Source organism: Sminthopsis crassicaudata, chromosome 3, assembly GCF_048593235.1.
Source record: "Sminthopsis crassicaudata isolate SCR6 chromosome 3, ASM4859323v1, whole genome shotgun sequence".
Lineage (NCBI taxonomy): Eukaryota > Metazoa > Chordata > Mammalia > Dasyuromorphia > Dasyuridae > Sminthopsis > Sminthopsis crassicaudata.
Window position 1 is genome coordinate 592239904 of NC_133619.1, and position 72089 is coordinate 592311992.

The following is a 72089-nucleotide window of genomic DNA, read 5'->3' on the forward strand; positions in this document are numbered from 1 at the left end:
GCAGTAGTAGATTTAAAACTATATTACAAAGCTGCAGTTATCAAAATCATTTCATACTGGTTAGATATACACAGAACAATAATCAATGACTATAGTAATCTAGTATTTGATAACCCCCCCAAACTCCACTTAGCATAATAATAGGTGCTTAATAAATATTTACTTAAGTAATGAATTTTTTATAATAATAGCTTTTTATTTTTCAAAATACATATAAGTACATGCTGTCCCCTAGACAGCAAATAATCCAATATAGGTTAACCATGTGCAATTCTTCTAAATATATTTCCACATTTACCAATCTGCCCAAGAAAAATCAGATCAAAAGAGGGAAAAATGAGAAAGGAAAAACAAGCAAATAAAACAACAACCAATATCTTATGAGCCATCTGGAGAGCTCCCAGTATGGGAACTCCCTGCACCAGTGCATAACAGCAATATCTCTGAGGGGTGATCTGGGTGTCTGAGAGGCTAAAGAATGTGCCCATAACCATCCACTTAAAGATAATAGCATTTAATAGAGCTTTAAAGTTCATAAGATGCTTTTACAAATACTATTTCACTTTATCTTCATACACTACTTCCCAAATATCGTTCCATTTGATCTTCAGAACTTTTGAGAGTTAGGCATTATTATTATCCTTGTTGCACCGATAAGGAAATTGAGGCAGACAGAGGTTAAGTCATTAAGTCGCTTACCCAGGGCTGGCCAGCTAGTAAGTGTTTGAGGCCAGATTTGCATTCTGGATAATCTTAGGCTTGGAGTTGGGAAGACCTGTGTTCAAAGATGGCTTAACAGCTATGAGCACTAGTTCTGCAATGGACTATGTGTCTGCCATGTAAAAACCAGCTCAGCTAATTCAATGCAATTCAATTCCAGAAGCCTTTTTTTTTGTTTGTTTGTTTTTTGGGGTTTGTTTTTTTTTTTTAATTTTTATAATTATAACATTTTCTTTGACAGTACATATGCATAGGTAATTTTTTTTTTTTACAACATTATCCCTTGTACTCCCTTCTGTTCTGAGTTTTTCCCCTCCTTCCCTCCACCCCCTCCCCTAGATGGCAGGCATTCCCATACATATTAAATATCTTATAGTATATCCTAGATACAATATATATGTGCAGAACCGAATTTTGCTGCTGTTGTTGCAAAGGAAGAATTGTATTCACAAGGTAAAAATAATCTGGGAAGAGAAACGAAACAAAACAAAACAAAACAAAACAAAAAATGCTCACAGTTTACCTCATTTCCCAGTGTTTGTTCCTTCTCTGGGTGTAGCTGATTCTGTCATCATTGATCAATTGGAATTGGATTAGATCTTCTCTATGTTGAAGAAATCCACTTCCATCAGAATACATCCTCATACAGTATTGTTGTTGAAGTGTATAGTGATCTCCTGGTTCTGCTCGTTTCACTGAGCATCAGTTGATGTCTCTCCAAGCCTCTCTGTATTCCTTCTGCTGGTCACTTCTTACAGACAGAAGCCTTTATTTTTTGAGTGACTACTACATGCAAATCATTCTGCTAAATGCTGGGGTACAAAAACGAAGAAAAAAAGTCTCAGCCCTCCAGGAACCAACCTTCTACTGAAAAGATGTGTTTGGTGAAATAAATAAACAAATACAATATAATCTGTGCAGGGAGGGAAGGCCCGCAATGAAGGGAAATAGGAGAGGTTTTCCAAGGAGGTGGCGTGGGAGCTGAGCTGGGGGGAAAGTAGCATTTCTAAGAGGCAGAGATAAGAAGGGAATTAAGAAGAGGTTCATAAGAGGCACCAGGGGATGATTTTTTTTGAGGGGAGGAGTCCCTGAAATTCATGAACAATTATGCTTAAAAGTACAAAAGAGTTGCATTCTATGTGGATGGAAGAACCATCACCATCTGGAGCTTAGAGATGAGGTACCCTTATAGAGCTCGTTTTGTGCTATATGACACGTGCTCACTTATTGTCTCTGACCCCTGCTCTGCTTCCTTATGAGAGGTAACTTGGTACAGTAGATTTGGAGCTGGGAAAATCTACATTCAAATCCTCCTTCAGACACTACAAAATGGGTGATGCTGGGAAATCACTTAACCTCTGTAGAGGCTCCAGGTTCTCTATTTGTAAAATGTGAAGGGATCAGATTCAACACCTTCAAAGTCCCCTCTAGTACTTAAGTCTAGGATCCTCTGTCTTCATGTGCACGGGGGTAAGAAGTGGAATTAGAGAAGCATGGAATCTGTATTGTCTGTGGTGGTTCCTGACCTGAAAAAAAGCCCCCAGTGTCTACTGGCTGACTTGTGCCCATTTCCCAGAAACGCAAGACAAAGGCTTTACTGAAGCTCATTCAAGGGAAGTTAGAAGGTGGAGCTTGCCTCATATGACTGTTACAAAACGTGGCACAAGCCCACAGAACGCACTAATGCAGCCACAACTGCCTTAGAGTCTATTCTAGGCTTCAAATCAGCCATGTTCTTCCAGTTATGAAGGCCTTCTCCCTGAGCCAGACTATGTCCCTTTGCCCATGAGTGGTTTTCTTGCCTCTGCTTGAAGACCTATACCGATGGGGGCTCATGACCTTTCAAAACAGCGCGTTCCCCTCTGGGACACCTCCAGTTATTGTTTTTCCACGTCTCGTACCGAAATCTCTTTCTCTGAAATCTTTCCCACCGCCCCCTGGAGTCAAGTAAAACAAGGCTGATCTCTCTTCTACAAAACAGTCCATTGAAGGACAAAGATAAGGGTGATGACCCTCCCTCCCAAATCTTCTCCTCTCTAGGTTAAACAAATGCGGTTTCTACAACAAAATCTCACAGGGCACGGTCTCAGGCCCCCTGCCAACCTGGCCACTTTCTTCTGGACACAGCAGTTTGTCATCGTCCTTCTGAAAGCATGGCACCCCAACTAAATATCAGGCCCAGGACAGGCAATGCCATTTCTCTGTTTTTGGCCACCATGTGATGCTGCTGAAGTTGGTACTCTGACTAAGCTCATGGTCCACTAAGACCCAAAGGTCCTTTCACAAAAGTCACCATTCTAGCCCTGCCTTGCCGTCTGGTACTTGGGAAGTTGTTGAGTAACGCCTGGGAGATGGCCCAGAATAGTAGCAGGGTGCTGAACTTAAGTTACAGGACCCGAGTTTGCATCCTACCCTGCTGCTCGCTCCCCGCGGGAATGTAGACAAGTCATTTCTAAGAGAGTCGGACTAGATGCCCTGTGAGGGTCTGCCAAGTACTAACCCTGGAGCCCAACTTGGCGTTCCTCCTGATTAACTGCCTCATATTTGGCTCCACGGCTCCAGCCTCGCCTTCTTAATTCCTGACCATCAGTAAGTGAACTCCTAGACGGGTCACCTGTAAATGTGATGGATTTGCCAGCTCTGCCCGGTCCCAATCGCCGATTAAAAGGGGGAGTAGCACAGGCCCAGGACAGTTCCCCGAGGCGATCCAGAGAGCCAGCTCTCCAGGACTCCACCCTCGGTCTTCCCTCCTCTCTGGTTTCAGTGTGCCTCCCTCCCTCAGAGTGTGTGTGTGTGTGTGTGTGTGTGTGTGTGTGTGTGTGTGTCTCTTTCTCTCTCCCTGTGGCCCCCTCTCTCCCTGTTCCTCGGGATCCCCATGGCCCCGTCTCTGTCTCTTTTTATATCTCTCGCTCTGTCTCTTTTATCTCTCGCTGTCTCTGTCTCATGTCTTTTACTGTCTCTCTGTCTCTTTTTATGTCTCTCTCTTTTTATGTCTCTCGCTGTCTCTGTCTCATGTCTTTTACTGTCTCTCTGTCTCTTTTTATGTCTCTCTCTTTTTATATCTCTCACTGTCTCTGTCTCATGTCTTTTACTGTCTCTCTGTCTCTTTTTATGTCTCTCGCTGTCTCTGTCTCTTTTTATGTCTCTGTCTCTCTCTGTCTCTATCGGTCAGTCAGTCGCAGACATGGTTAAGCACGCATGTGAGCTATGCATCTATCTTCACACCAATCCCGAGGGGGGAGGGGGAAGCCAGCAAGGCACAGGTTTCACGCTTGGGGCCTCAGGGTGCTGGGAAGGAGGCTGATCCAGGGGCTGACAGGAGGGCCCAACAACAGAGAGCAGCTGACATCCCAAGCCCTGGAAGAGTCCTGGGGCTGGGCAGTGAGGGCAAGGGGAGGCTCCTCGGGGCAGATCTCAATCTGATACACAGCTGCCAAAAGCCCCTTCATAAACCAAAGACCTGACCTGTTACTCTCCTGCTCAAATGCCTTCAGGGGCTCCCTATCACTCCGCAACAAAACACACACCTTACTGTCATTCCAGGCTCCTCCCCATCTGGCTTCAGCCTCCTTCCCAGCCTTATTTCACAGACTCCCCAGTGCTCCCGCTCACCACACACTCCTCCTGATGGCAGAGCCCAGTGTGCCCTTTCCCACCTCTCTGCATCAACTCCCCCTTGTCCCAATGCACTCCCTCCTGAGGTCCACTAGTTGAATTCCTTCACTTCCTTCAGATGTTGCCTCCTCCCAGAAGTCCTCCCTGACCCCCGCTCCAGCAGCTGGAAGGATCAAAGATCTCGGGGGTCACCTCGGCCAAACGGCTCAGGCTACAGAGGAAGGCGGCCCACGGTTCCGTTATGGAGAGGCCGTCACTGTCAAAGGTAGAAGAAATAACACGCCAACCACCGAGTTTCCTGGTCGCACGGTCTCCCCGGAGTCCCTCGACTGTACAGTGGGGTCATGTTCGTGCCTCCTCCCAAGGCTGTCGTGAGGATCAATAAGGCGATATCTGTAAAACACTCCAACTATAATGCTAACGTCACTAGGTTATATTCTCCTTTACCCCCCAAAATCAGGTCCTGCCAAGAGGCTGTTTGGTAAAGTTTGCTGAATGAAAATTTGAAGAACACAAGAGGATAGTTCTCCAGATTGTTGGTAGTGAAAGGGACCCTTGGAGTTGTCGGGGCGGTTGAGCAAGTGGGACAAGAAAGGACGTTTGCCCTGTCCCCGCCCCTCCCCAAACCCCCATCTCCAGCCATTGCCTGAGTGTCCCTTGTTGTGTTTGAAAATGTAGAAAGTTACTTTCCCATTTCTGGAAAATGCTTTTCTCTTTTTACAACTTCAGGACGTGGCTGACTCTTACCCTGCGTTCTCCAGAGGAAGAAAAGGCCCCAGAGAGGGAGATGCCCTCTGCCAAGGCTGCTCAGTAAGCCAGTGGCAGAGGGTTTCTGCTTTCTGAGGGCCACCAGGATCCCCAGGAGATGGAGGCAGGGAAGGGGCTGATGGGAACCACAGCTTTGAAGAGTAGAGAGCCAGAGGCAGAAGGGACAAATGGGAAGAGAGGAACAAAAGAGAAATTGAATATGGGCAGAGCACTGGACCTGAATTAAAATCAGGCCTCAGACACTTACTAGTGGTGACACTGGGTAAGTCACTTGACCCCAATTGTTTCCAAAAAAAATAAAACTGAGAAAATGAATGATGGGAACATTACCAAGTCTTTTCAGTTCCCATCACATCACACTCATCCCTTCTTGAAGGGAATGGTCACATAGCCAGTGCCCTAGTGCGTGCTTTCATCGCCTTTTAATCAAGATCCTCACTGCACCTAACTTCCACTTGTCTAGTCTACTAGTCTGTCCTTCTAGCCCATCCTCCACACAGCTGGCAAACGGACATTCCTGAAATCTGGGCTCACTCCTCTCTCCCTCTCTGAAGAACAGCCTCAGACACAGTCCCACCTACATTTAAGAAATTTGACTCCCTGCAAGACACCTTTTTAAATTTAATCTTTTTTATCAACATTTTGCTACTTCTCAAATCTAGACAATAAACTAAACAATAAAGCAAGTTCTATTTGTAACTTTGCCACTTTCAGAGATACAAATGCTCGTACGGAAAATTTAACCATCAGCTCTCTGCACATCCCCGCCTGTAGAATACAATATAAGCTCCCCTGTCTGATACTTAAAATTGGCTTCAGTTTATCTGTCAAGACTAACCACACATTATTCCCCTTTCACCAACCCTACTCGTTCCAGTCAAACTGGTCTACTTGCTGCTCCCCAACATTCCAATCTCTTGCCCCTGGGCCTTTGGCCATCGCCATGCCTGGAATGCATATCCTCCTGGCCCTTGAAACCCCTACCTTCTTTCCTGATTCCCCTCAGTTGTGAGGGCTCTCCCTCTCCTCAGACAAGTTACTTTCTATAGGCTTTGTAAATATTTTGTATTTACTGCTCTATGCCTTTTCACCACAGAATACTAACTATATTTGAGTTCAGAGACTGGTCTTTTGGGGAGAGGGAGTTTTTTGTATTCCTGGTGCCTATACAATGTCTGGCTCCAAGTAGTAGGTGCCTAAAAAGTGCTTGTTGAATTTTATTGAATTGAGGAAAGAAAATGACTAAGAGGAAAAAAAGATCAGATGGCCTGGAATTAAAGGGCCAAATTCCATCAATGGCAGCATAAAGCTACACAGGCTCTACAGTTTCTAAGAAGTCTCACCACCATCCTCAAATATTACTGCTAGACATAGGGCCTGGAGTTAGAAAGGCCTGAGTTCAAATGTAGTCTCAGACACTCACTAGTTGTATGACCCCAGTAATCTCTGGTTCCCCTCAGTTTCCTCATCTGTAAAATGGGGCTAGCTAAAAGATAGCATAGATTATCTCCCGGGACTGTTATAAGGATCGGTAGAATAAACACAGTATTTATAAAACACAGTAAAAGATCTATAAAAGTGGTAGTGTAATTAATAAATGGTTGTGGGAGTTAGGTATCAAATTTTGAGTCTGAATCCTGCCTCAGACATTTATTAACTGTGGAATCCGGGCAACTCACTGAAATCCTCTCTGTACCTCAATTTCCCCATCTGTTAAGTGGATATAATAAAAACACCTTCTGCCCAGAGTTTCTGTGAGGATCAAATGAGTTATTACGTAAAATGATTTACAAATCGTAAAGTGATATATAAATGCCAGCCCTCATCAGTTCCAATTTGGATGTGAGAAGCAGAAGACCAAGGCAGTGGGTTCAGTCTAATTCTGCCATGGCTGAACAGTGTAACTTTGGGGCTCCCTTACCCTAGGCCTCAGAAGGACAAAGAACCAAGAAAACAATAAACAATAATGACTACGTAATGTAAATGGAAATAATGACCAAAAAAGAAACCACAATGTCCTTCCTCTAACAGTTGTGTCTTATTTGTGTGACCTTGGACAGTCAGCTTTGCCTCCCCGAGCCGCAGTTTCTCTAGGTATAAACTGAGGTTGGACTCAGTGGCTACTAAGACCCCTTTCCAGCTCTGAACCTATGATTCTGTGAACACCAGGTAGTTATAATCCTCAAATGTGACCCCCAAAAAGAAAAAATGCATCTCCTTCCTTCCTTTGTAGAAATGGAGGACCCTGGATGTGGAACACTGCATACTGTCAGACTTGATTGATGATACGTTGATTGGTTTTTCTGAATTGCTTTTTCATTCTTTTGTGGGGGGGATATATTTGGAAGTGAAGGTGATTTAAAAATAAAAGATTCCATTAAGATTTCTGAAAGAAAAATATCTCCCAGAAAGGGAAAATAGTAATTACCTACATTGAAAAACAAACAAACAGCAAGGTGGGGAGAGTATGAAAACTTGGCTATGAGATGGAGGAGGGCAGCACGAGGGGCTCTCTGTATCAGTATCCAAAGATTACAATAAGAGCAGCGCACATTTCTATAAGCATTGTGCTGAGAATTTTACAAACATTATCTCATTTGGTCCTCACAACAACCCATCCTGTAAGAGAGGCTATTCAGTCTATCGGCTCTCTGAAGGTTAAGGTTGTGTTCATACCAAACTAATTGTCTATTTCAAATACTCATTCACCTGTTGGCCCTTAACACAAGAGATGTTGAGGTTTTGTGTATAATATTTTCAGACTTAAGACTCTCAAAATGGTAGCTCTGGCACTTAGGAGATAGCACATTAGCACTACTGGGCACTTGGAGGAGTGAAAAAATTAAACTTGTTCTCCCTTCCATGAAATATTCAGTCATTTTCCATGCCATCTTCCACCGCTATTTTCTCAATTTTCTCTCAAGCATACTTGAAGATGAAGTGATGGACCTGTATCTTACAGAAGGCTCATTAGCATTCATGTTTGCACAAAAAAAAACCCAAGGTAGGGATTGTGGAGAACTCAAGGAGGCTGAGACAGATTAAAGAAAAACAAGATCATTGGGAAGGCAAATGGGTGTCATAGAATTATAGAACATGGTGTAATGGAAAGAAACACTGGACTTAGTTCTAGGCTTAAGCCAGCAATTTCTTGTTGGGTGACACTAGAAAAGTCACTCTATAAATCTGAGCCATAATTTCACACTATGGTGGGAAGGAAGGAAGGAAGGAAGGAAGGAAGGAAGGAAGGAAGGAAGGAAGGAAGGAAGGAAGGAAGAGAAGGAAGAGAAGGAAGGAAGGAAGGAAGGAAGGAAGGGAAGGAGAGAAGTAAGGGAGGGAGGGAGGAAGAGAAAGGAGGAGTGTTGTGTGACACTGGACAAGTCAGCTCTATATCTCTGAGTCATAATTTCACAATATAGTGAGAAAGGGGGGAAAGAAGGAAGGAAGGAAGGAAAGGAAGGAAGGAAGGAAGGAAGGAAGGAAGGAAGGAAGGAAGGAAGGAAGGAAGGAAGGAAGGAAGGAAGGAAGGAAGGAAGGAAGGAAGGAAGAGATGGAGGGGCTGTTTTGGGGCTATTTGTAAAGATCAAATGAAGTAAGACAAAGTTATTGTTATGCTTAAACATGGTCAAAATTGCAACAGGTTGATTAGAGACAAAAGTAAAAACATTTCCTACTATCATATCAGACAAATGGTCTTCCAAACTTTATTTGAAGATCTTCAGTGGTGGATAATTCCTTACTGGACTCTTCATGCTATGATCTTCCCCTTGAGCCTACACCAAGGTAAAGCAAGGACTGGTTGAAAGCTCAGCATATATATGTATGTATAGGTGTGTATCCTTCCTTCCCTTCTCCCTCTCTTCCTTTTCTCCCCTTCCCTCTTTCCTCCATTTCCCTCTCCACCTTTCTCTTCTTTTCCCTTTCCCCCTTCTCCCCTCTCCTCTCTTCCCTCCTTCCCTCTCTCCTTCTCTGGCCCCCTCCCTCTCTCTCTCTCTCTCAACTGAGGTCCAAAAAAAAAAAAAAAAAAAAAAAACAAAGCACTTGCTCAAGATCACACCGCCCAATGCTTCACACAGTGCCTGGCACAGAGCAGGTACTTAATAAATGCCCATTGGCAAGTTCAAGGCAAAAGACAAAATTCGGATCCTTTTCCTGTGATTGATCCTATCCTAGACCCAAAAGAGCATATGTTTAAAAAAAAATAAAAAAAAAAAAAAAAAGTGCCAGGTTGAAAGAAAAGATTTATGGTCTCAAACCCACGCTGCTCCCAAGACCACATTGCAGGGAAGTAAAAAGGTAAATAAAAGTCCTCCTCTGATGCTCCGAGTTAAAGGTGCCCATGGTTCAGCTGTTAACATTTAAGCAGGAATCCCGAGAGCGCTGGACACCAGGAAATGTTTTCATGTGACAATGCTGCCATCCAGTGACAGGCAACACTAAGGCAGCCAGACTTCCCACAGAACAGTCCCAGATGCACAGAACTACCAACAGTGGCCTGAGAGATGGCGCTGGAAAGGCCCTGGAAACTGAGGATGGGGAGAGACATCAGAATCCAGGATGCCGGAGCCAGGAGAAGTCCTTGAGAGTGGGCAGAGGCTTTGTTCGTGGTCTTTTATTCAAACAGTATTTGTTACAGCTCTGAAAGGCATATGAACGCTTTTCAGAACTCATGATGAACTATAGGGACATCTCCAGATAAAGAGCTGATGGACTCAGAGGAGGGAAAGGGGGAGAGAGAAGCAGGCAGACAGAGAGAACATGTGGGAATTTGTATTACTTGAATATACATATTTGTAAAGGGTTTTATGTTTTTCATGCCTTCTCAGAGTGGGATGGAGAGATGAGAGGGTGAGAATGCAAAATGAAAATAAATTTAAGTCCTTGAGGGCAAGAACTATATATTTGCTTATATTTGGAAGAGGTTTTTTTTTTTTTGTTTGTTTTCCTGAGGCAATTGAGGTTAAGTGACTTGCCCAGGGTCACACAGCTAGGAAGTGTTAAGTGTCTGAGACTAAATTTGAACTCAGGTCCTCCTGACTTCAAGGATGGTGCTCTAGCCATCTAGCTGCCCCTTTTTTGCTTAGATTTGTATATATGTGTATGTGTCTGTGCGCTTGGCACACAGTAAGTGCATAACAAATATTTTTGTAATTTTTAAAAAAAGAATTGCTTAAGCCCCATTGATTGATTAAGCACACATTGATTAATATGCCAGGCATTGTGCTAGGAGGTTCAAAATATAAAATAGCCAGTCCTCAAGCAGCTTATAGTCTATGGAACAGGGGGAAAAAAAGTATATAGAAAAATACGATAGTCAAATGCATTGCTTTATTTTGTTTGATTACATTTAATTGTTAATATGGAAATGTTTCTCCTGGAGAGGAACTGATGGGAAAGGTAGTAATGGGGGGGAAAGAGGAAAAGAAAGAATATCAACACTTTAAAACTTACACAAGAAGAAAAGAGTAAAGTTCATAAGGAGACATACAAACAAGGCACATTGCTACTGTTGTGGATAGTTTTAAAAACACTTTTAAAAAACAAACACAGGTTCAGCTTCTATATACATGATTTTTTTAGTGAATATTGAAAAGTTCATTTTTGCTGTTATTTGCTAAATTCATAAGAGAAAACTTGCTTAAAGTTAAGGCAAAGTAATTTCTGGGGAGAGGCTGCCAATAATTAGGAAGGTGAAGCTAACCTTCCTGGAGGACATTGCACTCTAGTTGAGCTCTGGAGGAAGCTAGGGATTGTAAGGCATGAAGACATAACATATAGCAGGCAGAAATTGTTGCAACATCACACACAAGAGATTGCAGCAAGTATTTCAATTTGGCTCAAATACAGAGCAAGTAAAAGGGAAGATCAGTCTGGATAGACAAGAGTGGAGCTAAACGGCAAAAAAGTTTTAAAAGCCAGTGGAATAGCTATCCTAGAAGCAAGAGTCAGTCATTGGACCTTCTTGAGCAAGGGGATAATATAATCAGTAGTGTGATTTTTGCTGTTTAGTCAAATTTTAGTCATTTATAACTCTAACTCCATTTGGGGTTTTCTTGGCAGAGACAGCGGAGTGATTTTCCATTTCCTTCTCCAGCTCAGTGGGGCAAACAGGGGGAAGTGACTTGCCCAAGGTCACATAGCTAGGAAGTGGCTGAGTCATATTTGAATTGAGGACAAGTCCAACATAATGCTCCAATCTGTATAGATTGGAAAATAAACTGGAAACAGACCAGTTAGGAGACTACTGAAATAGCTCCAGGCCAGAAGTGATGAGGACCTGAAATAGGGTGGTAGCTTTTTTTTTTTTATTGCAAAGGTAGAAACAAAACTTGATAACCAATTGTATGTCAATGATGAGAATCAAGAGTGGAGGGTGACTCCATAGTTGCAAATCTAAGGAATTAGAATAGGGATACTCTTCTGCAAAGTCCAGACTAGCTCCCTGAAGGGCTCAGAATCAGCCAGAGTCAGGATAAGCAAAAGTCCCTGCCCCACATTGGGCGCCAAAATGTGAAGTTCTGTTGTCTCTAAATTGTGATGGTTCTCTGGGAGCAGATCTCTTGAGGAGCTTCTGGGGAGGCAGCCTTAGTTTTAGTTTCGGTTGCAGGAATCCCCAAAATGCAGCCAGGAGTTAAAGTCCAGATCCTATATTGTGTCATTCTTCAAAGTTTTGAATCTTTTTCTGTTGGAATGTCTCTGGCCAGCTTCAGTCTCTAGCTCCCTCTGAATCCAGCCAGCACGAAAGTAGACGTGGGAATGAATCAGACTCTGCCTCCGAGAATGTGGGATTGTGGGTTCCCAGAATTCAATCCTAGATGTGAATCTTCCGGAAGTCCATGAGCAGGCTTTTCCTTTAGACTTGTGAATCTGCTGAACTTGTGAATCCACAGGAAGTCTTCTCTTTGACCCAATCCAGACTCCTTCCAGACTGACTCTCCCCACTGAGCCTTGGCTTCTTTTAGCCTCCCAGAGAATGGGCTTGTAGGAACTCCTTTAAAGCTCCTTTAAAGGTGTAAACTCCTTTCAGAAATTTAAAGGTATAAACTCCTTTTAAAGGTGTGAACTAAGCACATTACCTTGTCTCAAGTTCTGGCCCATATCTGAAAGAATCCCAACATTCTTCTTTTCCTAAAATAAGAAAATTAGAAAGAATTGGGGTGGGGGGAGAAATAGGGAATGTGTTATTTTGAACCCTGAGCTGGAGATGTCTATAGGATCTGTCAGTTAAAATGTTCAATAAGTGATTGATAATGTAGGCCTGGAGTTAAGGAAAGAGACTGGGCTTGGCTAGAGATCTGATCTTCCACTATAGTCTCTCTTAGATAGCTTTTCAGACTTTAATCTCTCTGAAAATGACTTCCAGATCTATAGTCTCAACCCAAGCCCCACCCCCGAGTTCTAGTCCCCATTCACCAGCTGCTAAATGAATATTTTCAAACTGAATAATATCCCATCAGTATTTCAGATTGAGCATGCCCATAACAGAACCCATTATATTTCTCCAAAATCAATCCCAATTGTGAACTTCCGTCAAAGGCAGGTTACCTCCATCCTTCCACCACCTCAGTAACATCTTCTATTCTTTCTCATGCTACATATTCAAGGAAATGCCATCTGACTAGAAATGACAGTTGAATCCTTGGGAAATGAAAAGATCAACCAGGAGAGTGGATAGCTAAGGACCAAGTTCTGGTGCCTATAAAATGCATCAAGGATGGGACAAGGATAATGATCCAGCTAAGGAGATTGAGGAATGATAGCTAATAAGAAAGCAGTCATGAACTTTAAAAAAAAAAAAAAAAAAGAGAGAGAGAAAGAGAGAAAATATCCAGGAGGAGGTGATCAACAGTGTCAAAGGCTATAGGTCAAGAGGATGACTTTTAAAAGGTAGTCGAACATGGCCATCATTTGATAACTTTGGAGTAAGCATTCTGTTTCAGATGAATGAGGAAATGAAATGCTAGGTTGCAAGGGGTGGAAAAGTATAACCTTCAAAAAAAGGAAACAGAATGTCAACTAGACTGAGTGTTTTCTAACAGGGAGGCCACAGTGTTGTTCCAAGGGGATCTGCAAATCCATATGCACACCAAATATTGTCATTTCAGTCTTTATTTAGCTCCAACAAAATATGCAGCATGATTCAATATAAGAAATAAACATACCTTCCTTAGAATTTCACACACATATATATCACTGTCTTTCAAATGTATATAAATGTTGTGATTAATTAAAAATACAAACTTAAAACTGTTTCAGAATTTGTTGTAGCTTTTTGTCATATTTTCTCAATCAACTCATTAACAAGATCATTTCTGTCACTTAAGGGGGCTGTGAAATTTTTTTATGTTAGGTATACCTGGTACTTAAAAAGAATTTTCTATAGTCTGGGTGCTATGTGCAAGGTAAAAATTAGCTTAGGAGTTCTGAGGAGGGTGAGGTCCCACTCAATTGGGGGAACATCAAAGGCGGCTTCGAGCAGTGTAGTAGGAGTTCTGACCTGGAAGCCACAGAATCCAAGAGAGGATCCCAGCAGCTATCTAGTCCTTAGACACAACCGAGCTTCCCATAACATGTATGCCAAGTGGCTGGGCAGACTCTACCTGGATTTCCAAGGAGTAAGCCTGTGCCTTCTGGGGTGCAGGGGGGCATCCCACTTTGAGATTGCTCTCATCATTGGGAAGGCTCTTCCAGACACCAAGCTTCAACATGCCTCTGCCATTTCCATGCATTGCTTTTGGTTCTGACCTTCAGTTCTGACAGTTAACTAGCCATATGTGTGCACAGAAGCATAGGATCTCAGCTGTAAGTTGATTTTTCTCCTTTTCACGACTACAAAGCTCCTCAAAAGAACTGTCTATTCTTGCAGCTTCTTTTTTCTTGCCACCCACTTCTTTCTCAAGCCGTTAGAATCAGGCTTCTGATCCTACCACTGGACAAAAACTGGACAAAAAAGATTGCCAACAATCCTTTAGTCATTAAATCCAATGGCCTTTTTTCTCAACACTAAATGTCCTTGATCTATCTAATATTTAACCCAGATGAGCACTTCTGCCCCCTTCCTAGATCTAATCTCTTCCTTCAGCTCTCCAATGCTGCTCTCCTGCTTCTCATCCATGAAGATGGGAGTTCCTTTTCAGGAAGTAAGATATATTTTCCAGAGGTAGGTTCATCATCCATCTCTCACTCCCTAAACATGAGTATCCCAAGGCTTTTTCCAGAAGAGTTAAGTACCTTCCTCTTATCACTCAGGGATCTCATCAGGTCCCATGAATTTAACTATCATCTCTATACAAGCCTCATTTATCTTCTGAGTTCGAATCACATTAGCTACCTGATGGCTCTGAATGAGGCTCCACTTGAATGTCCCATGGGCACCTCCACTTCAACATATTCAAAATGTTATCATCAGCCCAACTCTAAAATTTACTGTTTCTGTTGAGAGAACCATTACCCATTGCAATCATCAAGATTCAGAATCTCAGAATCTTAGATTCAGCCTCTCCCTCATCTCCTATTTACAACCAGTTGCTAAACTGTCAGTTCTGTCTCCACAATTCTTATATTCATTTCCTTCTTTCCACTCACATGAGTATCTTAGGTCAAGGCTCCATCACCTCTCACCTGTACTGTTAATAGTCTAACAGTCCATTCTCCATATCCAGTCCATTCTTCACAAAACTGTCAACATAATCTTAAAATCAAGATCTAGCTAGATGGCTACTTTCTCAGCTCAAAAGCCTTCAGTATCTCCCTGTTAATTAGAATGAACAAACCCTTCAATCTAATGTTCAAGGGTCTTCCACAATCTGCCTTTATCTACCTTTATCTCATGTTGCTCTTTCAATCCTTTTAAATTGGATTACTATATTACTACAGATGTTCCTCAATCTTAGCATTAGATTTCCCACCTCAGCATTTCCACAAGTCATTCCCCTATGACAAGAATGAACTGGCAAATATTTATTAAGCACTCTGCGCTGGGAACATAAATACAAGGAATAAAACAAATTTATTCACAAGGAATTTGCATTGAATAAATTCAACTCAATAAATATTAAGCACCTACTATGCACCAGGCACTGTGCTCAAGTTCCTGGAAGATGCTCTCCATCTTAGGTTCTCTGAATTTTTAACCTTTTTCTACAGAACATGATGGAGACAGCATCATCAATCTACACATCACTAAGGACCTGAATCAGATGCTCTGCGAGCAAGAGACAACGCCATGACCAACTCCATGAAGAATAAGACCAAGAAGGTGCCAGCTGCTCTGTGAATCCTTTCCTGACCCCCGCTGTGAATGGCACACATGTCATTTCCCTTCAAGGGATCTGAAGCTCCTTTAAGTATAAAAACTATATCCTTCAGTAGCTTTGGGGCAGCTAAGTGGCATGGTGGATACAGCTTATTACTTGGAGTTAGGAAGCCCTGAGTTTGATCCAACTTCAGACACTTACTAGTAGCGTGACTTTGTACAAGTCATAACCTCTGTTTGCCTCACTTGCTTCATTTGTGAAATGGGTATTAATAACAATATCTACCTCCCAGAGTTGTTGTGAGGATAACAAGACGTGTGTTTACAAACTTTAAAGCACCATATAAATGCTAGCTGTTGTTGCTCTACAAATGCTATTATTATTTTGTTTGGATTCTCAGCACCTAACAATGCCTTGCATATTGTGTTTAATAAATATCTACTGAATCGAACAGATCTTCAAGAAAACCTTACCCCATAACTGAGTATAAAAGAAAACCCAAGCCCTGAGAAACTTAGTGGACTCATCAGATCACAGAAGTCACAAAGCTGATCACTGAACACCCCAGGATTCAAAGCCTGGTTCCCTGAGTTCAGATCAGGTACTCTTTCCACCACACTGCTGTTTCTCCTCCAATGTATTACCTCTTCATCAGTATCCAGCAGAATACTCTAAACCTAGAAAATACTAATTACTTGATAAGTAGCAGAGTAAGAATCTCTTTGGATAAAAGATGGCTTTAAACTCCAGGAAGGAACAACAGGATGGGATCTGCCAAACCAAGAAGCAGTGGGAAGAAACTTCATCAGAACTTCCACATTCTCGGATGTCCATCAGTTGGGAAATGGCTGAACAAGCTGTGGTACATGAAGGTAATGGAATATTACTGTTCTATAAAAAATGGTGAACAATCTGATTATTGAAAGGCCTGGAAAGACTTACATGAACCGATGCTGAGCAAAACAAGCAGAACCAGGAATACATTGTACACAGTAACAGCAAGAATGTGGGATGATCAACTATAAAAGGCTTGATTCTTCTCAGCAGTTTCAGTGATCTAAAGCAATCCCAATAAACTTTGGACAGGAAATGCCATCTGCATCCAAAAAAAGAACTAAGGAGACTTAATATAAATTAACACATGCTATGCTCACTTCTTTTTTCTGTTGGTTTGGTTTTTTTTTAATATCTTCCATGGTTTTTCTCTTTTGCTCTGATTTTTCTCTCCCAACATGATTTATAAAGCAATGTGTATTAAAAATGAGTAAACTTACTATAAAAAAAAAAAGTGAAAATATTAAAAAAAAAAAAACTTTCACATCTCACAGAAGCCTTGAATCCTGGACAAGACGGCTTCACATGACAGAGCATTCTTATGAGTCATTCTCTCACAAGAGAAGTGAAACAGGCCTACTGATTACAGCTAACCTAAATTTGGTAAAGGCACAACTTCTAGGCTTTAGTTTCCTCAATTTTAGAATACAGGAGTGGAACTCATTGATCTTCAGGATCTCAGCTAGCTCCAAATCCTGGTGTATTCATGAGTACAAGGCATCCTACTGTAGGATCACAATAATAGTAGTAACAAGTGGAAAGACTCTGAGGCTAAAGCCAGATCCAAGAGGATCAATCCAGTATGTCACTGCAACTTCAGCCTGTGCTGCCTTTTTGCTATCCAAGAAGCAGAGCAAGAGGAGGTCATGGTGTCTTAAAGCCAGGGGAGAGTGGAGTCAGAGAACTGAGTTTAAAACCTAACTGCCCCTTTATGACCATGGACACGTCACCTATAACATAGTGATAGTTTGCCAGGATCAAACAAGATAATATATGTAAAACACTTTGTGAATATTGGAAAACCAAGTAAAGAGCAATCATTAACACTTGAAACACAATACAAAGCCCCTAAAATTACTGAAAATTACTAAGCTTTAAAAATTAAAGAATTTGCTTAGGATCAAAACAGCAGCTTATTGTGTCTGAGGTGCGATTTGAAACCCAATACCTTAGTTCATTGCTGATATTTATGCTTCTCTCACCAAACAATACCATATCTATGTGGGTGGAGTAGTTGTAAAAAAGATATGAAAGCAGAGAATAAAGGTAGAACTAGAGTACTTTATCTAGCATCTAGCTTAAACATTACTGAAGGGACATCATCAAGTGGCCAGAACTACTTCTGGATGCTAACCTTAAGCCCAGTCTAGACATAGGTAAATATTTTTCTTTTTCTTTTTCCAAGATGCCCCTTTTTGTCCTCTTGAGACCTCTCTATCCTATGTCAGCAAATGATACAATTAGGCTCTGCTTAGATTCATGATGGCTATTCCATAAGTTCTAAGCCTGTAAATGAAAACTGTAAAAAAGTTAAAAACTGTAGACAGCCAAAAAAATTATACCTACCACATCCCCCTCACTGACAATGCTCATTACTGTCAAAAAACAAAACAAAACAAAACAAAAAAAAAAAAAAAAAAAAACAAATTTGCTTCTCTGCTCAAATTCTGAGCAAATTGAAATAACGAGAAGTTATCATCCAACTATCCATAGCAACATCACTTACTGGCAATTTGCTTCTTTGAAGCTGTGGTTTAATTTAAAAGGAAGATAGACATAATATAATCTGTCCAACATACCTTAGTTTAAAAAAAAAAAAAGTATATTAATTATTGGTCAAACTCCCTGGCAGGTAGCAGGATTATCCTATGCCAATTTCACAGATAAATACCCATGAAGGTTCAAGGCAATTCAATGCTCTGCCCCTCCAGATGCTCCCCTCTCTTTGAGCACATGAAGCCCTCTATTTTTATTCATGGGTTGTCCAGTCTCCTCCAGACTCCTTGACATATTAAACCCTTTCACGGCTTCTGGTCTTTCTCTTTAAGATTCAAGCCAGGAAGAGTTTTCTTAGAACAACTTATTCTAGCAAACCTTCGCTACCTTCACCATTGGTCTTGGTCTTCTTCCTTCTCTCACCTCAGAGAGCTGCCAGACTAATCTCTCAGATTCTTAGTCAAGGCTAGATTTGAACGGATAGTGTTGCTAGGTCCTGACAAAGTCTCAACCCCTTCCAGAATTGATTTCCTACTTACTCTCCAAAGGAAAAAACTCCTGCTCCTCTTCTCTGGCTCCAAGCTGAAATCAAACCTTTATTATGCAGGTGACCCGGCCCTTTTAGATCTTACCCCAGTCTCGGTTCTCCAGAGAAAGGAAAGCATTTCAAAAATCTGGTTCCCAAAGATGCTATTATTTGCTTTCAGCCAATTTTGCAATGGACTTGCAGTCATCTTCTTTACAAAAATTGGGGGCCTCTCAGGTTCTGACCATTCTCACTCACTCATACACCTATTTCTGTCAGTCGTGTTCAGTTTACCTAAAGCACATTCACTAGGCAGTGGGTCCTAATTCCCCAACATTTCTCAGGATACTCATCAGGTACAATTACCACTGGATGATCCCATATTTGCCACTAGCTAGTGGTTTACTCTAAGAAAAGTCACTTCCCCTATTTGAGATCCATTTCCTCTTCTATAAAATAAGTGAGTCAGACTAAATGATCTTTTAGGTCTCTTCTAGCTCTAATATCTCACGTTCTTAGGAACCTTCTAGTCAGCACTGTTTTAAAAGCTGCCTAAGTAGCCCAAGGTTCAGACTAAAAAGCCAGCTGTCTCCACCTGTGTAATCAAATAGAATCATAGTCCCACAGAGCTAGAAAGAACCTTCAAGGCCACCTAAGCTAATCTCAACACATAAATTCCCCATGTAATATCCTAGGCAACTGGTCATCTCCACCTTCTCTTATCTTTAAAACATCAAATTTAATTAGACTGTCCCTTTCTGTGAAGGACACAACATCCTTTCCTGAAACTGTCTGTTTCTGTAGAATAATGATGAACAAGATGACTTCAGAGTCAGTAACAAATATCTTGGGTACCAGAGAAATAAGGTTGCGGAAATAGTTATGAAAAAGAGATTTAAAATAAAAAATAAGAAAGGCTAACTGTGCTCAATTTTGTTTTTATCATTGCTTTCTTTTCTCATAGGCACATCTTGAAAAGGATGAAGGTCAAGGCCAAACGACTGTCATGATGAGCCCAGAGAAATCAGGCAATCTGCCACCTGTGAATGAAAGAAACTGATACAAAATGAAACAGAAATCAAAATGTCAGGCAGGATCACTTCAATATTAAGGGCACTATCTGATCTCAGATGTGTTTAGGTGAAAACTTTTAAATCTGAACAGGCACAGGTTCTATCTGGCAAGCACAAAAACTTATTTCACAGAAGAGTAACATACAAGGAAATCATCCCTGGGCTCCAAGCAGGAGGGCTGGGTGCAGAGCCTCCAAGACATTAGCCTAAAGTATTTGAAAAGAAACAAGGAATCACAAGGTTCATGGTATCTTGGAAAAAGGGAAAATGGTGAGCACAACCCATCTTCTTCCAACTTATGAAATTAGAAAACCAGGTCTTGGAGTAAAGACATTTATTGATACCCATTTGATATAGTTCAGTGAAAGAATCTATAAATATAAAAGCATTTTTTCTTTTGGATATCACCATGGTCCATGTAAATACTCAACAATCAGAATCGTCTGCAGAAAGCACTCCAAGTCTCACTGTTAGGCTTACAGAACTTAATATACATATTTAATATAACAGTGGCACTTATGTACTCAAGTGGTCCAGTGGCTTTTAAACATATAACTATTGGGCATCTGGAGGAAAACAATATGCAAATTTCAATCAACTGAAAAGATTTCAACCACCATCAAGAAAACGATCAAGAATTAATATCATGGGTAAAGAAAAGTACCACATTTGACACTTGGTGTCAGAATACTGGAGACAAAGAATGTAAACCAAACACAGGCTTGGGACCACGTGCTCTCTCTCTCCCCCATTCCCAAACAGACCGCAGTGAATCCAGCATGGTACAAGCTGTTGATGCCTTCTGGATCAGTCTGGCAAACAGCAGCAACTGGAAATAGAAACATCTATAATCCGAGAAAAAAAAATATACATACATACATATATTTTTTTTGCTCCTATCAAGGTAGCTAGAATAAAGTTAAGGAAGGGTGAGCTAAATTTTTCCATGACATGATGAACACTTCTTTCTCAGAAGAGTGAAATATGAAATCAAGTTAAAAATATTCTCGTGGTTACATTAAATCCTGATCGTGAAAGTGAAAATTGTGGTCATCTGTCATCTTCAGGAGAGAGAAACAAGCCATTTTGGTACCCAAAACTCAAGTGCGAAATTTCTCTATAGTCTCAAAGCTTTTTCCTCAATACTTTAGAGATGGGTAGCTATAGTTGAGCCCTGCATTCCAGTTGACAAGGGTTGGAAATTTTTTGCATTTCTTCAAGAAAGAATAGTGACATGTCTTTCGATGCAACCACACTGTATGTCTTCTGAGTTAGAGAGCAAGTGCATTAGTGAGTTGGTTTTCAGTGTGTGGAGTCCACAATTGGAATTGGAGAGGCAGTGTTAGCACTCAAGCAAGGCAGGGTATTTTAGACTAATCAAATGACAACTTAAGGTAAAGCTTGGGATAAGTCAATCTTCTCCATTATACTCAAATGGCAATCATTGAAACTCTCCATTGAAAGGAGGAGTTTAACTTGCTTTTGTCTCCAAGTCTGATATACTCAAACTACTAAAGGAGGACTTAAAAGAGAAAACACACACACTCAAAAAAACTTGGAGTTTCCAATGTTAACTTCAGTGGCCTCAAATGTTTTTTTTTTTTTTCATTTTCTGTTTTTTGCTTTTTTGTTTTTTAAGAAACACAGTAGTTTCAGTTGTGCAATACCAGTTGAAGGGGCTTTTATCCAAATCAGAAAATAAACCCCTGTATCCACTGGAACTGGTACCAGATTCCCACGAACCCCAGCTATTGCTGGTCCTGTCGCATACGGCATCTGACTCAAGTTTGGAGAAAGGGCCAGGGAAGAACTCCTTAAGCACTTCCCACTAGACAGCACTTCTTGGTGCCCCATTGTGAGTCACTGCTTTCATGGCACAGGGGTTGGCTTGATGGCTGCAGGCTCTGTGAGAGGTCACACCCACTTCAAAAACTTCATGAATAGCTTTTCGGAAACAGTGGAAGTTGTAGTCTATTAAACCTGCAAGAAGAAAAGAGAAGATTCCTCCTAAATGCCAATTGTAAAAGTGCTTGCTAAAATTTCAATCCGGAAGAAGAAAGGGGGGGGGAAAGCAAGATGAATAAAAGCACACAAATCCAAAAGAAAAATTCCCAAAGGTTTTTTTGTCTACTATTTCAAAAATGGGGGGAAGGGGAGGAATGGTCCACTATTTTAAAAATAGAGTAAGGTATAAAGCACACCAGATTCATAGAAAACAGGCACCCTTCTCATCACATGGACCCTAACTATCTGTAACTCCCTCAGGCAAATCACAGGCTCAATAAAACAGGGATTCTGCTATTTTACAATTTTAGAAAAGTGAGCTATTCTTAACAAACATTGAACACCAGAAAATCCTTTTGTATACTTGATAGCACATGGATGCTAAGCCTAGGAAAAATGACTACAACAATCTAAATAGAAAGACAAAAAAAGATCAAAAAAATGTGAATGCTGGTAATTATATAAATAAACTTGGAAAAAAGTTGAGAAAATGTACCTCCTTCCCTTCTTTGCTAGAGAACTATGGGTGGTTCAAATATAGCCTCAGATACTCAATAGCTAGAATTTTTAAAAATTCTTTGTTATCAGGTATGACTCAGAGATTTAAAAAAAAAAAAAAAAAAAAAGGTATCCCCAAAAATTTTTTTAATTCAACACAAATTATCAAATTGTTTTTGAAGAGCTTAACTTTTTTAGAAAGATCATGAATAAGCCAAGGCAACACAAAAGTCCAAGCTAAATGTGACAGCCTATTGGCATGATTACATACTACAAACATGCATTTTTAGCTATACATACTAATCATTTTCTAGTCTAGCAGAGTTTCAGAATTAAATCATGTTGCGAAGATTTCCCTCACAATCAACCAAGAGGCCTAATAATAACAAGCTAGATTCTACACTACACTTCAATCACTCACAAAAGTAACTTAAGTACAAGAATTATAAAAGAACATTAACTTCAACTCTAGTTAGATGATGCTTGGGTTGATTTAATTCTGGGAAAGTAATTGCTACCATTATTATTTTTTAATTATTTGATCCAGGTAAAATATGAGTGTGGCAATTAATTGTACCTAACCTCAAGAAGAGCAGTCAGGCTAAAATAAAAAAGTTGGTCAACAGATTGGCTGAAATAAAATGGATTTTTGTGGCCATAGCAATTCTCTAAGTCCCAAGTCATAGTGATCATGGGGCTAGGATGCAGAACTTGAGAAGACTTAACACATGACAGCTGTTTTCAAGCACTTACAAGGGTCCAAGAGAAAATACTTCGAAGCTGAAAAGAGGAAAACTGATGCTAGGAATATGGAGAAATTCTGTAACCCAAAATCAACCAAATTAACTCAAGAGACATCAGGTTCCCCAGGGCTAGATCTTCAAGCAAAATGCAGGTATGAACCCTTGCTTTATAGAGATTTTTTTGTTCAATTGCAGAGTGGATTAGAAGTTCCTGATGCAATCCATTTTGTTCTTCTGAAGATGATTTTTTAAATAAAGCTTTTTATTTTCAAAATATATGCATGGATAATTTGACAACATTGACTCTTGCATAGCCTTGTGTTTCAGATTTTCTTCTCCTTCACTCCGCCCTCTCCTCTGGATGGCAGACAATTTAATATATGTTAAACATGTTAAAATATATGTTAAATCCAATATGTATAAATGTTTTTATACAATTCTCTTGCTTCACAAGAGAAATCAGATCAAAAAAGTAATGAGTAAAAAACCAAAATGTAAGTGAACATCAATTAAAAGAATGAGAATATTAAAAAAAAAAAAAAAAAAAAAAAAAAAAAAAGTTCCTGTTGTCCCAATTCTGATTCTATGAAATCACTTCTTTTCTCTGAAGTTTTCTGTAAAATGGGAATAACAAGATTCGCACTCCCTATCTCCCCCCCCCCCTCCCCAAGGTCTCAAGAGGAAAAGGATTTCTAAATTTTAATATGCTATGGAAAGTTATCTCACATGATCCCATTATATCCCTGAAGCCATATTGAGAACCTCTACTACTTTACAACAATTTCCCTCAATACCATTTGTACCATTTTCATCACTAATGTGGCAGATGTAATGGCAGTCAAGAGGATATCTATTCTGTTTTTCAAATTCCATATCACAACTTTACTCCTAAATTCATGGTTCCAAATGAACAGAAGTATGGGCAGAACCATGAAAGGAACAAAAAAGATACTAAATGTAAAATGCTTAACACTGTGCCTGGTATCTAATAAGTAAGTACTATGTAAGAGTTAGTAATTACTGTTATTATTATTATTGGTGGTGGCTCTTGTGAACTACTTTTTTCATTTAAAAATACATTCTTTGTTATCACGTATGGTTGAAAAAGAATCATGAGTAGTTGTATGATTTAAAATTATGTGATGGAGAAAAATAACAAGAACAAATATGAAATAGTACAGGAAACCAATAGCCTCAGAACAGGATAGGAGAAGACAAAAAAATCCAAAAAGTGTTCTATGCATTCCCATGCTTTATACTGGTTATCTATCCCCTATGCCTAGAATGTACTCTCATCCCACCTCACATCTACCTCTAACAAGGACTGTGTTGCCTTCTAAACAATGCTCAAGTAACATCTTCTCCAAGAAACCTCTTAAGATGCTAGTGTCTTCCCCAAAAAATGTACTTTTGTGTCTGTTTTGTATCGATTATTTATATACGTGTCAATCAAATGTAAGCTCCTTGAAGCAGGGACTATTTCATTTTCAACCCTGTATCCCTGGCATCCAGTGCTTGATACATAGTAGGTATTTAACAAATGTTTGTTGTGATTCATAATTTGACCACAAGCTCAGTATTACTTAACAGTCATAGCCAAAAAAAATCTAAGTCCACAGCCACAAGGATAATATCCAACTATATTATATATGCTGGTCATATATCATAGCCAGAATATTATGCTCAGTTCTAAGTATGCTATTTTTAAATTTGGTTTTATTTTTTATTGATACCTTTTGGTTTCACATCACATTCATTTCTCAGTGCCTCCTTCCCCAACCACCAATCCATCTAAGACAACCTTTGTAAAGTTAATTCAGTAAAACTAACCAACCCATCAACTCTGCCTTATAGTATATACACAATTCTACATTCATAGTTCCCCACTTCTGCAATGACTGGAGAAGGAATGAGTACATTATTTTAAGAGCGCTATTAACAAATGGGAACCTGTCCAGAGGAAAATGACCAGGATGATAAGGGGACCAGAAATCATGGAACATGTAGAATTGAGAACTAGGGAGCATTTGAGCTACCCAGAAAAAAAAATTAAGAAAAAAGACTTGGGGAGCAAAGGAACCACGACTAACATCTTCAAATATATAAAGGACGAGTATAACTGGCACCAACAGAGACATTGCAGCAGAAGTGATTCTGCCTCAATCAGGATGACTTTTCCAACAATTGGAAGTATTCAATAATGGAACAGATCTGTTTGTTCAATTGTCAAGAAGTGAGTTCCCTCTCACTGTTACAAGCAAGGCAGAAACTAGATAACTATCAGATATGGCATAGAGGAAAATCCAGTAAGGGTCTGAGTCATCCTCTAAGGCTCCATTCAATTCTGAGATCTTAATATTTTTTAAATGCAATTATTAGTAATTCTCTGGAGAGGCAACTTCCATTTTTTACATTTGGCAGATCATCTACTCCTAGGATACTAAGCACTTAATACAGGGTTTTTTGGTGTTTTTTTTTTTTACAATCTTGACATTTGGCACCTTATTTGAATCACTTCACATCCTTTCCAACCCAGTTTATGTGTTGAACTAATACAGATTCATTTTATCAAATAATTTGATTAAAATAATGTTTAAAGTAAATTTAAGTTAGAGAGGGGAGAGATTTGATGAAATCCAAAGTTAATCACTCGCAGCCTTTCCATTGACATCCTCTCCCAACATATATCATCTCACCCTCACCTCTATCCCTACTCCAATTTCCCCCTTCTATTTCAGAAACTATAATCAGTCACTGCTCCTGAAAATGAAAATAATTTATCATCTTACTCACTTATGGTTCCCTTCACCATTTCTATAACTTTCCAAACCAAAGTAACCCTCTGTAGTCACCATTCCCAGTTATGTGTTGCTTCCTCCATTGAAATATAATTGTTCCTTGGGGGAACAGACCATCTTCCCTTCTGTATCTGTATCCCTAGTGTTTAGCAGAATGCTTTTTAATTATTTTTTTATTCATTTGTTTATTCATTAGGGATTACTCATTTTTCATAATAAGTCCATAACATTCCATTATTATTTTCTGCTATAGTCAAAGGAAAATAAAGTAAAACAAAGAACTTTACATAAATATAGCTTTTAAAAGGCGCCATTACCTTTACGTTCAAAGCTTTCTTCCCTAAGAATGCAGACCAGTGCCAAAAATTTTGTCACTTCCTTTAAATAAAGGACAGTTGTGTTATTTAGTTTGATAATTGCCATAGATTCTTTATCATATGCACTTCCACTGCCATCTTCCTTTAACCTATTTAAAAGAAAGAACTTTTTGTCACATGTTCCCAATCAGATTTCCCAATACCCAACCTTCACCTACAACATAATTAAATTGCAAATCATCACCATTATCCTATACAGAAATATACAGTATGGCAAGTACTTCATCCCAACACCTTTAATGGCTTTCAATAATAATGAATACTAAATTAAAAATATTTGAGTTTGCCAGAGCATTTTGTCAATGCCAAATTTCTTCATCTCAGAAGTGGTTAAGTAAAAAAAGTCATTTAGTGTGCTTTGATTTTAATAGACAACGATAGAAAAGATTTTAATCTAGCATGAGGTTCATAAAGGTGTGATCACAAAAGATTCTATATAACTCGTAATTTCTAGGCTACACATTAGTTTCTATAGGATGGCAGCAATGTTTGTGGTCTCTGAAACATTTCACCAAATAGGTTCATGCTCCTATCTGCCTTAAATCGATTTCTAAACATTTGACTCAAATGCTTTACACACTCTCTTTCCCATTTCTTTCAAGTCTAGTGGGAACTGAAGCCCTGTGAAAAAACATTCTTCCCTTGAGAAAATTTCTATGTTCAAAGATATGTCCTTTTTAACAAGTTTTTTTTTTTTCCTCACACAGTCTTTAGAGCATCCCAAATGAGATGGAGAACACTGATTAAATGATTTTTTTTAAAAGCCTCCTTTAAAATGTCATTTAAAATTATTCTATGGTAGGTGATAGACACTCTGCATATCATTACAAAAACTCAAGTCACTGAGGAAATATGTAAGACTTTGAAGTCCCTAACTTTTCACTAAAGAATGCCATTGGTAACTTCCAACTATACCCAGTGATGGCTGCTTGTGTGTCACTGAATCAGTTTCCAGTCATGGCTGATTCTTCATGATGCCATTTGGGGTTTTCTTGGCAAAGATACTAAAGTGATTTGCCATTTCCTCCTCCCCCTCATTTTACAGATGAGAGACTGAGGCGAACACAGTGAAGTGACTTGCCCAGGGTCACACAGCTAGTGTCTGTGGCTGAATTTGAATTCAAGTCTTCCTGACTCTAGGTTTATCTCACTCTATTTACTGTACCATCTAGCTGCCTCATATCCAACTACCAATAGGGGAAAAGAGAAGAAAAGGAAACTTATTTATCTTGAAATGTAGAGTAGAAAATTCTCTTCCAGAGAGAGGGAGGTTAACAAGAATCTATTTTATCTTCTCAGTGTTGATATAATATATAGTGTTCTCTTCTAATTTCTATGTATGGAATAAAAAAAAGGAACTGAATATTATACATTATGATTTTATCAACAGGCTCAGAAAGAAGGCATTTAGAGAAGTGATCGCATCAGATGAAGGACCCATAGACAGAGGTCTTGAAAAGTTACAAAAGTTTCTGATCCTAACCTTGCTGGAAATGCTGAAGTCATGTACCAAATAAAATAAAGTTCTATTTGAGAACAATTAAAGTTTAATGAGAATTGTGCTGATTTGTATTTGAGTGTTTCTTTAAAAAGCTTATTAGTAAACATCATCTTTTAAGTATATTCATCATTTATGTTTAGCCACCTTAATACAGAGTGATTTTTTAATAAGGAAGAAACACATGCTTATTTAAGTCTCAAGCAAAAGCTTTACTGATTAGACTGTGTGATCATCCTGAGACACCATTTTGTGACAGTAAATCCTAAATTCAGTAAACAGAAATCACCTCTTAGAGCTAAAACTACAAACCCAAAGTTACAAAGTGAGAATAAAATATTATAAGGGGGAAAGCATAAGGCTCTAGCCACAATATTCCAGATACTCACATGCAAAACTGGCAATTTTAGTTACCTCAAATTTACTCTCCTAGTACAATTTATTTGTATTGTTTTCAGGGGTAGGTAGAGGGCGCCATAGTGCAAAGAGCATCAGGCCTAAAGACTCATCTTCCTGAGTTCAAATCTGGCTTCGGACACTAGCTGTGTGACCCTGGGCAAGACACTTAACTCTGTCTGCCTCAGTTTCTTCATCTGTAAAATGAGCTAGAGAAGGAATAATAAACCATTACACTGTCTTTGCCAAGAAAACCCCAAAGTGGTTACAAAAGAATCAGACATAACTAAAACAATTGAATAACATCAATTTATTTGGATTTGTGTTAAAATGCTGATGGAAAGTAAAGATAAAATGGGAATAAAGAGAACCCTAACAGGTATTATATAGGCTCTTATGAGCAAAAATGTAGTACAGATACTTCAAGTGCTTCTGAAATATAGGGAACTTTGAATCCTATTGTGTTTTATAACCATTACTTCATCAATAGAGATACAATGTCCTTGAATAGACTTCAACCATCACTTTTTTCACAATAACCTGTCCTGATTTCTGGAGGAAAAAAAAAAAAAAATGGAGGAAAAAATATCAAAGTATTAAAACCTAAGCATATTTTAGCACTTCCCCAAAACAAGGGCCCTTCAATATTTTCCTTTCTAAAAAAGGCTTAATGTACCAAAGGAACAATTTTATTATGCCACAATTTTATTGATGTACCACTATTTGTTTATTCTTAGCATATTTCATATCTTCAGGACCAGCAGGTCAGCATTTACAGATTCTTTCACTATATTTCAAACCCCAAAACATTCTAGGGACAAATTACTTTGAGAAACACTGAGAGAACTAAGTACAAGGGGAAAAAAAATTAAAGTAGTATCCAAATCTGTTTCACAAAGATGCTAAAAATTTCTGACAAGTACACAACAGCTTATGCAAGGATTAAAAAAAACCTATTTTGCTTGTCAAAATCAAATGTCTCATTTATTATACTGGATTTTGTTTGGTTGGGTTTTTTGCCTTACTTAAAACAAAAATGTTGATTATTTATTAAAATTAAGCACAAAGAGCTATCTTACCTACTCTTCAGACTACTTGTACTTCCACTATGATTCTTCTCAACTCAATCCCCTATGCAAACATCCCCATCCCCTACCCTGCTATCTCTCAAATAAGGACCTAAGTTTCCTTTAAGTTACTACTAGCAAATCTGGGAGACATGGATAAAACATAAAGTGACAAATTTAAAAAAGAAAAGCTACAAATCTTCAAGTTTTTTACTAGAATGTGCCTGTAATTCACTGAAATCTCAAAATATCTACTCAGCTTTCCCAAATTCACAGCATCACAAAAACTGAACAGGAAGGGATTGAAGAGGTCATTCAGTCCACCCTGAGTCCCCTGCCAATAGTCCATTTGAAGATTTCCAATAACAATAACATATATAATGATAAGAATATTAATATTCAGATAGTGCTTTAAGGTTTACAAATTACTTTACAAAGATTATCTCCTTTAGTCCTCCTGGCAGTGCTAAAGCTAGGTACTATTATCCCAAATATATAGGTGGGGAAACTGTGGCAAGAGAGATTAAATGATTTGTCTAAGTGCCAGGCAGGATTCAAACTCAGGTCTTCTCAATTTCAAGTCCCATTGTGCCACCTGGCTGTCTTCAATGATGGAGACCAAAATATTTCCCAAAGTAATTCCCCTAAGAGGCAGCTAGGTGTCACAGGGGATGGCACTAGACTTGTTAGCCTAGGAAAGCCCCTCACTTACACAAGTCTATCTCCTCCCTTTCTAAAACGAGAAGGTTAAACTCTACAGCTAGCTTTAAGAGTATAATAATACGTTTCAGAATCCTTAGATTCTTCTAATGTTTGGACACTTTATCCTTAGAACAAACTGAAACCGTTTTCCCCCTTCTGCACGGGAGAATACCTCAGAATCTGATACCAACTAGCTCCAGCTCCACTTACCCAACTGTGTGTTATATGGTCAGACTAAATGTCTCCAACTCCTTTTTTAGCTAACACTTTCCCTTTTCCCAGTTCATCTCTTGGTTTAGGGCACCAGAATTGGTGCATTAATGGGGCATTGTGGTCCCTTCCAGAACTGGCTCCTAGTCTTCTTGTCACATACAAGACCCCTTTGGCATGATACTTCTGCTTTGTAGCTGACCTCAGTCTACTGCCTCCGAGGAAAAAAAGTTCTTCTCACACCAGATACGAACTAGTCTCTGGATTTCAGACCACCTTAAAATGGTCATCTCCTTTATTCCTATGGGATGTTTTCAACTCTTTAGCCTCTAGAATTTTACTGTCATTTCCACACATTCCTCTCAGGCCTGATTCAGTTTGCCCAAAACATATTCACTAGTCACTTAGACCTACTACTTCTAATAGCTCATTGAATACAACTTTAGTCCTTTGCTTCCCTTTTTAAAAATCTATCTCCATTCCCAAACAAGGAATTAAATTTTTCTAAATTTCTAGCAATAAATTTTAATCAGAAAAGATTTTATAAATGCACAAATAGTAGTTGAAACATCCCAGCCCATTCTTCATAATAAGACAGCTGATAAAATGGCTATTTTTCCTCTTGTTTCCACTCACTTTTTTTTTACTTAAGCTAGAACAAAAATCTTATTCACTAACAAAAAAAAAAAAAAAAAAGAATACATACAGATAGAGAGATACATACCAGTTCTCATATTAAGAAGATGATGAAATAAAAACAAAAGAGAAACTGAGCAAAGTGACAGGAAAGGCAAGTGATAGGGAAGACAAACAGCAGACTAGAGAGGAAGGGAATTAGGATCAAAGAATTAGGACAAAACTGAGGCAAAAAATTACTCCCTAGAAAGAGTTTAAAACAATCAAAACTTCTCTATGAAAGTCACAAAATCTCCAAAAGAAGCAAAACATAATCTCCAGGCTGCATAACATGGGTCAAACCAAACAATACAGAAAAGATTAAGAGAAACAGACCAAGGTAAGCTCAAGAACATCTGCAAAAAGGACACGTGTGTAAAGAGCCAAATGGGGGGGGCGGGGGTGGGGAGGAAGTGGAGGCAAAACAAGCCAAAGGATCAGGGAACCCATAAAGAGGGAAAGCCAGACAGGCTGACATAAGAGATGAACATGAGAAAAGACAAGGGACTAGAATAGCAAAGATGACAAAAGAGGGAACAAAGGTGGGAGAGGGAGTTTATCCAATTCTTGGGCTAGCATGATAGGGCCCAAGAAAAGACAAAGAACATGGCAGTATGAGAAGAAGCAAGCATTGTGCTTGGAGTAAGTAGAAGTGGGAGCTCACATCTGCCACTCTCCTAGTAGCTGGGGGGAGGGAGGCCTATAAACAAGACCCAGAAGCTAAGCCTAAGTTTCCACATCTGTAAAATGAAGGTCAGTGCTTGTAAAAAGCACTGAAGCACTTCCCTCATAGGTCTAACATGGAAAGCCAATGAGACAAGGGGGCTTGAAATGCTAAAGAAATGCTACTTCTTGCTGTTATGTAACCAACAAACTTTTCTTATGTTCCTTAATCTTAAACTCCAACAAAACAGAGGTTATTGTTCTCTAGAAAATCTATCAACCCTCCAAAATTTTGGAAGTCACATCCTTTTGGATATTCTGCAAACCTGTTGATCTGTTTTTACTTTCTAACTAAACTCTCACTCCAAAAATACACCCCCCAAAATCAGACAAGCTATGAAGAAGTTTGTTTTTTCAGCCTTAGGAGTGAATCTTTTCTTCCTAGACATAAAAGCTCTGATATCCAAAATTATGTTGCTTTTTAAAGATCAGAACCTCCTTTCTCCTCGGGGCCTGAAGTTTACATTAGGAACTACCACACAATATATTATTCTAAACTTTTTTAGTAATGCCAGACCAGCGTCATTTAGATTCAATGGAAATAAAGACTACAAATAACATTCTCTTCCTCCCCCTTACCTAACACATACCTATATTTTTTCAAAAAAAAAAAGAATTTATCACCAATTCTAAGTGAAACAAGGACTACCTAGAAAGAGTTTAAAACCTTAATCAAAACTCCCAAGGCTCTTCTCTATGAGACTCAGAACCTCCAAAAGAAAGGTTGCATAATATAGGCCAAACCAAATCTGCCTCATGGACTAGGTAAAAATTAAGAAATTAAAGGCCCAGGTTTAACTCAAGAAAGGTTTTAACCTCCTATCACAGAGGAAGAGAGCTTCAGAAATAGGTCACTTACCCATATATACAAGATACATCAATTACAACATCAATCATGTCACAGCACAGTTCATATGACTGCATATCCACAGGGGAGCTGTCTGTTGCAATGTAGATTTTACTGACAACATCGAAGAGAAAAGCTTTTTCAATACCTGAATTCTTTAAAAAACAAAAATTAGAAAACTGTTCAGTCATTCTCAAATACCATAATTTATAAGATTATGGAGTATTATTTTTAATAATAATAGTCTTATTTTTCAAAATATATGCAAAAATAATTTTCAAAATCCACCTTTGCAAAATAATCATTCACATTCACTTCTGAAATGACTAACCCTTTGTAGAGACATTCTTAACATCTGAAATAAAAAAATGAAATTACTTTGCTGTTTTAGATGACCCATGATATCACGAAATTTCACTTTGTCCTCCTTTTGCTATCTATCACTGAAAAGTACTATTTTCCAAGAATAGTTAACATTTATATAGTGTTTACTATGAACCAATAGCTATACCAAGCACTTTACAATTATTATCTCATTTGATTCTCACAACAACCCTGAAAGGTAGTTGCTATTACTATCCCCATTTTACAGATTAAGAAACTGAGGCAAAGAAAGATTAAGTGCCTTGCCCAAGATCCCATAGTAAGTATCTTAAGACTGGATGGGGAGGCTCAGGTCTTGGAGACTCCAAGCCCAATGCTCTATCTCATATACCATCTACCTAACCTCAAAGAGAATGCCATAGAAAAAAATGATAAAATAGATTTTCCCCACTATTCCAGTCATTCTGTTTTAAAATGTTCAAAATTGCTCAAATTAACCCTAACTTTCAATGTTACAGCTTCAAACTGCTCGGAATCTGCATGTCACAATGACCATGAGATAATCAAATATTGGTTTTCTATAAATATGAAAAGAGCAGAGCTTTGCTTCTACCCAAATGAAATAAGCCATATTGAACAAAGACACATACTGGCCAATACAAGATCACTAGATTACCATTAAGTAACATAATGGCTTAGCTACCAATCTGACTGAGCAATTCCTTATTTACTGAACTGATTCCTCAAAATAGAAAGTAAAGTATGATATGTAATTAAGACTTCGTTTTTAAATCAATGGGAAAATGATCAGGTTTTTAGTCTGAAAATCATCAATTACATATGCCAGAAATTATAAGAATACAATAAAGGGACCTGAAAAATAATTTCACCTGGAAACATCATTTTATAGGTGTGAAAATTAATACCAGATCAGTGAAATATTATGACTGAGTTCACACTGATAGGGAAAGAATTGAGACACTAACTCAGGCCCCCCACACTCCTACCTAGTATACTTTCTAACAAAATATCGGAATCAAGACTGATGTCATGAGCTCAGAATCACCCTCTTTTTTCTTAAGCTACTATAGTTCTTTGATATTTTGAAGGTATTTTCTAATCATAAGCAAATAATGTTCTAGTTGAAGCAGCTGGTAGCACAGTAGACTGATAGTTGTGCCTAGAGTTCAGGAAGATCTGAATTCAAACGTAGCTGATAAGTTATATGATCCTGGGCAAGGCACTTAAGTTCTATTTGCCCTAAGTTTCCTCAAAAGTATATAGGAATAATAACACCACCTACCTGCAGGGTTTTTGTGAGGATCAAATGAGATAATATTTGTAAAGTACTTAACACAGTACCTAACATGCAGGAGGCACTATATTAAAGTTTATTCTTTTCTCCTTCCCCTATAAAAAGAATTTAAAAACTCTTCTCTGCATTTCATTAATTATAAAAGCAAACAGTATTTAGGAATGGAAAAAGACCAAAAAAATACTTAAATAAATTAAACCCATTCTGAAACTGTGACAACACTAAAATAATGTTCCTACAACTAGAATAAATTAAACAGCTTACTTACAGATATAAAGATATTTAATAGGTTTTCCAAGGTCGGCAGTTGTGGAATGAGCTTCTGCACCACCTTACTAAAGGCTTCAAATATTGAATGGTCATAGATACTAGTCAAATAAAAGCTGCAAAACACAACCCAATTTTATTAATCTGAAAAACATTTTGCACATAGTCTCTTCTTAACAATAACATGTAAAATTTTAAATATCAAAATACTTAATTTCAACTTACTGGCTGGCATCTTTAAGTCTTGAGCAGAAGACTTGATTTTGTCATCCCCACTGTCCAATGTACAAGGCATGATTATAAACAATGAGACTGCTTCTCAGTGTCTTATAGAAATCAGTCTCATTCTATTACCATCATACCATGTACATTTGAAGTTGTGCCAGGGAGGATTTGAGACTGCAGATGTATGAGCATGGATCTAAGTCTTTGGAATCTAATCCAAAAGGCTCGGTTTCTCAATTACAAAACTGAGCAGAGGTCACAGATGGGAACCAAGAGCAAGCTCAATCCAGAGAAGACATCAGTGACATCTGTTAAATAATAAATGTAATGAAAGCTTGTCTTATCCTTCTTTGTGGGGAGAATGCAAGATGCAGGAACAACACTGCAGTGAACTTTTCTTCCCTTTAATTGTTGGGATTCTTCCTAAAGAGGGGTTTCTGGAAATGTTTTTAAAGTGAAATATATATATATATATATATATATATATATATATATTAACTTCAAAATAAACAGCAAGATAAGAAATTTCACCTGCAACATGAAGATGGCTGAAATCTAGGGAGATTGCACAGTAGAGCAAACATTTAAATGGAAAGTCATGATCACCTGCCTCACAAATATTCTTTAGTATAATCACAAAGCAACAGCTGTTGTTCTTTCCATTGCAGACAGTTTGCAGTATTAGGACTAAGGCCAACTAAAAGCCCCAGTGCACTTAACTATAGAGGCTCATAAACTATCACCTACTTCAGAAAAGAACCAGGACTTTTTAGAGTCCACCAAGCTCAAAGGTCTGCCCTACTCCATCAAAGCTTCTATACCAAACACTGTTCTGCTTAGTTCTACCCTCTCTCCTAAGACTGAGGACAGACTGCCAAACAAATAAATAGCTTGAACTAAACGATGGCATTGATGTAGAATGTTCTGCAACTAATCACCTAATAAAACACCCAAATACTAAGGAGATGATTCCTTGTACTAAATTCGGCAAGATCTTTTTATGCCAAAACAGAGAAGTCTCAAATCACCTTTTTTTTTTTTTTTTTTTTTTTTTTAAGAAAATACTAATTTTAAGGTTGAGAGAGGGGAAAGAACATTTTAAAAATGGTTCTGTGGGAGGGAACATCAACAAAGAAAGCCATGGCATGTGCACTGACACAAATACAAGCATTTTTCCAAGGTTCTTAAAGAAAGAACACATAATTACCTAAGATGGAGTTTTTCTAGACCAGCATCTGCAAGGTCATCATTGGCCCGCTGATGAATGTCCCTCTGAGTTTCTATTTTATGATCATCAGACAAGCCATCAACTTTATGAATAAAAACTTCAAAGTTCATTTCTGGATTAACTTTGTAGGCTTTAGAAACAGTGATGTGAAGTCTTGTTAAAGCCTCCATGTAGTCATCCTATAAAACAGAAACAGAAATTGAACAACAGAAATCTATCAAATTTCCTTGACTCAAAATCTCCTTCCTTTCTGTTAAGACAACATAATCCCATATCCCAAAGTATCTATAAACTTTGATAACTACACAAATTCTTTGGAAATATAACACATATCCCTTCCAATCAATCCTAAATATGTTTTCTAGTTATAAATTTTCTAACAAGTTTAAATGTGACATTCTCTGTGAAAATGCACACGAGTGCACCCACACACCCCCCCACACACCCACACCCACACCCAGGATTAGGTAGGACCCACATTCTTCCATCACAACCTCTATTATTTCAAACTCATCCTTAAATAGTTTCTTAAATCAGATAAATGGGAAAACACGTTCCTTCTATATTACAGGACACAGATAAATTTGTTAATTGGTCTAAAAATCTACTTCACCATTGTTACTAAAAGGTATTGAGTTACCTATCATTCATGAGCCAATAAAAAGGAAACACAATAAAGATCTCAGAACTTCAGAATGCCAAATGTCCCCAACTACTAACCTTCCATATTTAAAGATTGACAAGTTCCTCATGTGCCACTTACTTCCTCAATTCTATCTTAAAATGCTGATAACTAATCTACTGGCAATTAGTATAAACATTTGAGAAACAAAGGTCAGAGAAAGTGAATCTTTTCCTTTCTTCCCTATGCTTTTACAACCAATTTTAAAAGAAAGCAAAATCTGATTATAACCACCTGTGCATCAATGACATATATTAATGCCCCTGTGCCCCTGAAGATCATCTCATAGTCAAAGGTTGGATCAAAAAAGTCCATTTGCCCAGGAAAGTCCCATATCTGGAAATTCACAAAGGAGCTATTGGAAATGTCATCTTTGTAAATTTTGTTGGTGCTTTCCAAAAAGAGGGTCTCGTTGGGTGACATTTTATGAAACACCACCTGTTAAAAGAAATAAAAGTTCAGTCTTATCACTGGTTACAAACTTGGTATACATCATTCAAAAACCAGCTCTAGATTGGTAAAAATTAATCATGAACCAATAAATAAATATAAGAATAGCCTTCTAGAAGTTAATGGGCCTAAATTATCCTTCCACAGGGTCTAATCATTGTCTTTTAAATTTGCTAAAAGGTCTGTCCATTAAATTACTGATTATTCATTAAAAGAAAATTGGGAACTCCAAAATGTTTGCCTTATTCTCAACCTTTACTTAAAGGTCCTGCCTTCATAAACAATTTACCATTTAGGATGAGCTTATAGGATTTAAGGGGAGGGAGAAGAGAAACTGGAAGTGACTTTAGAGTCCCTCCCCCTCTTTTAACAGACCTAGACATCAAGGTCCAAAGTCATGGAAAGGCCTTGCCTTCAAAAGTGAATATCAGACAATTATTTGCAAAATTAGGGTTAACAACAGATCTGCTAACTCTAAACATACCACGCTACTATTATATCTTCACATTTTTTAATCCCGATTTACTCTTTACACTCACATTAATAGGAACTTTTAAATTTATATCACATGGTGAACATTTTTACTTTTGGCTAAAGTCTACTTAGGGATTACTTAAAACAATACACTGAAATTTAAGGGTCTCTGTTAAAGGAACACAAACTCTAAAATATTACTACCTATTAAACCCTCCTAAGCAACATCTCGAATAAATGGATTTTGTCAGATTTATGTGTTTGTTTTTGGAAAAATAAAATGGATAACCCTCAAGATTGAATAAATGAGCAATAACTGAAGAAGTATTTAGAGCTACAGCAGGCACTTTGTACATGGAAGATGAAAGACAATGTAAAAATAGTAATATAACTTAATATTGTCTTCAAATGGGGAGGTGACAATATTCCAATGAACATTAAGGCAATTTCTGAAAGCATAAGTGCCCAGGATTTCACAGAATCCTACACTGAGAGCTAGAAGGGAATCTAACAAGCCATCTAGTCTAGGAAAAATTGAGGCTAGAGGTCCACCAAAAGTGAGGAGCAAAAGTAGGATTTGAACCCAAATCCTCCCACATTAAAAACCCAGCATTCTTGCCACTGCACCACAGCAGATGCCTCTTAATCATGTTATACCTACTATATACAAAGCCCACTGCTCTGCACTGGGGAGATACAAAAATAAATGTCTGGTCCCTGCCTTCAAAGACCCAACTAGTTTAGAAACAATCATAAAACAACATAGGACACAAAAGCACAGGGAAGGTAACAAAGTAACAAGAGAATTCAGAGAAAGAGGTTACTTTCTGCTAAGAGCAAAGGCAGCTGAGCTTGGGTCTTACAAGTTTGGAATTAACAAGGGCCTTAAGAGAGGGCAAGGCCTTAATTTCGACTGGGCCGAGGTCACAAAGGTAGTGGATATTCTGGTCAGGATTCAGACACATTTTCTCATATTAGTCTCAATGAAAACCCAACCCATTCTGGAGTCAGACTTCAGGTCTTAATACTCTGGGCGATCTCAGGCAAGCCACTCCACCTCTCAGGGAGACGGCGTCTTTATGGGGGTAATGCCGGGTACTAGAAATCTCTCCCGATTCAAAAATCTTTGAGGGCAGACTTCCTAACAAATTAGAAATCGCCTCTTTTCTTCCTCATAGACCCAACCACGGTGGAGATTGGCTTCACTTCTGTCTAGAAAATCCTTCCCAACACCTCAAGATAGAAAGATAATTTAACACTGCCGTCCATTTCACCATGCCTAAGAGAGTCTGTGACACTAACAAATTCTTTAAGCAGATTTGATTGGGTTTCTGTAAACCTAAATCACCTCTGCCCAAAGCCGTGGGATTCAAACAATTAGAGCTCGACCTGGGAAATCCAGAACATCTCATTCAGTTTTTTAGAAAGGAAGAACCTAAAAGTAAAAGAAGGAAAAGGCTACAGTCCTGGGCTTTCCAGACTATCTGGTCCGGGGCCTTTGATCCGAGGACGGACATGAAGGCCCACGCTTATCCCAAGTCATCCCGGGATTGAGCGGCGGAGCCCGGGGACCAAGAGAAGGACCCACGAAGGGTCCGTGCAAACGCAAAGCCTGCCACCTAGGCCTCCCTGGGGACCCGGTCTCACCCTCTTCTCGGGTCTCAGTTTCCTCTGCTATAACAATGAGTAAAAAGAACCAGAGAGCCTCGGTGCTGCGGCGCCCGCGGGAGCCTCGGGAGCACGGATCTAAAAATGCGAGGGGCTTTCCAGGCCAAGCACGTCAGTTTACAGATGAGGATAATCAAGGTACGAAGGTGGAAGAGGAACAGGCGGGGAGAGGGGAGGGGGAGGGATGGGGCTCCCTCCGACGTCTCCCGGCAGGGGCAGAGCCCGGAGCCGCGGTTCTCCCTCCCCGCGACGGGCTGGGCGTGGGCAGCGCGATGCTGCCAGGGCCGCGGCCTCCGGGGGGTGGGGGACGGACTCCGGACCCGCCCCCTGCTTCGCTATCCCAAGCCGGGGTTCTAGAGGAGCTTCGCGGAGACGCCCGGCCTCACCTTCTGGATGGACGACTTGCCGCTACGCCGGAGCCCCATAAGCAGGATCCGCGGCTTGGAGCTGTCGCCGCCGCCCGCGCCGCAGCCGCCGCCCGCCCCCGGCCCGGCCGAGCCTCCTCCCGCCGCCGCCACCACGGCAGCCTCCTCCTCCTCCTCCTCCACGCCGTAGCCGAAGTCCTTGGGGAAAGAGTCGGCCGCACCGTAGCTACCGGAGAGCGGCGCCTCGTCCCCCCCTCCATACTGCAGCGACATCGTCCCGGAGCCGCTGCCTGCGCCCCAATAGGACAAGCCAGGCCAGGCCAGGCCAGGCCGCCCCTCTGCAGCTGCCGGCCAGCCGCCCCCTGCCGCTGCTGCCGCCGCCCGAACCGGCCCCGACCCTTCCCGCCCCTCGCCACGCTCATTGGGTCGACGCCCAAGCTTAGCCTTTTAATTGGTCCCTACCGCTGCCACTCTGAAGCAGCCTGGTGGGTGGTGCCTCATCACGTGCTTTACGTCACCTGACTGGGCGCTGCGGGAGGGGGAAAGAGGAGGAGGAGAAAAAGGGGAGGAGATAAGGAGCAGAAGGAGGAGGAGGAGGAGGACAGGGTCACGAGGAGGGTACCCCTAGATGAGTTCGGAGGCCTGGTCTGGCAGACTCGGCCCCTGCCACTCCCTTCCCTCCAGCGCGGCCTGACAGCCCGGGGCCACGGGAGCCCTCCTCCTTCCCCTACGCCCAGCCCCGCGTTTGTGGCCGTGGCCTCTGCCCCCTGCAGCTGAGTGCGCGTCCCTGGTGCCCTATCCTGGAGGGGTGTTCGCCTTTGTCCACTGATCCCCTCTCCCCTTCTTATCCTCTAAAGGACGGGGAGAGCTCGAGGCCGGAGTGGAAGCGAGCGCTGGCGCGGGGCGGCCTCCTTAGGAGAGGAAGCTGCGCTGGCCGAAAGGGTCAGTCGGGCCCTACGGCCGCCTTCCGGAGATTAACTGCGGCCGCCCTGGACTCGGGACTTGAAGACCTACGACCGATTCCCTTTCTCCACCTTCGCGGACGCTTGGCCGAGCCCTTGGTGCGGCCGGCCTCCAGCCAGGTCTGTGCTCAAAAGCCCTCCCTGCCTGGTAAGACCTGTCAAGAGTTTGGGCTCCATTGGCATAGCTTTGGAGATGCCAGGGCTACCCTCAGCAGCTTTGCGGCCATTTCCTGCAGAAGCCTCCCCGACCCCCAAATCCAGCAGCACCCTTCTTTCCCCCCATCACCGGAGCATAGGGCGTCCACCCTCCTCCGCACCTAGCGGCAGATTGACGGGAGGACCGACAAGAATAGCGCGGGATGGGTGGGCGGGATGGGGCCGCGTCTGCATCCCTTCGAGAAGGTACCTACCCGCCTTGAGATCACAGCTCCGATGGGGCCTTGGAGGATGTGCGCAATCTGTAGATAGGCAGAGGGGGAGAAACGGTAGCCTGGGAGTCAAGACTTAGCTCTGTAGCTGCGGGTCTCCAGTCATCCCTGCCGAACTCCCAGAACATGGTGTGGAAAGTTCTGCATAAAACCTACAAGTTCCGTGTAATCGGGTAGTTGTTACTAGCGTAGTTGTGTGGGTGCTAACCTTTAATCAGTCAATCCAATCCAAATGAGATAGATTTAAGAATTTAAGCCTAGGAAATAAAGGATAATTCTGGGTTGGCTATTGCTTTTTACTAGAATTTCTCTTCCATAGTCTTTGGGCAGTCTACTTACAGCCCCCCCCCCCAAATAAATAAGAAACGGTAGAAAAATTTTTAAAAAAAATATTTTGACTGTACTCAGTTTGAGGCTATTTCAGAAAAATTCCTAATTTAGTTTTTTGTTTTTTGCTGTCTCTTCTACCTAGCACACAATTAGAAACAAACTTAAGGAAATGATCAGATCTCTATCTGGCTAAGCAGTATTCTCCTGGTTACATTGATCACCCAGGCAAGAGACATTAACTGTGGAAGTCTATAACAAATGAAATATTCATTTGGGTTGTTGAACAGGCTGCTTCTAACTGCTGAGTGGTGGAACTCTAGAATTCAGCTAATCCATCTTCACACTTTCAATAACAATTAACACCTGTACTTTTAATACCTCCAAATGAGCAGGGGGAGTTCTTAAAGCACCACCTAAGGCAGGCTTTCCATTTTTTGGACAGAAATGTACACTAGATTTGAATCAGGAGTTTTGTGTCTGAATCTCTGGGCTAAATGGGTATCTGTAAAGCAAAGTACTTAATCTGTGAGCCTAAGATCCCTCATCAGTCAAATAAGGGAGGGGGAAAATTAGATCTGTGATCAGTTTCCTCCTCCTCCTCCCTTCCCCCAGTTAAATTTTTTTTCTTTATTGAGTAAAATTCAACTTCTCACTTGGCCCTACACCCTACTGTAAATATTAGAAGACATAATAAGTCAATAAAAATTAATTTTCCAAAAATTGAATTATCAAGAATCCCCTTACCTCAAATCTTCAAGTAAAACATTTCCAGTTTGTCATGTGGCATGATTTCCACCCCTCTGATTATCCTCCTTTAGGATGTGTGTTCCTTTTAAGTGTGAAAATTGTGTTCCTCTTAAAATGTAGGATCTCAGAAATGAACCTAGTATTTTAGATGTGTTCTAAGAACAAAATAAACTAGGCCTCATTTCTGGGGATATGCACACTAATTCTAATACAGCTGTTTTAAGACTCATCTTAAGCAACAGCTCTTTTATATACATATTCTCCCCAAATTAGACGTCTACCTTACAGTAGAAGTGTGTGTTTTATCTTGTTAAATTTCAGCTTAGAGACTTGAGTCCCACACAGTCCAATCCCCTTGAGGTGGTATGTCATTTGCAATAGATAACCTTTCACATTTAATTAGCATACCTTCCGATCTTCATCCAGTCCCGAATGAAAGACACCAACAGAACAGAGCCCAATGGCATGCTACTGAAGACCTCCCCTCCAAATTGATAGAGCCATTAAATGCACACTTTGTTAAAGTTCAACCACCTTTAATTAGCCACATGATCACCCGTCCAACCCACGTTTTACCACATCATATAACAAAGGTAGAGTAAATGCTGATGGTAATCCTGGGTTCTTGAAGAAGGAACTCAGTGACAGACTGTGATCTCATCTGAAAACCAATCTAACTAAATTTCAAGATCAAGGCCACAGAATATTCAATTTTTCAGCCACAGCAACTCTCAAAGGCTACTTAACTACCATTAGAGCAGAAATTTGTTTTGGTGGAGGAGGCATCCATACAGAGGAAATTCATGGATCCTTGAGATATATATTCATGAAATTTTTTTCAAGATGTATGCCCTACATCTACCATTCTAATAAAACCATTCAAAAAGTTAATGGTTAGTTCCTGGCAGTAGCCTGTCCAAATCCATCCATGGAGGAGTTTTGTGAACTAGGTAAATGCAAGTGATTTGTTTGCCCCAACCTCATCTCACTTTCCCACCAATGGTGAAAGTGATGTCTCCTTCAAGTGAATTTAAGACCTCATTTCCTTCTCTTGTGACACTTTATATGGGATCTGCTAGTGCAGTTAATGGTAGCTTATCGCTCCTACTAGTCTGATTTTATTTTTGTATCTTCTACAGCACCTTATCCTTAGTGGTGCCTAAAAAAGTTGAATTAACAGTATTGCATTTAAACCACTTCCACAGATATAAAGAGTGGGACCAGCAAGGCACATTGGATTAACTAGGTTTAGTACCATCAAGTTAGAATAGCTTTCAACAGAGGTTGTAATGTGTTGTTATTAACCAAACCAGTCTTAATAGAGGAAACACTTTCATATTCCCAATGGTTATTAGAAGATAATGTCCCATCTACAAGGGCACAATTTGGAAAGTAAATATAAACAATGGTATTTAGGACCAGAATATAGTTCAGGTCATCTAGTCAATCCCCTTCTTTGTACAGACATTGAGGCCTCAAGAAGTGAAATAACCCCAAACTGAGTTCACACAACTACTCTGTGGGCTCAGAGCAAGGATCAATAAACAACATATGGTAACCTAAGAGAGGCCTAGGGAAAAGGCAAGAAGTTCCATCCCTACCTCAATCCTGTCTTACCTACTTCATAGGGGTAATAAGGATGAAAGACTAAAGAGGTAAATAATTTGGAGGTGAAACACACTCTACAAATGACCATGAACTACAGATACCAAAGTTCTAGAACTGTTTCTTTTCAAGACTACCTTTGATTAGTGCTGAACATAAATAAGCAAGTTTCACGGGAAAGAAATGGGCACAAGAATTACAGAACATCAGAACTAGAAGGGACCTTGGAGACCACAGAGAGCAAGCCCCTCAGTTTACAGAAGGGGAAACTGAGGCCTGATGAGAGGAAGTCACTTACTCAAGGCTACACAGTGCATTAGTAGCAGCAGGTCTGGCTCTGTTTAAAGTTCTATGAACTTTGGCTCAGGAAGTGCCACTGTATAGCGAGCTGCAAAACAAATAAGCAAAGGCCAAGGTGCAGGAAGAACACAGGGAAGCCCACTACAAAGCATCGCACAAGCCAGCACCCAGAGCACAATCACAACAGCAAAATGGAGGAGTGAGGGCTGGTGAGCTAATGAAAGCTGAGATAGCATCCACGGCACAGCATCTTGACAAAAGGCCAATAGGGACTCCTGGGAAACTCGTGCAGGGCTGTGGCTGCCTCCCGAGCATCTCCTCAGCTACAGGCCAAGCTCAGAGGGGAGTCACAACTACAACGTTGTCAGTTTTACAAAGCATGTCCTATCCGGGCTTCCATCCTGCAATAAACTCAAGGCAGCTCCATGCTCGTTTTTGCTTGGTTAAAATATAACAACAGTACAGTCATTTTTAATCGACAGATTAAATTACATTTTAAGGTAATGTAAGGTAAGGTAATGAAAACAATTTAGATGGCTGTATTTAGAATTCCTCAGGATTTACTTTTGATTTTCCTGCTTTATGAGCCAAAGAAAATTATATTAAGTTTATTTATTAGTGATTCTAAGTGTTTTCATAACAATTAAATGTGATAAGTGAATTTAACATATTAGAAGAGTTCTATAGTATCTGTCCATAAAAGACTGATTATATACTATACAAACTATGCAAATCGTACAAAGCCAGTTTTCAGTGCCTGTTCAACTGAGAAGAATCCTATTCAGCACGCTTCTCCTCCTGAAGTGGTTCATACTGAGCAAGCTATGGGGCAAAGACAGAGGAGCTTTGGTGAGTTTGATTCTAAACTAGGTAAAAAGCAACTCAAAGGCAACAAAATGAGCAGCAATAACTTGATTATATTCAGTCTAATTAGGAAGCAGCACATTTACATTAGCTTCAGTTCTTGCATCAAACAAGCCTCCATTTAAAAGTCACTCCCAAGCTCTAAGATTAATAGAATTAAACCCACTAGAGGCAAAAATTTAGTGTTGACATTCTCAAATATTTTCATTTAACAAACTAAAAAACATGCCCCTCTCTTTTGGTAGCATTATTTCAAGTGCATTACTCTTTGAGGATAAAACTTTCAGATTTTGACTACAGATTATTTTGACTCCATCAGACACTTTGGTGACATGCATTGAGGCAAGTTTTTTCTTCTCCCCACCAAATTTGTTGTTCTAAGTGATTTATCAGGAGAAATTTCCTTTAAAAAAAAAAAAAAAGGGAGGGGGAAAAATGTGTAGGATGTTCTGATAAACAAACCCACCAAAATTTACCAACATTTTGACTTGTAAAAAACTAAAAGAGCAAATTGGCATCAGTACATTGTAGAATCCCAAGTGGTACCTAAAATATTTTTTAGGATGAAGGAAAGAATACTAGGCCAGGACTCAGAAGACCTGGGTCCTGTCAATTAGCTGTGGAATTTGAGTACGAATTGGGAAGATAAAATAAACAGCTGACAAAATGTATAATAAGAGATAAATATTTAACATTATAAATTACATATGAGTATTACAACTATAAAAAATATTACAGATTCAAGACAGAGTAAAACTTCATTGATTTGGACAACACTAATTTGAGCCTATGAAAATTAAGAGCCAAACTGAGGTTTATCACTATGCTGAGAAAATAAGACTTTTCTCAACAAAGGAGAAATCATTAAAATAACTTTAGAAATACATTTACCTAGAAAGAATACAATTAGTCATTCAAAAATTCTCAAGTAGGTCCCCAAAAACTTTTCCACTTCAACATTAAGCATCTGCTTTTGTACAAGTATTTTAACAATACTTTACTAACCTCAAATTACTCATAGACTGAAAAGTAAAACTTTTTTCTAACATTCTATAATTCAGACTTTTTTTTCCTGACTTAAGATAGCCTCTCTTCAGTACTGTCCAAAGTTGTGAGGTTTTACTAGATGACAACAAGGAATAGTGAAAATCATAGGGGATGGGGGAAGGTTGCTCTAAAATTCAGTATTTACCTTTGCTTTCAGTTTTTTGTTTTCTTCTAGTATAGCTTCATATTTCTCTTTCATCTCTGCCAGTTCCAGGCGAAGCAATTCTATTTCTGGATTTTCTGGAGTCGCAGCTCCTAAGTGATGCTTTAGAAAACTAACAGTGAGTTAAGAATATTCTCATTTTAACATGTTGAGGAAAGCTATTATGAAGCACTAATAGTAATGACTAGTATGATTTTACTGTGTATTGTAAATTAGCCTGGATTCATGAATTTGAAATTGGTACAAAGCCCAGTCATTGACAGGGTGACAAACAATTTCTGGTCTTTGGCTTCAGTTTCTTCATCTATAAACTGGGAACAATTATATTTAATACCCACCATTCTCCCTCACAAGGCTGTTATGGGGGGAAATACTTTGTAAGTCCTTCAAGCTCTATAAAAGTGAGCTATTATAAAAGATACATAAACATTACTGGCATTCTTATGAAACAACTAACCCTTTCTCCAAAAGGAAATCAGATTACAATGTAATCTTTATTAGCAGCTAGATGGCGCCATGGTGCACGGAGCACCAAGCCTAAAGTCAGAAAGGGCCAAGTTCAAAGGCGACCTCTTGCCTAGCTGTGTGATCCTTATTTACCTCAGCTACAAAATATAGGTATTAACTGTATCTATTTGGGTGTCTGGCAAGGAGTAGGTTCTGGAAGGAACCTTAAGAGAGACAAATTCTGTCCAATATTGCTGAAGATTTTAGACTCTGAGGTACTAAGTAGCAGTTAGTGGCTTCAAACCCACTTCTGACACCTGCTGGGCTCAGTGCTTTTTATTTTATTTTATTATTATTTTTTTTTAACAAGGTGCCCTTGCTGTCATTTCCACACAGATCAACTAGATATTCAACTCAAAAACTGGAACGCACAAATTATAAAGTCCTTCCCCTCAATATTTTACAAGGTTTTCTATATAGAAAAAAAGCCCAAGAATGTCATGTGAGACAAAGGATACTCCAATGCACTATTGGGTTTCTCTGGTTCTTCATACAAGGCAACCAATACTGTGGATCAAAAGGCAAAAAAAGTAGCAGTTAAATTCACAGGAAAACTTTCTGGCTGAGGTTTTTAGTTTTAAAAAACTTCCAAGAATTATGTGAAGAAGCCTTATATTTGAAAGAACTAAGGAAGAGTCTAAGTAAAATTTCAATACAAGAAATATTAAGGAATTTTTAATTAAAAACTTAAAACAAATAACTAATCAACATGCTCAACTAGGGACAGCTCAACAAGCAGTAAATCCTTGTTGCACAGAATAAAATTTTTCCCCATAATCTTTCTCAAAATGCTAAGTCCATAGCCCACTACCATGCTAGAGTGGATACAACAAATTGAATATGAAATTCCACATAAATGCATTATTCACAATTCTTTTTGGTATATTATTTTTATATAACTATCTGAATTCCTATATAATAGCCAACATAATAAAATTTGACATGTTTTTCAAAATGTGATGCAGTGATCTCAAGGAAAAGGGAAAGTGCTTTTAAAAAAAGTTAATAAAGCGTGCTTTCTGTCTGTCAGTGCTCACTCTGGTGTTCAGATCTTCAGATATGATTCCACTGATAAGATGCCTATCGATGAGGCAGGAAGAGAGACTGGACTTCTTAAACTGGAATGCTACCTGTTAATTCTGAAAGGTGTACAAGATAGGAATTGGCACGCCTCTTGACCCGTCAAGAAAAAAAGTACCAAGTTACCATTTCAGCAAATTGAACTAGCCCAAGATCACACAGCTGGTGAGTGTTAGAGCCACGAATCTATCCTTCAAAAGAAAGTTTGTCACTCTGACAAGACAAGAAGGGAATCATAAACTTGGACAATGTAAACTCTTTAAGGGCAAGGCTGTTCTCTTTTCTGTCTTTGTATCCCCCAGCACTTTACAAGTGGGGATACTTGATATAAACACTTATGGAAGTGAATTAGTAATAGGGTATAAGAGATTATGAAAAGTACCCAAGTTGAATAATTTTGGCAACATACAGATGTGTATGGGAACAGGTTTCAGTCATTTAGAAAAGGTGTTCTATTTGGAAGAAGTTTGGAGAATTACAGAATGAAGATCTCACAGAATCTACACTGGGATCACAAACTTTATGGGCTTGTCTAACCTATAAATGAATCAGAATCAATTCAACATATCAAACAAGGAGTCACCCAGCCTTTCCTGGAAGATTTACACAGAGGGGAAAACCCACTACCTCCCAAGACAATACTTTGTACTTTTGGTAATAATTGTCTAGAATGGTTTTCAAAACTTAGCAGCTTCCACCTATTGTTCCTAATTCTGCCCCCCAGCGGAGAAAGCTAGTTTTCTTCAGACAACAGCCCTCCCAAAATATAGATGACAACAGACTTTCTCCCAGTCCTGTTTTTCCCCTCCTCCAAATCCGCCCCCCCTTTTCCGTACAGATAACTAATGGAAAAAAATGTAGGGAATCTATGAAATAGAAAAGAGAGATAATAGGGACCAGCAAGAGTTGTGTGTAGCGTATGGACTAAAGGTAGTCATACTGGCAACTAGATTGCTGCACTCTTCAAACCACCCAAATCTAAAATCCAGTCCTAAAATCCTAAAATTTGGTAAATCTTACTGATGCATGTATTTTCTCTACTCTTAACTTTGTTCCTCTTGTTTCTCCCCCCATGGAAAATCCAAGATACTGAAGTGACTAAATGCCTGGACCAGCCTTCCAATCTTGCCCTCTCCACCTTGCTACCCTTATCTATACAAATTGCTTCCCCTCAATACAGGGATAAGGATAAAGGGAGGGTACACTGTAGCAATAGGTTTTCATTTTAATGAACTGGAAACAAAATAACAATTTTATAATTCATCACCCCATTCCCATCCTACCCCAAACTCCTTAAAACAGAATTTTGCAAGAAAGAAAATTGGTGGCCTCTTCATATAAGCTCCAAAAAAGGACAAAGATGTACTCCAGCACATTAGAAAGAGCAGCCTACAGTGGGCAGCTAACAGCCCATCTTCCATAATTTTACTTTTAAATGAAGCTTTTCCGGCCCCATTACTACTTTGTATTTAAACTTTTTATAACTGTGTAACCTTAAAAAAATTAAATTGCCAATGATTTAAGCGACATTCAACAGCATTAAAAAAAAAAAAAAAAAAAAAAAACTAGCCTTAAATTAACCACCTGTACGATCCTCAGGTTTTCCAGATTAAGGCCAGGAGGGATTAATACAAACTCGTGGCGAGGAAGGGGGGAGGGGGTGTCACACCTCCTCCCAGATCAGCCAACAACCGCAGAAAGTTAATCTTCCTCCCTCAAGCCTAAACCCGAGAGCAGCCGCCACTCCCTCCCGAGCCAGCAAAGGGGAAGCTGAGACCAATAAAGGGGAGCATTGGGTAACCGGGAACGAGCGTTGAGTCTCACGGTCCAACAACCCGTTTGTCTCCTCTTCCGCTTGCGGCAGGGCCCAGCAGCAGCAGTCCTGGCGCTGGTACCGATGCAGACGAGCCTGGTCCGGTCCCCCTCCTCCCACTCCTCCCTCTCCCGGGCATCCCCAGCGGAAGCACGTCGGGGGGTGCTGAGCTGCCGGTGCTCTGGGAGGTGAGCGATGCCGGCGTGAGCGCTACAAGGGCTTTAAGTCTATGGGTACACCGCCACCCCCCGTTCTACAAAAGGGGATTCCAAGGCCCCAAGAGGAGAAGGCGGCTCAGGGCCCCGGGCGGGCCGGGACGGGGGCGCAGCTCTCCGCGCCGGCTCGGCTCACCTTTGGTGAGCGTGTCCAGCACTCCCGACTTCTCTAGGTACCTCCGGAACTGCTCCCGCTTCGAGTCGGCGGCCTGAGGAGGAGACACTGCAGGTCAGGGTCAGGGTCAGAGGCCGGGGAGGAGGAGCCGAGGGCGCCCCAGCCAGTCCCCCGGCTCCATCTGCGGCTCCCTCAAGCCCCGACACACGCCCTACACGAGGCCGAGACCCCCGACTCCCGGACGTCCCGCCCCTTCTCGCCCCACGTCCCGGTCCCGTCCCCGGCGAGTCCCCTCACTTTGTAATGGGCCATAGTGACAGCGGCAGCGGGCGGCGTAGCCTGCGCGCCCCACACCGTGGCTGCCGGGTTCCTGGGGCAGGAACTGCGCGTGCGCCTAGAGGCGCGTACGCCTGCGCTCTGGTGGCCCACGAGCCCAGGACGCCGGGGTGTGGCCTGTTTTCATGGTGACCGGGACGCGGTGAATTTTTTTTCCTCGCCTCCCGCGCTCCGGTGTCTAGGGAGTCTGCGTAGACCTGTAGACCCACCCCTGCCGCCCGCCGCCCGCCCGGTGCCTGGTTTTCTCTTCCGGTCTGCACTCGGAGGCGGTTGAGAGCGGCTTCTAGGGAGGGGGGAGTGTCGCGACCCTAATGCTAGATAGGCTGGTGTCTTGACTAAGAGGTGAGATGAGATTGGAAACTGGAAGTGAGGGGCAGGATTGCTAGACAACTGCTGGGGTCTGGAGGCAACCGGGAGGCTAAAGGGGCTTTCCCGACGCGCCAAGCTGAGAATGCTTTTGGCCTCTTGGGGATTCACTTCATGGGAACCTAGAGCGCCAGGACTGGGAGCGACCTTCGAGGCTGGTTTAGCCCAACCCCCTCTGCTTGTACGAACGGGAGAGACTGAGTCCCGGAGAACCTGCCGAGGGTCAGCTGGTCTGCTTATTCTAGTGTGTGTGAAGGGGGTTAGAGACGGTGGGCGGGTCGAAGCCAGGCGGGCGGGCCCTAACTAGGAGAGAGGCTCGTTGTATGCGTCCGTGCGTGCGTACGTACACACTCCGGGAGCGGGTGCTGCTGGCCGCGGTGGAGGGAGGGGCGTTGGCCGGGACTCCTCCTTCCCTTTTCTGGCCTATTTAACTTGGCTTCTCACCCTAAGGTACCTTAATGGCCAAAGGGATGTTGGAGGAAGTGAGCCGGCTTCCTGAAGCTCGCTACTTGGGAGGAGGGCACATGCAGGCCTTGAAGGGAGGAAGTGTTAACTACGTGAACCGAGCCTCTATGTACAGCATCCCTGTGAGGTAGATAATGCAGCTACTGTTAGCCCTTTTTACAAAGAAAAAGTGGGGCGGAGTTACAGGCAGAGCTGAGCGCTGGCTCCATCTCAAGTAAGCTTTCCGAGCCGAGGAAAGTGCTCCATCTCGGTGGGGCTGCTAAAAATAGGAAAAGGGGCAGAGCCTGGAGCCAAATAATGGCTGTGTCCATTTCCTTGTCTAGTAGGGAAGAGGAGGCAATTTTTTTTTTTTTAACAAGATGACTGAGCTAAAAATATATTCAGGTTATCCATTCATCATTTACTGAGTTGTGAGGTAATGTGACATAAAAAGACATGTTCTCTGCCCTCATGAAATTCATGTATAATCGGACTGATGAGAAAGTACAGGGAATGGTGTACAAGTTGGAGTGTTATCTCAAAGGTGAGAAATCACAAGTGGGTTTTGTCAATAAGCATTTCTTAAATTAATCTCTCTACTAGGAACTGTGCTAAATTGAGGGCGAAGGAAAAAGCAGGGCGAAAGACACTTCTGTCCAGAGGAGCTCACAATTTAATGAGGGAAACTAAATAAAAACAAGATATATAAAGGATAAATGAGAGATAATCAACAGAGAAAAAGTGCCAGAATTAAAAAGCTTCCTCTAGAAGATAGAATTTTAGTTAGGACTAGAAGCCAGTAGGTAGTGATGAGGAGGGAAACTTTCACAAAATAAAAATGCACTGAGTTAAGAGATAGCATATCTTATTCCGGAACCACAAGTTACCATAGCATCACTATGCTGACACCTCTTGCAGGAGATTTTTTTAATTTTCAGGAATTTTAAAAGCAGATTGCTAAACACAAGCATTAATAAATAAATAAATGAAAGAATGAATAAGGTTTATGGACCTACAATTAAATGAATTATATTAGTTATATTTATATAAATTATATTTAAAATGAATTATATTAAAAACAGGTAATAATTACTAAAAATTATTTCCTAATTATTTTGCTATTACCTATGATCTTAAGGTGTTATCCATTGTGACTGTATGGTAGAGATAGAATATTATAGTGTACAACTTCATATCTCTGCCTAAGTCCTCATTGTAGCTTGCAGTCAGCTATATTGGGAGTTTATACCACTGAAATCAGCAAACACTACAATTCAAGGCCTGTTTTTATTTTACCAGTTGTCTAGACTTAATAAAGAAAAAAGTTAATAATACAATTTAAAAGTATATCATAATTGTGAAAATGTAGAAGAATTACACATGTTTAATATATATTGAGGGATAGCTAGTTGGCGCAGTGGATAGAGCACCAGCCCTAGTCAGGAGGACCCGAGTTCAAATTTGGCCTCAGACACTTAACACTTCAGAACTGTGTGACCCTGGGCAAGTCACTTAACCCCAATTGCCTCAGGAAGAGGGGAAAAAAAAAAAATATTGGATTACTTGCCATTAGGGGAAGGGTGGGGGGGGGGGGAAGAAAGGGAAAAAATTTGGAACACAGGGTTTTACAAGGGTGAGTATTGAAAATTATCCATGCATGTTGTGAAAATAATAAAAACTTTGTGAAAAAAAGAAAAAGTACATCTGTAGCCACTACATTGTTAATATGCACAAAAAAGTATGGAAATATTCTTTCAGTATTTAGAAAGTTTTTATCAATTCACCAAAGAACTGAGTCGCCTTGTTGACAATTGAAATTCCAACATGTATTCATTGTTTCACTTTTGTCCTCCATATTACAGTAAATGAAAATATCAACTCACATTCCAGAACTATATTCAACAGTGAAGGAGCAACTTTTTTGCTGAACCAGCCATTCATAATCTGATTTTTTTGACATTATTGTAGATAATAATAGAATTACAAAAACTAATAGTGGATCTTAAGAAGTAGCAAATGACACTGAAGTGATAGGTGTAAACTGAAAAGCAAAATAAATATTTTACCTTAAAACTTATTTTCCTAAAAATTATATAAGGAAATCATTAACAGAAAATGTTAAATTCCTTGAATTTTACTTAATATAATATAAAATTATTTTTCAGGTTTTTATCCCTGAAATGCCAAAATCAGTTAACAAATTTAGGTTTTTTTTTTAATATAGAGGTGAAAACAGATATGCTAGTAATGAAACATCATTGTGGAACAAAGAAGTCAACAGAAGAAAATTTTGAATTTGTTTTGAATCTGTTGAATCATTGGGGGAAAAAAAATCTTGTTTATCAAAGGAAGAAAGATAATTTGTACTTTTTAAAGTGTTTACAAACAAAGGGCTTAAAATCGGTAAATTAGGTCAGCATTTAGGAATGACAGGAAAAAAAATCTCCATGTATTAAAGGAGTAGAGCAAAAATTTAGTAACACCAATAAATAATAAAACTATTAGGCAAATTTCTCTGTTTGGAAACATAATGCTTCCTAATTTTTTTTTAAAAGCCAAAACTAACATTCAAAATTTGCTAAAAGTAATGTTTCAGTGCATAAATTTAATGGACTCAATTTTATAGCACTATAGTGCTTATTTTGAAAATTCTAATTTGTGCAATGTAATTGACATTAGGAAACAACTTGAATGTACTTGAATATAAATTTCATGGTTACTTATACGTTATTTCATCAGCAAGAAACAAATTGTCCAACTGAACTGAATATATAATGCCAACAAACGGATCTCAGACATCTGCTAGCTATCTTATTTCATTGATTGTTATCCTACACCACTTTATAAGGACCAATTCACTACAGAACTTCCTATGCCCACTTCCACAAGCAAACCACAGATCTTTTTCAAGGTAAAGTACCATTATCTTATCCATCTCCTGGTACAGAATGAGCTGTGGCCAGAGGAGGGTTAAGCAAGCCCTTACCCTTCCTTCCCTGGGTTCTTTCCTTGAGTTGCTGTTCACAGAGGCCTCTACCCATCACCATGGACAGCCTGGAGCCACAGCCAGAGGCCCGACTGCCACTATTTATTGTAGCATTTAGTGTTAAATAACAACACAAGGAAAACTGCTATTAAGTCCCTATCTTTTTGTGTGTGTGTAAAAATGACAAAAATTAAGTTTTGTACCTCCAATTCCATTTTTCCCATAAGATCTATGGTTTTTATTGAGCAATTTTATGTAAGAATAGTGATAATTAGGAATATATAAGTCTTCAGAATTGTAAAATAGCGATGCTATTCTAAAAAACTTTCGATAATGTTTGCAGTTTAGTAAAATTTAAGAGACCTTTTACTTGAGTTAGTAATAGAATTAACAAGAGAATAAGGAATTGTTTACATAGATAATACAAATAGAACATTAAAAAAATACAAGAATATTTTAAATTTTTATATAAGAGAATGCCAAAATCAACATTATAATTGAATGTAGATTTTAAAGTTTTAAAGAAAAGGATCCTAATGATTTATTTCCATTACACAGTTCAGTCAGCTTCTACACTAGTAACATTTATTAATTACTTTAACTTGCTATCAAACATAGTGAAGACTTCTTCACTATGTTATTGTCTACATTAAATGATTGTGGCTTTGATAATGAATTTTTTAAGACAACGTAAATTGCATTTTTTTTCTGATGATGCTAATATAATGTGGGGAAGAAAGTCTGAAATAACTACAAAGTTGAAAATTTTTCCTAAAATCATTGGGCGCTGTTTGAATCACCAATTGTAGCTATCACTTGATAATAAAGTATCTGAAATAAAACAAGTAAATATTTTAAAATATTTCTATATAAAATTTATTCTTTTTTATTACTAATCTTAACAAAAATCAAACCAACCTTAGAAATGGTAACTAAAGAACCTAAAATTGAAATGATTAAAATTGGTATATACTGGGATGAGAGAAATGGATAGTATGTAGATTGCTAACTACTACTGCTATATGACATGCAGAACCTGCATAATCCATACTTTTTTTTTATTCTAATTCTGCTTTTGCAAAGAAGTTAGCCAACATTAATTTCTTTTAAGACTTTATTTTAATAAATGTCATTCTTAGAGAATTTTCATTATTTTAGACTGCTGCACATCATTTGTGTTAACATCAACTAACATTCAAAAAACAGAAAAATAAAGAACTATGCCATATCTAAGAGTTCTGGAAAATTTAGGTTAATAATGAAAAACATGAATTTGATTTGATAAAAGTCAGATAAGTTTGGACATTCCTTTTAACAAAAAAGAATAAACTACTTGCTTGCCTTATGAAGATCTAACTTCATTTGTTGAAGTCATAAGTTTACAGACATTTTTAGTAAAAAGAAAAAGCTACTTGGCCTTAGAAAGAACTATCTTCATTATGGATTGCTTGTAAATACATGTGGGTGCATGTATAATTTAAGTGAAATTTTAAAACATGAAATTGATTTGCATGACTTTTGAAGTTTTGTAAATAATTTAAATCAGAAAATGTTCCAGGTCCCATAGTTGTACAAATAACTAAAAAAAAAAAAAGTTGGATTCAGTAGGACTGAAACTGAAAATGTTTTCAAAGCTTAATGAAAAGAATTTGTAGTATTGAAAAACGATTTAGCAATAGATTATACATCAGATTTAAGAGCACATCAAGATATAGCTCCCTGTGTCAAATCAGGGTTGAATTGTATTCCTAGCTTAGCAATGGGTATAAGAGTTTTAAGTTAGTTTAAAAAAAAAAAAAAAAAAAAAAAAGGCATTCTATAAGAGAGTTAACTCTGGAATTTACAATAAAGTATTTGCATTTTATATTATGTGAAAAATAGCTACACATTTCTTTATATCAGTAAAATATATAATAAATAATTGTGTTTTGGTTTGTCTTTTGGTTTTGGGGGGTTTGTTTGTTTTTTTCAGGCAGCTGGTTGGTAAACATTTACCCACACACCACTGGGTAAAAGGGAATTTTTCATAAGAGATGACATTTGAGTTGCACCTTGAAGGATGCAGAGATCAGATAGAGCTATTGATAGTATATAAATCTAAATTATTTGGACAAGAACAAAGACATGGGGACAGTGGAGAAGTAAACAAATGTGTCTATAACATACACAAAAGGAAGTAGTTAGGGGTCCATTTGAAGATGTAGGCTGTAGTCAAATCATGGAGATTTTTGAAGGAATTAGAAGTGAAGGGAGTAATTATGGCAAAGTTAAATGGAGATAAATTAATAGATTTAAGAGGTCATTTGAAGGGAGGTGTAGATTGATGAAGGTGTGAATGATAAAGGAAAGGACAGAATCAAAAATAATTCAGAAGCCCTATGTAACTGAAAGAATGATGGTAACACTAATAAAAATTAGGAAATTTTAAAAAGGAACAGATTTTGTAAGGTGAAGAGTTCACTTTTGGAGATACTGGATTTCCGTGTATGTGTGTGTATACACTATATAGTATAAACTGTACTATTACATACATATACACAATATATAGTATTTAGTTCTATATTAGTTAAGATGTTCAGGGATATTAAACATAACATACATAAATGTAACCCTTTATTTCTGGTCTCTGCTTTTACAGTGGCCATCCTACATGCTCTAAGGTATTCCTTCCTAATCTCATACTTCACTTCCCTTTAAGTCAGCCAAAGGACCATTTTAACAAAACCTTTCCTGATCCCCCCCCTCAATTTCCAGTGCTTTCTCTTCCAAATTATTTTGAACTTTGTTAGTAGTTATTCATTTTATATTGGGGAAGGAGGGTGCCTTACTTCCCTCATTAGGATGTAAGCTCCTTGGATTGCTTGCTTTCTAGGGAGAGAGAAAAATTTGGAACACAATGAGTCCAGTAGTAAAGAATGATCATTTTCTGTCTTCTCATATCCATCTTCCATATAGCTGTCAAGCAGATAGTCTTAAAGCACCAGCCAAAGGGTTCTGCTAAAAAAGCTCCAATGGCTCCCTATTATTTCTGAGATAAAATTCAAATTCCCGTTTTATTTTTTTAAAGCCTTTTATGATTTGCAGCACAAATATATTAATGGGATTATTGCATAGTACTTGTCAAACTAGTGATCTTCCTTTTCCCTTTACACAACATTCCATTTCCCCTCTCCAAACCTTTTGTTTCTGGAAATCCCTTCTCTTCTCACTTTCACTTTATAAAATCTTTAGTATCCTTCTAAACTCAAGTTTGTGTTGTCCTACAAGAAGCTTATTCTGATTTCCACACTCTCCCAAGTTACTAGTGCCCTCCCCTAGAAATTTATCTGTTTTGAATTTTAATTTTTTATACATATTTCCCAATAATAGTATAAGTTACTTTAATGCTTGGAAATTTTTAATTTTTGTCTGTATTCACAGTGCCTGGCATATAATAAATACTTTTTTCCCCTTTATTAAAAAAAAGCTTTTTATTTTTCAAAACATGCGTGGACAATTCTTCAACATTAGCCCTTACAAATCCTTGTGTTCCAATTTTTCCTACCCTTCCCCCACATCCTTCCATAGATGGCAAGTAGTCCAATATATGTTAAACATGGTAAAAATATATACATAGTATATACATACATATTTATATGATTGCCATGCAACAAAAAACAAGTCAAATAGCAATCTAGTATTTGACAAACCTAAAGGCCCCAGCTTTTGGGATAAGAATTCACTATTTGACAAAAACTGCTGGGAAAATTGGAAACTAGTATGGCAGAAAGTATAGGCCTGCACCTAACACCATATATATATATATATATATATAAGGTCAAACTGAGTTAATGATCTAGACATAAAGAATGGTACTATAAACAAATTAGAAGAACATAAGATAGTTTACCTCTCAGATTTGTGGAGGAGGAAGGAATTTGTGACCAAAGAACAACTAGACAATATTGATCACAAAATAGATAATTTTGATTATATTAAATGTAAAAGTTTTTATACAAATAAAACTAGTGCAGACAAGATTAGAAGGAAAGCAATAAATTGGGAAAACCTTTTTACATCCAAAGAATCTGATAAGGCTTCATTTCTAAAATATAGAGAGAATTGACTTAAATTTATGATAGTTCAAGCCATTCTCCAATTGATAAATGGTCAAAGGATATGAGCAGACAATTTTCAAATAAATAAACTATTTGTAGTCACATGAAAAGGTGCTCCAAATCGCCAGTGATCAGAGAAATGCAAATTAAGATATCTCTGAGATACCACTACACACCTGTCAGATTGGTTAAGATAACAGGAAAGATAATGATGAATGTTGGAGGGGATGTGGGAAAACTGGAACACATACATTGTTGGTGGAGTTGTGAATGGATCCAAACATTCTGAAGAGCAGTTTGGAACTATGTTCAAAAAGTTATCAAACTCTGCATACCCTTTGATCCAGCAGTGGTACTAGTGAGCTTATATCCCAAAGAGATCTTAAAAAAGGGAAAGGGACCCACATGTGCAAAAATGTTTGTGGCAGCCCTTTTTGTAGTGGCCAGAAACTGGAAACTGAGTGGATGCCCATCAGTTGGAGAATGGCTTAATAAGTTATGGTATAGAAATTCTATGGAATATTATTGTTCTATAAGAAATGACTAGCAGAATGGTTTTAGAGAGGCTTGGACAGACTTGCATGAACTGCTGCAAAGTGAAGTGAGCAGAACAAGGAGAACACAGCAATAAGACTATACAACGATCAATTCTGATTGCGGAACACAACATAGCCTTCTCACTCTCCCTGTTAATTTGCTTAATTTTGTTTTCTTTCTCAGTTTTCTTTTCCTTCCTGATTTGATTTTTCTTGTGCAGCAAGATGACTGTATAAATATGTATACATATATTGGATCTGACATGTATTTCAACATATTTAACATGTATTGGACTACTTGCCAGCTTGTGGGGTGGGGGGGAGAAGGAGGGGAAATTTTAGAACAAAAGATTTTGCAAGCAATGTTGGAAAAATTACCCATGCATATGCTTTGTAAATTGATTAATTGATTAAAAAAAAAAAAGAAGCAAAATAAAATGCAAGCAAACAATAAAAAAAAAAAAAAAAGTGAAAATGCTATGTTGTGAACCACACTCAATTCCCATAATCCTCTCTCTGGGTGTAGATGGCTTTCTTCATCACTAAACAATTGGAACTGGTTTGAATCATCTCATTGAAGAGAGCCACATCCATAAGAATTGATCATTGTATAATCTTGTTGTTACCATCTATAATGAATATCATAAATATTTAATAAATTAATGAACTGGAGGGGAGGTTAATTCAATGGTCTAATTAAGACTCCTATACTATTCTTTAGGAGTATCCTTGATAAAGGGGAGGGATTTAGCATACATTTTAACTTTAAAACTAAACAACATGAATGTTTACCCAAATCTGAATTAGATAAACCTACTTTTTACAATTTAATTTGGATAATATTGAATCGTAGAATTCTAGAATTAGAAGGACCTGAGAATTCATCTTGTTTTCATTTTGATAAAAGTAATCTTCAAGTTTTGGGGATTTTTTTGCTAAAGAAACACATATGTAAACTAGTAGCAAAATAGAAATCAGCAAAAGTAGAACTAGGAGAATATCTACCAGAAAACAGTAAAGTTCTCCCGTTTTGAACAAGGTAATTCAGCTCAACTAAGAGTTCTAGGTCTCATCTAAGGAGAAAGATCTCTGAGGTTTCTATTATAGCAAACTTTTTAAAACTAGAGGTAGGGATATGAGGGAGACTGCCAACTCCTCTCATGTTGGCTTCTTGTCCTCTCTCTCCCTCTGTCCCTCTCTTCCTCTCTCTCCACCTAAAACATATAGCATTGATCCCACCATATTCCAATCACAACCATAACTGGGCTGGGGACCTGAAAGTCACTGGAAACTCCTTCAAAGGACATCATTTGTTTCACTGTCCTGGTTTTCAATTGAAATACCTTGTTGCCAAATTATCTTCCAGAACTCTTAAAATTTTCAAGGTAAGGTCTTGATTTAACAAGGTAATCTTGCCTGAATCACCTTCAGTTACAAGAAGTCATTACCTGATAACGTCTATTCCATTTTTGGACAAAACTCATTATTAAGCTTTAGATTTAATTAAGATCTACCTTCCTCTATAATTCTCTTCCCCAAATGCTGCTCATTCTTTCCTCAGGGACCAAGAAGAAGTTATCCCTTTTCCAAATGCAACCTTTCCAATATTTATAGATAACCCATCGTGTCCTCCTTCTAACCCTTAGATTCTCCAGGTTACCAATTTATTCAGTCATTCTTCATATTTTCAAGATCTCATAGCTTAAGCTGTGCAATTCTCTTATAATCCAATTTGTCTTTGTCCTTCTTAGATATTTTTTCCTTGAATTTTAAAGTAAGGTTGAGTTATTTCCTTTTCTATGAGATACCTCATGTTTTATATTTTTCTAGTATTTTGACTTTATTTTAATATTTTTGGTATTTTAAGGAAGAAAACATTAGCTTCTATTTGGTCAATTCTAATTTTTAGGGAATTTGTTTTTTTGAAGTGTAATTCTCTTTTCCTGTAATCTGTTTATAGCTCTTTTTGTGGTAGTGAGGAATTGTAAATTGAGTGGATGCCCATCAGTTGAGAAATGGCTGAGTAAGTTGTGGTATTTGAATGTAATGGAATACATTGTTCTGTAAGAAATGATGAACAGGCTGATTTCAGAAAAGTCTGGAAAGACTATCATGAACTGATGCTGCATGGTGTGAGCCAAACCAGGAAAACACTGTACACAGTAACAGCAACATTGTATGATAATCAACTATGACAGACTTGTTATTCTCAGCAACATACTGATCCAAAACAATTCCAATAAACTCTGGATAGAAAATGCCATCCACATCCAAAAAAAAAAAAAAAAAAAAAAAAAGACTGAATGCAGATCATAGTATACTATTTTTACCTTTTTTGCTTTGTTCTTTCCCATGATTTTTCCGTTTTGTTTTTTCTTTCACAACTAACATGAAAATATATTTAAATACATTATAATCTATATGAGATTATCTGCTATTTTGGGTAGGGAAAGGAAATGGAGGGAGAAAAAAATTTGGAACTCAAAATCTTACAAATGTGAATGTTGAAAACTATACGTATAATTGAAAAATATTATGAAGTAAATAAAGGAATTCTTTATCCATGCTACATTTTATTTTGAGGTTTTTTCTTGTAGATGTTCTCAAATCATTTTTTCTTGATTTTGTGTCTCGAAACTTCCTTATTGCCATTATAATATAAATGTTGGTTGGTTTGTGTAGCGTGCTGTCCTCTCCAGAAGCTGCCGATCGCTCTCTGGGAGGAGATCTGCTGTGTCAACTCAAATCTCTAGAACAGATTCTTCTTCCTGTAGAGAACCATTGTCTCCAGACAGTTACCATTAACTCTCGTCCAGAGAAGTGACTTCCCTTCCTACAGAGAGCTGCGTCAAGCCTGATGTAGAGCAGAGACTTCTCCTATCTCTGCAAGGGCTTCTGGGAAGAAGTACTCCAACCAATGAGCTTGCTCCTCTTAGAATTCCTAAGGTGTAAACTCCCTTTAAAGGCCCAAACCAAAGGTCTGAGCCAGAGAACTGTCAAGTCAACCTGAGTTCTCACCTTGTAATTGTCCAGACAACCTGAATTCTCACCTAGTAATCCTAACAGTTTGGAAGAGAAAGAAAAGGAAAGGTTATTCTTTCTTCCAGCTGCTTCTTAACTTTGGATTTTAATGTTAGGGTTAGTCTCTGGATATTTCTTTTAGGGGCAGTGTCTGGCCTGAATCTCTGGCATCTTTCATCATTCTGCCACTTTCACATTAGGCTGAGGCCTGCAAGCTATTAGTGCTTCCAAAGTGTTGTGATCAAGGGCAGAATCTATTGCCTGCCCTGCTCTGAGCTTTTTGAGTTCCTGACCCAGGTTTCGGCCTGTCAGCTTATCATTGGTTGGGCATTTGTGTAGATTGCTACTGGTTTCAGTCACTGTTAGCACACTGGGAAGCTTTGCAGTTTAGAGCAACTGAAATGTTGGCTCCTGTTTAGCAATCTGGGACTCCTGCCCTAGTTATTCCACCCCAGACTTCACTGAGCTGGAGGCTAGAACTGAATTCCCTCTTTACTCTTTGAATCAGAGGTACATAATGTCTATTTGCTTCTTGCTCAGTACACAGTGAGGGCTTATGACCACAATTGCTCCTCTTTGCCATACTTAATTACCAGTCTTTTCCTCAATTCACCTTTGGTCTGTGACCTGGATCTAAATAATAGGTTACAGAACTGCCAGATGATGCTTGTTCCTGCACCTTGTGCTAATTCAGGGTGCTCCTGGGAACTTTTCTTGCCATATTGCCCATTCTCTATCCTCTCTTGGTCCCTGAGCACACTCCATGTCAGAATCCTGCTCTCTATTAGCTGCAGACCTCTGCTTCCTAAATTAAACTGGGTTGGTGGAAAAGTGAAACACTTGATTTTTTCATGGATTCTCTAATCAGAATTCAGTTTGGTATATTTTTGAAATATATAAAGTTTGGTGGAAGAGTGTGTTATACTAATTTCTGTTTCTCTTACCAGCCTAACTCCACCTCAAAGCAGTTTTTGAAAATTTTATTTTCCATTCCAAATTTTTTCCCTCCCTCCTCCCCCTCTTAAACTGATTGAGAAAACAAAAATAAAACCCATTACAAATATGTATAATCATGCAATATAAATTTCTGTATTAGCCATGTCCGTCCCCCCACCACCACCATTAAAGGCAAGAAAATTCTTTAAAAAAATAAGCTTCAGTCTGCATTTTGAGTTCATCAGATCTCTTATCTAGAGGTGAACATTTTTCATCATGAGTTTTTGGGAATTGGGGTTGATCATTGTGTTGATCAAAGTTAAGTTTTTAAAAGTTGATTATAATTTTGCAGTTACAATATAAATTGTTCTATTTCTACTAATTTCAGGTTTTTCTGAAATCATTCCTCTCATCATTTCTTAGAGTACAATACTATTCCATCATTCATATACCATAACTTGTTCAGCCATTCTCCAATTGATGAGAATCCCCTCACTTTCTATTTTTTTTTGCCACTACAAAGAATTGTTATAAATATTCTTACACTACATATATTCTATTTAATTTATACTTTAATATATTTAACATGTAGTGGTCAACCTGCCATGGCGGGGGGGAGGGGGGGAAGAGGGGAAAAATTAGAACAAAAGGTTTGGCAATTGTCAGTGCTATAAAATTACCAGTGCATACATCTGGTAAATAAAAACTATAAAAAAATAAATATTCTTACACATGGGTCCTTTTCTATTCTTTGATCTCTGAGATATAGATATAGCCACATCACTGAGTCAAAGCATGTGCATACTTCTAAATTTCTTTCCAAAATGGCTAGACCAGTTCAAATGCTACCAACAGTGGATTAGTATACCTATTTTTCCATATCCCTTCCAGCATTTATCATTTTCCCTTTTTTGTCATCATAACCAATTTGATTAATGTGAAATGGTACCTTAAAATTGTTTGAATTTGCATTTCTCCAATTATTCATGTTTGAGCATTTTTTCATGTTTTTTGATAGCTTGTATTCTTCTGAAAACTGTTCAAATCTTTTGACTTATTATTTTATTATTTTATTTATTATTTTGACTATCTATCTCTCTCTCTCTCACACACACACACACACCCCTTCATCACAGGCACCCCCAACTATACCATCTCCCTAGCTTCTAAATTACCTTCTATGGACTCCAAGATCAAATATAAAATGCTGTGTTTGGCATTCAAAGCCCTTCATAATGTAGCCCCCCTTCTACCTTACCAGTCTTCTTTCTTAACTTTGTCAAAACTTTTTCTTTGAAGCTACTCTTAAACCTTTTGAAGGTTTGCAGTTGCTAGTCTTATTTAATTTAATTTTGAGATACTAATGTTACCTGCTCTCGACCACCATTGGGCTATTCCTGCAACAATTATGATTGTTGATAGGTATGTGAAAAAGCCCACAAAGCATACAGCCCTATAGCTCAGTGGAAGCACACTAAATGATGAAGCTGCTTGTTTTGGATGTTGGAGGAAAGAAAAGCTTTTAAACTGTCAAGAGTTCCTAATAGGTTTCATTCCAAAGCTTGACCTTACTAAAGTATCAGGAGCGTCATTGTTAGTGGGGTTGTGAAATGATCCAACCATTCTGAAGAGCAATTTGGAACTATGCCCACAGAACTATAAAACTGTGCATATCCGTTGATCCAGACTGATAGCTACTAATGGGTTTATATCCCAAGGAAATCATGAAGAAAAAAGGATCACCCAATATTATTATTCTATAAAAAATGAACAAACTGATTTTAGAAAGACCTGGAAAGATTTACATATACTGATGTTAAGCAAAACAAGCAGAACCAAGAATATATTGTACACAGTAACAGCAAGATTGTATGATGATCAACTATGACAGACTTGGTTCTTCTGGGTGGTTCTGTGACCCAAGGCAATCCTAACAAACTTTGAATAAAAAAATGCCATCCGCATGCACAGAGAGAACTATGGATACTGAATAATAAACTTATCATCAAATCCTAATTTAAATTACATGCAATGTTCACTTTTTTTCTTTTTTATCCCCCTCTTGTGATTTTTCTTTTTTGTTCTGATTTTTCTCTCCCAACATCATTCTAAAGAAAATGTATATTTAAAAAAATTATTGTACATGTATAACCAGAAAAAAAAAATTTAAAAAGTCAGGAAGATCTTTGGGGAATGACTTGAATTTGGTTTGTGCTTGGGGGCAGCTAGGCAGTGCAGTGGATAGAGAACCAGTCCTGAATTCAGGAGGACCCGAGTTCAAATCTGGTCTCAGATAACACTTCCTAGCTGTGTGACCCTGGGCAAGTCACTTAACCCTAGCCTCAAAAAAAAAAAAAAAAAAAAAAATTTGGTTTGTGCTCACTTGATTTAGGATCTTATCATTGTGTTTGGGAAGTAATTCACTCTTGGACTCTTTGATTGCAAGTAGCCCTGAGTTCCAGTGGTTTGCAGTAGAGAAAGTCATTCATCTTGCCTTTGAATTTGAATTTTCAGACTTTAATGACTCCAAGGTAGAAGTGGTTACTATTATTTTCTCATTTCCTGTTAATTTCTTTTTTCATCATTTAGTGCCATTAAGATGTGTTCCTAGTAATATATCACCTGTTCATTATTATTGGAGCAAATGCATTGAAGATGATTATCTATGGTGTTAATCATATCTATCTTATTGGGTAACTTGGCAACTTGTTTACCATTATCATTAATCATACCATTATCATTTCCCCATCATTGCCTTGAGAAGTTTGAAATGCAAAAGATATCATTTAAATTGGGACTTGCTGATAAGTTTATTATTCTACTTGTTTGGATTTATGAATGTACTCAGACAAACCTTTTATGGTACTGAAGTTATTTTTTTCAGTTACCAAAAAAAATATCACACTCATCCTTGATTTGATGTTGACCTCTCCCCAAAGTCCCTATTTGATTCTTTTCAGACCTAGATAGCCAGTCTTTAGAATATTTTAAAAGAGAAAATTGCTATGAATTGCATAAATAATATAAATATTATACTTTTCATTGGCTTGGATACAAAACAATCAGCTATTTAAACATGGGTATTCTGTTATATTTAAAACAGGTGAAACTCATATAAAATATTCTAACCAATCATGAACCCCTTTGGGTGTTGTTCTATTTCTCCTCAGGTAATTATCTATAGGCTTCTCTGTTTCCTTGTGTTCTCCACCTCACCTCACACACACCTTCCTTCTCCCCTCAGCAAAATGTAAGCTTCTTAAAGAGCAGGGATGAGCATTTAGGAAAACTAAAGCAAAGCAAAGAAACCCTGTCTTAAGAGGTTTATTTTTTCTATTTATTAATTCCTTAAGTGATAATGTGATTGTGTGAAGGTTTTCCAGAATTTCATTAAAAATGTGCATATGTGACGATCAGCTTTGATAGACTTAGTCATTCTTAGCAATACAGTGGTCTAAGACAGTTCCAATAGACTTGATGGAAAATGTCATCCACATTCAAAGAAAAAACTGAATGCAAACAAAGCATTTTCACTTGGGGGGGGTTCTATTAGTTTTTTCCCTTTCAATCTGATTTTTCTTTCACAACATGACTAATACAGAAATGTATTTGTATATGTATAATCTATATCAGACTGCTTACTGTGTTGGGGAAGGTATGGAATTCAAAAAAAGTTTTATAAAAATTAATGTTAAGGGGCATCTACGTTGCACAATGGATAAAACACCAGCCCTGAAGTCAGGAGGGCCTAAGTTCAAATCTGGTCTGAGACACTTAACAACTTCCTAGCTGTGTGACCCTGGGAAAGTCACTTAACCCCAACTGCCTACCAAAAAAAAAAGTTGAAGACTATTTTTACAAGTAATTGTAAAAAAATATACTACTAAGTGAAAAAATTAAAATGCGTGTGTATTCGTGGCAACTACTTTATAGATATGCTTCTCAACCTTCCTACAAGTTGAATCTCATTGCAAATCTTTTGTACTAATGGAGAAAGCCACAATGAAGAAAATGGGTGAAAAAGCAATGACTGCACAAGACTAGAATTACATTGTCTTAAAGTGCCACCCTTAATCCATTTCCCTAAGAAAAGCTTTTTTGTTCTTTTATTAATACCCACTTTTCCCCAGAAATCTGGAAAGGACATTGGAAGAAAATATATCTAGATATTTTCAGTTTTGCTGAAAAAAGAAGTTTTAAATATACATCCTCAGTGTATTTCCTGATGTGTGACATAGGGCTTGCACATAGTAATAATATTTATATACTAAGCACTTCATAAATATTTTCTCATTTGATCTTCATAACTCTGGAATCAGTGCTATCATTATTCCAGTTTTACTGTTGAGGACACTAAGGCATATAATGGTTAAGTGATTTGCCCAAGGTCATATGGAAACTGTATGAATCCAGACTTTAATTCAGGTCCTTCCTAATTTCAAACCTATCACTCCAACACATAGCTACCTCTAATAGGCACTTTCAATAAATGTATCTAATTAAAGAAATGTTTCAGTGAATTTCACAGAATCTAAGTTTGAGAGTTCGAAGGAATATCAAAAAGCCTCTAGTGTATTACTTCCACACAAAGTCCTGAGAAAATATACTTACCTAAAGTTATAAAACAAATGGCAAAGCCCATGCTTCTGTCTTATGATCAAGACTCCTTTCTGTGCATCAGCTGCCTCTCAAATGGTTTTACTGATGTTAGTCTTGTCTTTGCAAAGAGATAGTCCATTATAATTGAAAAACTATCTTTTCAATTGGTCACTCCATACAAATATTATAAGCCTATCTTTCTTTGAAGGGTCAATTATCAGTAAAGACTGCACCATTTGTCACCGAGCTCACTGTTTGCTCCTTTTGGGAAGCAAAATGCCTTATTAGAATATTCCATGCAACATAGAATAATAGTAACAACTTTAGAAACTAAGGGTGATAGTCAACAAAAAATCAGTTTTATTTTCTGCATCACTATCACTTCCATATGATCGTGGCCCCATATCCTTAGAAGGTCATCTTGTAACATGTAAAGCTGGAAGGGCCCTCAAAGACCATGGAGTCCAACCTGTTTGTTTTACAAATAAACTCATGCCCTCTGAGGATCCATGACTTGCTCCAGCAAGGAAAGCTGAGGAGCATTTGAAATTAGGTCCTCTTACTATAGAGATAGCAGCCCCACTATTCTGCTCTCCCACACAACTTCACTAAGCAAGTCCCTGGTGCTTTTTTCAAATCCAGAGATGGAAAATAACAGGAGTCTGTTTGACATTTATACTATTTTGTTGCCTTTTACCTGAGAATTAGGGTCTAAATGTGACATCTCAGTATTTATTATTGTGAGGTTTGTGGTTATAAGCATAAGCCCCCAGTTTCTAGAGCTGAATGACCAATAACTATCCATTAAACCTCTAATTACGACCAATTATAATCAGTTATCTCTGATATCACAGTTAGCTAAATATTATTCCAAAGTCTAGTTTAATCCATCAGTAACTATTAGTGACCAGGTGGAGATATATGTGAAATTCATATATATATTTTAAGTCATTAGCAACATGTTTCATTCTATTAAAAACTTAGCAGTGGCTATGGAAGATATCTTCATTTCCCATATCCCCTAAGACAAGTCCTATTTTTTCATATCTTAATATAAGACATTTATCTGATACCAGCTTCCTAATAATGAAAGATGATCTAAAATAGAGTGAGTTCCCACTTTTTTTGAAATATTCAAGAAGTCTTTATGACTCCTCAGAGATTCATGCTCAAGCTTGCATGAACTTAAAAGATCTCTTTCCATGTTGAGATCTTAAGATTCTCATGTTAAAAAATAAAAAAAGAATTATAGGGCCCTGTCAAGGAGCAGCAACCGTACAAAAAGAGATCCTTGTACATAAGTACTATTTGTTCATTACAAAAGATGTTTTTGCCATTGTCAGAACTATGCTTCTTATTTTTATTGGACCTAAATGACCCTATTTCAATTAGCAGCCTAGGCCCTGAATTTGAAACTTCTCAAAGATAGTCATTTTGCTAGTTATCAGTCCTGCATGTGGGTTCTGTGAGGGCCTAATAGCCATGTTAGTATTAAAAACTACTTTCCATGAAACCTTTCTATGAAAGAGTGGCCCAGAGCTAGGCCATGATGATAAAACAGTTTCCATGACATTTCCAAGGTAGTCTGTAGATCCTCTAAACCACAAACCAGCAATAGCTAGCTAGACCTTTGAACAGTACTAAATCATAAAGCATTGTGAAGACGACACTCATCAGTATAGGAAATGTTTATTAAAATAGAAAAGTGTCTGTTCTATCAAAGGAACAAAAAAACCAGTTTGGGGCCAGTACAAGACCAATTTGGTTTTTTTGTGGTTTTTTTTCGTTTTTTGTTTTTTAGTAATAGTTTATTTTAAAAATACATGCGAAAATAGTTTTCAACATTCACCCTTGCAAAGCCTTTTGTTCCAAACTTTTTCCTTCTCTACCCTAGTAATTCTCTAGTAATTTAATGTGTTAAATATGTGTAATTATTCTATACATATATTCACAATTATGCTGCACAAGAAAAATCTGATCAAAATGGAAAAAAATGGGGGAGAGGGAGCAAGTAAACATTAAAAATGATGAAAATACTATGTTGTGATCCACATTCAGTCCTTCATAATTCTCTGATTTGCTCCATCCCAGGTGCACTGGAATTGGTTTGAATCACCTCATTATTGAAAAGAGCCACAGAACCAATTCTTAAATAAGATGTATGGGGTGATTACAACTGTAAGATCTTTGCCTTGTCTGGATGGCATAACCTAGATCCGTAGTTAAGGGTCTCATCATCAGGTAGAGTGTTCAGCTTTCCAATTACACAGAGTCAGGTTCAAACAATACAATAAAGTTTGCTCACAGCTTTCATAAGTGAACTTTCTCATGAGAATAGAAATTGGACCAGACCTATAATTGAAAGGAAACTGAGCTAGCTCTAAAATTGAGTCACAACATGAAGTCAGTGTGGTTCATTCAATTCCTATAATTTCCTCATTACCAAAGAGCAACAACAACTGTCAGCTTGGCATGCCAGCTTCCTCCCCTTCATCCCCCAAAATTGTTAATATTTGAGCACTGAACTGGAATGATCTCTTTAGTTTCAATATATTTCAGTATTTTAGTGTTGGTTCCCTTCACCTTGATGCTAAAATAGTAAGTCAGCATCAGAATCAATAAACATTTATTGTCTCCTATGTGCCAGGCACAGTACTAAGTGCTGGGGATACAGAGATAGGCATGAAACAGTCCCTGCCCTCAAGGAGCTTACAATCTAATGGGGAAGCCTACATTAAAAACAAAAACAAACAAACAAACAAAAAAAACGTTGAAAGGAGTGAGGTGTGCTCAAACTACTGGAGAAGGTGTGAGTTCAAGTTGACTTCATCTGGTAGAATAATGTTTCTAAAAATGAAATTCAAGAAAGCAGCCAGGTGGGAAATGAAAGAAGGATAATACAACCATTAGGCAAGGGGCCAAAAGAGGACCAAAAAGTTTTATTCCCTCTTTAATATATAGTATCTGTAGTCTCCTATTTGCTGGGATCTCTAGAATGGGTCCCCTATGAATGGCAAGAGTCCACCTTTATATTAAGGGAATACTGTGCCGCTAACAAGAAGCATAAGGCTACCCAAGTTTACTCCCTTCCCTTGTTACAGAGCCTCTTTGTAGGCCTTCCAAATAGGTTCTCATGATTTCAGAGCGAAAAAGAAAAAATAAACAGTTAATGAAATTCTCTTTTGTCTTTCAAAGATGCCTCTATGTTCTCACTGTGGTTTTGGTTTTTTGTTTTTGTTTTGTTTTGTTTTATTGGCTTATCTTAGGGGCAGTTCAGTCCACTGGTGATAAAAAGATGTTGAAAAACACAGCAAATGAAACACAAACAAAATAAGCAGTGATTGCCACCCAGAACATCCTTTCTTTCAGCAACTCCTTTTCAAAGCAGCTAAACACGGTGTAACCTATGGTCATCCCGGCCAACCCACCAGCAATGTGAGCTACAATGGACACCTTGGGAAGAAAAAAAAAATTAAGTGAAGAAATTCACATTATGTGTTAGCTTTTAAGCATCTGAGAGAAACCCAATTAGCTGGATGGACATAGACCCTCCCCCCACATCCTCTTGCACTCAGACCAAATTAGACCACGGACTAAAATATGCAGCGCCAGGGTATGACAATTTGGTAGACTGTCCAGGGTCTTGCAAAAGACCACCCTGATACCCAATCACAAGCCTCATTTTTAGTAAGACCAATCAGGAGACCAGAGGCGAAGAATTTATGTGAGGGGAGTCTGCAGGAACACCACCCAACCCTGCATTAATGAGATGCCATGTGACAGATATTTTCTACAACTTCTCAGCCTTCCAAATAGAAATAATGTTGCTACATTATCTGAGGCACCAGCCTCAGACGTGGGGGAAGTTGAGCCTTGTCCTTGGGATTTTGAGGGATAAGGGGCAGACAGTTTTTGCTGAAGCCGTGCTTGGAGATTGAGATGCAGGCCATCAGTCTCTTGTACTTTCATTTGCCACCCTCCCTTCCTTTATATCCATTTTCAGATCTTTTGCTTGAGGGATAAGACACAGAAGTAGAGGTCAAGACTACTCACCTGGGGCTCACTTGCAGGAGCAATGAATTTTTTGTAGAGGCCAAATCCCAGGTCAAATACAACTAAAAGGAAAAATAGAGGAAGCTGGTGAAGGCCTGAGAGCCATATGACATTTTCCAAATAGTCCCCCAAACATTCCTTGCCCTTTCTAAAGTATCAGCACTGTCCTAGAAAAGCAACAGGCCACAGAACCTTTTTTTTTTTTTTTTTTTAAATGAGGCAATTGGGGTTAAGTGATTTGGCCAGGATCACACAGCTAGGAAGTGTTGTTTTTGAGGTCAGATTTGAACTATAGTCTCTATCCACTGCCTTGAAATTGATACCAACAAATTGTATATTTCAAGGGTCAGGCTGTAGAGGGTCACTCTAAGTATATACGATCACAGTGTAGACTCGCCAAGAGACTCGCTTCAGTATTTAAAGGCCGTTTGATACTCTACACTGGCATGGGGGTGATCTGAAGAAGACTGGAGAATTCTCTGTGGTTTATTCTGAGGTCCCCAACTTTAGTGAGAGAGACCTTGAGTACAGCACCCAGCAACAACACAGCAAAAAGGTGCAGAGTGACAGCAGCTCCGCTACTGCCCAGTCTCCAGCTGGCGGCTCCTGCCAACCCTAGCCTCTGAGAGTCAGAATGGACACAAACTAATCACCACCCCCCTCCAGGCCAGGCAGTGGCTCCCACACCTCCCCAGGCAGCCCCTCACCCTAGCTGTGCCCAAATTAATCCAAATCAGCCTAGCCATGCATCCTGGGGTGCTCCAAGCCCCTCCTCCAATCCTGTGAGCAACGGCAAGGAGACTCAGAGGAGCAGCAAGAGATAGCAGCCATCCTTCTCCCTCCCTGAAGACAACACTCTGCTGTGTCTCCCACTAGGAACAAAGACTGCCCTTTGGGAGCTAGCTCTGCGTGTATGAAATGGGGGGGTGTAGTTTAGCCTCAAACTCTCTGAAGTGATATAGAGGAGGGCAGTCATATCTCATTTCTTAAACCAGCCTCCCCTACTCAAGTGAGAGTCCTCTGACTCTTGTCATACTGAGAACAGGATGCCACAAATATGAGGCCTTTTATTTATTTATTTATTTACTTATTTGTTTGTTTGTTTATTTATTTGTTTGTTTTGCTGAGGCAGTTGGGGTTAAGTGATTTGTCCAGAAGTCACACAGCTAGGAAGTGTTAAATGTCTGAGGTTAGATTTGAGGTCCTGACTTCAGGGCTTGTGTTCTATCCGCTGTGCCGCCTAGCTGCTCCCACTTTAAAAAAAAATAATATATATGCTTTAATCAGATCAGTCTTAGAGCAAATAAAATAACACATTAAAGAAAAAAGTTACTTAAAAATAGCTGTATTTACATTTCATAATTCCACAATTATATATCCTGGTTCTTATAAACTTTCTACAGGATTTTTAAAACAAATTTTTCACATTTTTTCTTGGCTATGTACTTATGGAATTTCATTTTAGTTCTAAAGGGATGATAGGTAGGTCACCTGC

The 72089-nt window shown here is 38.8% G+C and overlaps 3 protein-coding genes across 5 annotated transcripts in view; all 3 read right to left on the reverse strand.

Moving 5' to 3' along the window:
- Positions 1–19827: 19827 nt before the first annotated feature.
- RRAGC (Ras related GTP binding C) lies at positions 19828–39417 on the reverse strand. The gene is made up of 7 exons (XM_074305213.1): positions 39066–39417; positions 36322–36525; positions 35385–35584; positions 33954–34068; positions 32059–32201; positions 25869–26017; positions 19828–21488 (listed from the first exon to the last, which is right to left on the reverse strand). Exons 1-7 carry the CDS (start codon positions 39315–39317, stop codon positions 21337–21339), a joined length of 1215 nt encoding a protein of 404 aa, XP_074161314.1. The 5' UTR covers positions 39318–39417; the 3' UTR covers positions 19828–21336.
- Positions 39418–42026: 2609 nt separating this feature from the next.
- MYCBP (MYC binding protein) lies at positions 42027–50175 on the reverse strand. Its single transcript, XM_074305214.1, has 5 exons — positions 49518–50175; positions 49242–49314; positions 46456–46504; positions 45473–45602; positions 42027–44238 (listed from the first exon to the last, which is right to left on the reverse strand). The coding sequence occupies exons 1-5, from the start codon at positions 49530–49532 to the stop codon at positions 44194–44196; spliced, it is 312 nt and encodes a 103-aa protein (XP_074161315.1). The 5' UTR covers positions 49533–50175; the 3' UTR covers positions 42027–44193.
- Positions 50176–69447: 19272 nt separating this feature from the next.
- RHBDL2 (rhomboid like 2) overlaps positions 69448–72089 on the reverse strand; it is a 22316-nt gene continuing 19674 nt past the window's right edge. For all 3 annotated transcript variants that reach the window (XM_074305216.1, XM_074305215.1, XM_074305217.1), the window contains 2 exons: positions 70595–70656; positions 69448–69994 (listed from right to left, as the gene is read on the reverse strand). In XM_074305216.1, the coding sequence (XP_074161317.1) occupies positions 69815–69994; positions 70595–70656 (242 nt within the window). In that variant the 3' untranslated portion in view covers positions 69448–69814. The remainder of the gene's footprint in view (positions 69995–70594; positions 70657–72089) is intronic.

Bases quoted from the DNA above. Each gene is read 5' to 3' on its own strand.
- RRAGC (XM_074305213.1), bottom strand. From the start codon at position 39,317: ATGTCGCTGCAGTATGGAGGGGGGGACGAGGCGCCGCTCTCCGGTAGC. The intron at 36,526-39,065 runs GTGAGGCCGGGC...TTCTTTTAACAG, and splicing joins GCAAGTCGTCCATCCAGAAG to GTGGTGTTTCATAAAATGTC. The intron at 32,202-33,953 runs GTAAGTAAGCTG...TGTTTTTTAAAG, and splicing joins TATTAAATATCTTTATATCT to AATTCAGGTATTGAAAAAGC.
- MYCBP (XM_074305214.1), bottom strand. The intron at 45,603-46,455 runs GTATCCTTTGTC...ACTCACTGTTAG, and splicing joins AAACCCAATAGTGCATTGGA to TTTTCTAAAGCATCACTTAG. The intron at 44,239-45,472 runs GTAAATACTGAA...TTTGCCCCATAG, and splicing joins ACAAAAAACTGAAAGCAAAG to CTTGCTCAGTATGAACCACT.